Source organism: Pogona vitticeps, chromosome 1, assembly GCF_051106095.1.
Source record: "Pogona vitticeps strain Pit_001003342236 chromosome 1, PviZW2.1, whole genome shotgun sequence".
Classification (NCBI taxonomy): Eukaryota; Metazoa; Chordata; class Lepidosauria; order Squamata; family Agamidae; genus Pogona; species Pogona vitticeps.
In genome coordinates, this window is record NC_135783.1 from 140,228,249 (window position 1) to 140,300,337 (window position 72,089).

At 41.3% G+C, this 72,089-nt stretch overlaps 1 protein-coding gene and 1 non-coding gene across 3 annotated transcripts; both read right to left on the minus strand.

Moving 5' to 3' along the window:
- Positions 1–6,068: 6,068 nt before the first annotated feature.
- Positions 6,069–50,749, minus strand: WDR35 (WD repeat domain 35). 2 transcript variants are annotated; one of them, XM_073001908.2, is made up of 28 exons: positions 50,599–50,749; positions 48,927–49,044; positions 44,320–44,391; positions 40,943–41,035; positions 40,171–40,299; positions 38,988–39,118; positions 37,656–37,821; positions 37,357–37,502; positions 36,064–36,189; positions 33,564–33,749; positions 31,941–31,973; positions 30,190–30,250; positions 25,275–25,419; positions 22,512–22,581; positions 22,201–22,254; positions 20,800–20,909; positions 20,124–20,334; positions 19,283–19,363; positions 19,034–19,170; positions 13,928–14,131; positions 13,007–13,153; positions 12,482–12,614; positions 11,700–11,810; positions 10,469–10,633; positions 9,880–10,014; positions 8,501–8,657; positions 8,047–8,287; positions 6,069–7,558 (listed from the first exon to the last, which is right to left on the minus strand). In XM_073001908.2, the coding sequence occupies exons 1-28, from the start codon at positions 50,620–50,622 to the stop codon at positions 7,408–7,410; spliced, it is 3,537 nt and encodes a 1,178-aa protein (XP_072858009.2). In that variant the 5' UTR covers positions 50,623–50,749; the 3' UTR covers positions 6,069–7,407. The 2 variants fall into 2 exon arrangements, with proteins under 2 accessions (XP_072858009.2, XP_072858018.2); XM_073001917.2 differs by lacking the exon at positions 31,941–31,973.
- LOC140703513 (U1 spliceosomal RNA) lies at positions 42,864–43,025 on the minus strand. Its single transcript, XR_012082865.2, has one exon. It is a non-coding gene; the product is annotated as a U1 spliceosomal RNA (small nuclear RNA).
- Positions 50,750–72,089: the final 21,340 nt, after the last annotated feature.

A 72,089-nucleotide genomic window follows, 5' to 3' on the forward strand; every position in this document is an offset into this window, starting at 1 on the left:
CTTTGTATTCATGCACAACTATTTCACCTTTAACCATAAAATTGGGATTGATGTCAGGCTGACTGGTCTGTAGTTCCTAGGTTCCTCCTTTCCCCCCTTTTTGAAGAAAGGGACAACATTAGCTCTCCTCCAATCATCTGGCACCTCACCCATTTCCCATGATTTCAAGAAAATAATAAACAGCACTTCTGAGAGTTCTTCAGCTAGTTCCTTTAATACTCTTGGGTGCAGTTCATCCAGCCCTGGAGATCTGAACTTGTCCAAGGTGATGTTTTGTATACTACATCTATAAAACTGCCATCTGCAATCTTGTCCCCTCCACTGCTACCTCACATTTGTCTGGAGGGTCACAGTCTGTCCTTTGGGAAAAGACTGAGCTATTGTTTAACTAATTAGTTATTGAGGCAGCAAATCCAGTGGGATGTTGACAGTTCCTAGGCACCCAAAGTTAAAAATGGAAAAAAAATTCCCATGTTGAGGTAAAATTGTTCTATATCTAGTCTTGGGAGCCTGCAGAAACAATAGTTTTTTACTTTGGGTGTCTTGGGGTAGATGCTGTATTTCCCTCCCCTGCTCAGTTGTTTAGTGGTTTAGGCATCTGGTTGCAGAGGGAGAGGTTGGGAGTTCAATTCCACAGCATGCCTCCTCAACAGGAGCTGGACTTGATGATCCATAGGGTCCCTTCCAGCTCTGCAGTTCTTTGAAGATGCCATCCAGGCACTTCCTGTTTACATTTTTTTAAATAGCTGAAAGTTGACAGTTTGCCCCCTTAATCCCCAAAGGTCACCCATCTGCCTTTAAGCCCGACATTCCAAGATATGCTTAGAGGCAAGTCCTGTTGCATGTAATGAGGCTTACTTCCCACACAGAATTTTATAGTGAATATATTGTACTGGTATGTGAAATGCTATTTCATATTTTCAGTGGAAGTAGTAGAGACAGTAGCATAAGACTACTGTCTTTAACTTTATTCTATAAATTTTCTGGATCATTAGTCATCACTTTATTAAACACAAGAGTTGGTGCCAACTGAATGGTTTTCTGCAGTTCCCTTTTCTTCCTATCTTACATTCATGCCTATTCAAAAAAAAAATTTCATTTACTTTCTGTGGTCTTCTATTATTAATCACTAGCCCCAAAACTAGATGTTCACGATGGCTTTCTAACAAAAGATAGTTTATTTCCTTGTCTTATTTTTATGACAATTTGGTTCTTTCCCAGCGATAAATATGGGCATCGTATTCCCCCCACCCCTTTTTCAGCAATTACAGTCCTGGGAGGTCTGTCAACTACAGGATTTTATTTTTGTCTCATGGGGTCTGTTATATCTGTGAACATGTGCCGGTAGCTTTTCCATTGCACACGCATGCCAAACCAGCTGCTCAGTACTCCCAAGCCAGATAGACCAGGGTCTGGCTCAGTATGAAGCAAATGTGTGCGCTACGTGCTCTCAAGTCACATCCAATTCATGACAACTCTAAAGAGGGTTTTCAAAGTGAGATATTTAAGTAGTGGTTTTACTATTAACATATGCCTGTTGAGTTTTCACAGCTGAGTGGGGATTTGGACCCAGGTCTTCTGAGTCCTTTCCATCACCCTATCCACACCATCATGCTGGTTTTCATAAAGCAATATATACAATATATGTTTGTATTCTGATTTGGTTCAAACAGCTCTACAGTTATTTTGCTTTCCAGGCTTGCTATTGTGTTTTATTTTTCTGTTCCCAATGCTGACTTCAATTATCCATCTGTGCACATTTAGATACCGTATATGCATATTCTTGTTGTCTTCATAATATTCTCCACCATTTCCTTTATATAAAACACACGCGCACACGTACACACACAAAGAGCAACGTCTTTGGCAAATTATTAGGGTTGCCAGAGTTTATAAGTGGTTGATTTTTTTAACATTACTTTCTAACACTCCTTTTAATGTTGGTACAGTACTTGCAAATTCATAGAGGACAGGCACCTGCCTTTTGCTTCATATGAAAGGAGTTAACTCTTTTGAGATGTTGCCTGCAATAACTCATGTACACTGTATCTACGTATACAAGAAGAAATATGATTTTTCTGCAGAACAATTGTTTTCTCTATAACCCAGGGCACACTGACAATGAATAGTTGAAAGGAAAGCATAATTTCATGTAATCCCTTCTTGTATAGGAACAACATTTCTTTCTTTTGTTTATCCGTCCGTCTGACCGTCCAACCTTCCCAATAACGGCACCTCTTAACCATTGAATTGGATCTAGATTAAGGTACCGTAGTTACAAGTGAATCTCACTGGGACAAACTAATTACAACTAGTGTTTCCAGTAGGACTGAATTAGTTATGTGCTGTCAAATCAGAACCGATTTATAGTGACCCTAAGATAAGTGAGATATTTAAGGGGTGATTTTATAAGTTCCACTCCCCCCCAGTGAGCTTCCATTGCTGAGCTGGGATTCGAACCCTGGTCTCCAGAGTCCTATTCTGTCACTTTATCCACTAGGCCACACTGGATAAGTAGGATGAAAATGTGACTTAATCTGGGTCCTGTAGAGTCTCGTGATTAGAATGGCTAGGCTCCAGAGGTTTGAGACCCAGTTTTAGTGCCCAGGACCTATCAAGGCCCACACCAGCCCCTTCCCAACAAATCCACTTTTAGTTTTCTAAAACTCCTTTTGGGGATTTGAGGAGGCAAAACAAGGTGAAGGGGACTACTCCTTGTTACAGAACAAAATTGATACTCATGGGGGATTGCATGGGTGGAAAAGGGCATTTTCCCCAACCTTTTTCCTGCTGGTGAGGGATTTATTTATTATTTTCTATACAGTGGACCCTTGACTTACAGACGGCTTGACTTACAGACTTTTTGAGTTACAGACTTCTCTGGCCGCAAAATTTAGGTTTGACTTGCAGACTGAGAATTGACTTACAGACCAGAAAAAACCCAAAATGGAACAAAAATGGCCTGTTATGGGATTAATCGGTTTTCAATGCACTGTAGGTCAATGGAGACTTGACCTACAGACTTTTTGATTTGAGAACCGCCTTCCAATACGGATTAAGTTCTCAAGTCAAGAACCCACTGTACCACCCTTCTGGCAACCCAGGCCACTCTGGGCGGTTTACGCTGTACAATAAAACAAACTATAAAGACAAAACAGTACAATAACAAGACAATAATATAAATAGTCAATACAATATGAAAATAATACCAGGAAGACATTAAAATAAAATATTGAAAGCATGGCGAGGGTTGAATATTAGCAAATATCTGGTAATTTAAGCTCTGTTATGTCAAGGTACAATAGAGTCCGGGAAGGCCTATCTAAATAAAAATGTTTTTAGTAATCGCTTAAAAATGCTCAATGAAGGCACCAGGCAGATTTTGAGTGGGAAAGCATTCCACAATTGCGGGGCTACCGCTGAAGTGGCCCCAGTTTTTGGTCACTGTTTTCCAAGCCTCTCTCAGGATCAAAACTCTCAACCACGCAGCCTGGAAAGATCTTACAGGACAGGCAGATCTGGTCAGGAACAGGTGTTCTACCAGATTACGAGGTCCCAAACCGTTTAAGACTTTGTATCTTAACACCATTACCTTGAAGCTGGCACAGAAACAAACAGGTAGCCACTGCAGGGCGGCCAAGGCGGGGGAGGTATGTTGATGTCTCCTCATCCCACAATCCGGCAGTTGAGTTCTGGACCTGCTGAGGTCTCTGTGACAACACCAAGGGCAGCCCCATGCAGAGAGAATTGCAGTAGTCTAATCTTGAGATTACCAGTGCATGGACCCGTGTGGTGAGGGAACCCGGTGTCAAGGTAGGGATGCAGCTGCACACCTCATCCTTCGTGGAGTGACCCCCCACCCAAAAAAGGGAAGCACCCTGACCGCAGACACTAGGGGCCCTCGTCTGCAGGATCTCCATCTTGTCTGGGTTCAGCCTCAGTCTATTATCCTTTATCCACCCCAGCACGGCATCCAGGCAATGCTCAAGGGACCGGACAGCATCCACTGCAGAAGGGTGGAAGGAGAAATAGAGCTGGGTGTCATCTGCATATTGATGACATGAACCTCCAAAACTCCTCTCCCAGCAGCCTCAGGTAAATATTAAATAGCATTGGTGAGATGATTGAACCCTGTGGGACTCCACAATTGAGAGTCCACGGAGTGGACAACATCTCCCCAAGCTGCACTCTCTGAGGACGGTCCTCGAGGAAGGACCGGAGCCAGGACAAGGCCTGACCTCTGATCCCCAACCTAGAGAACTTCCCCAGGAGGACACCGTGGTTGACGGTATCAAAGTCCGCTGATAGGTTGAGGAGGACCAACAAGTATGTTTTGCCCTTATCAGCCTCCTTCAAAAGGTCATCTTGCAAAGTGACCAATGCCATCTCTGTGCCATGACGTGGCCTGAACCCGGACTGGAATGGATCGACAGCGTTTGTCTCTGCCAGAAGTGCCTGAAGCTGATCGGCCTCCACTCTCTCCACCAGCTTGCTCATAAAAGGGACGTTGGAGATGGGTCTATACTTGTTTATGTCATCCGCCACCAAGTTGGGATTTTTACAAATCAGTCTCTTTGAGGGCAAGGGGCACCATGCCCTCTAGGAGAGACCCACTGATGATGGCAGTAGCTCACTCTATTCTTATAGGCCTGGCCACTTTAGGGAGGGTTGAGGGCCCTGCAGAAAATGCAGGGGAAGGGGGAGAGATGAGAACTATATATATATATCTTGTTTCAAGGGGGGAGGCCTTCAAGGATTAAGTCCACACAAACCAAATCTGCACCAAGAGCATGTAAGCAAGAGCAGTAGTATATCAGGTAAGGGTACTGGTAAAAGAATCCTATCAGGAAGAAGGTATGTCAGGATCAGTTGCTTTGTGTTTGGTGAGATGAGGTCAACTGATGAAAAAAAGGAGTCAGCTTCTCACATTTCCTCCTCCTTGGTGTCTCTTTGTGAATTGCAGAGAGCACAAGAGGGTATCCTGTAGACCACTGGTTCTTAACCTTGGGTTACTCAGGAGTTTTGGACTGCAACTCCCAGAAGCCTTCACCACCAGCTGTCCTGACTGGGGTTTCTGGGAGTTGCAGTTCAAAAGCATGTGAGTAACAAAGGTTAAGAACCACTGCTGTAGACCAGCCATTCTCAAACCCCTCCCCCTTTTTTGGCCACGGTCATAAACCTAGTATGAAATGTAGGTTGAGTCACATAATGAACCTTACAGGGTAGTGTGTGAATAACTGTTTCAATCCTATGGTTCCTTCGAATGTGCCAAGGTCCCCTAAGGAGGCTATATGTTCCCTGTTGAAAGTGGCCCTTTTAGACTACTGACTGCTGCCATTGGTGTCATCAGCATTCAGCCTGCCCTTTGCTATGTAAAGCTTGGTGTCCTTTTTTTCTGCTGACAACGTGGACACAATATTGCTCAGCAATATCGGGCCATTTCTTGGCATTCTGAACTGTGGATAGAGAAGCATAATGTCCCCCATTCATGAACCAACCTTTTTTTTTAAAGGAGTGGAATTACTCCTTTATGTTGGGGAGGGGAGGGGGAGGACTGCCTTGTCCTTTTGATTCTGGGACAGACCTACTTCTTTTTGGTAATGCAACCTCTTCTGCCATTACCCTTGAGCACACAGAGACCAGTGGAGCACCTTGCTCTTTAGTGCTGAGGAAGCTTTGGTTGGTTATCAAGGCATCCTTTCGTTAGGGGCATGCTTCCTATTTATTGGGCATGCCTTCCTGAGAAACCTGAGACCTTAATATGTAACCTGATATGGTCAAACTCTACCACAAGCAAGAAGTCACTTCTATTCCTGTTTTGACATACAACTTATCCACACACATTGGATAGCAACTTGCTTGTGCATAGAAGATATTTGAAAACAACAAAATACTGATGGGTTTATATACCTACAGATGCACATATAATATCTTCCTTCTTCATACTGCTTTATATTTTAGTTTACTTTTTAAAATTCTGTGCTTTTGTGCATGTATTTTGTTTCATCTTTTGATTAGTAACACGTTTTGAATACTTATTGGCAGAAAGGCAGCATACAACTAGGATATAAAATACATTAACAATTTTATTATTTTCTTAAGAGTCAATTTCAATATAACCATACTATTAGAGAAAATAAAGAAGATATTAAGTAAATATCCAAATAAGGTATATTTTCATGTAAAAGAACAAACTTAAGGTGAATCTTTGACCAGGTGCTTCAGCCACACATTTTATTGGATTGGATCTACAGAACAAATGCTGCAGACAGATGGTGTTTCCGTCTGATTTTTGGGACTCTTCCAGCTCACCCCATTCAATAGGGTTACTGCCCTATATAAGGCAGCTTCAGGAAGGCGGGGAGGTTTCTGCATTAAAAGGGTGAGGAAATCTGTCTCCACTAGCCCGCCTTCAAGCCCCAGTGTGTGGGGTCCAACGTGTTGTTTCTGTATAAGTAAACATGGTTCTTTCAAACTTTCAAATGACACAGAATTCACCCATGTAGCATAAAGTTTCTCCTATTTTCATTTAAATGATTAATATTTGAGATTTTTAATAACTTTTGGGGACAAGGCAGTTAACTGCATGGAAAGAACAGACATCTATTTGGGTGAAAACCGGTAGTTCTGGCCTGTTTGGGGGGGGGGGGGACAAACAGCACAGGGGAAACACATGGTCACACAAATTGGCTGGGGCCAAAAGGCCTGAGTGGCCATTGCAGCACTCCCTCATTGGTTATTGGTTAAGACATTATATATAGGACATGAACCTAGGAAGACTTTTATCTGGAACATCAACTGTTCCATGGAGCTACAGGTTTTTTTTCCTAATTACTTTCTTCTACAACAGGCACCATTTTATAAATCCTGGGAGTCCAGGATTATCGCCATATGTACCACATAGTTCATGCCCTGGAGAGTGTGATCATGTTGTCACAGCTGATGAGCTCTGTGTTTCACCTGGGAGTAGGTGCCTTATGCCATATGAGTGTTCCTGTGAATGGCTTGGCTTCTATTGCTGATTGGCATGGGGATTTTATTGCTATTAGCCCATAACTGGTAAGCACCAGCAGTGCTTCCAAGAATGCAGGGGATCTGTACAGGAATCAGAAAATGACAGCTTTGGGAAGTAGAGAGGGACTAAGTAAAGACAAAGGAGGACAGGGTAGACATTCCACTTGTATTAAGCCATCACCCTTGTTCACATGTACAGCACTGCTTTTCCAAGTTGAGGCTATGCTTAGGAAACAATTCAGATCAGTTTAACTTTTTATAAACATGGGCAACACAATAAATGCTTTTTATTTCTGGTCATCTTCCTCTCTGTAACCATGAATAAAGTTTCTATAACACTTCCAAGCATAGGCAGGTGTAGCTGTTATGCATACCCATGTCATTTTTCTATGATTAATAGGCCACTGAGCTGTGGCAGAGAGGGCAGAAGTTGTAGTTGCTGATTTCCTGGGCTTGCACACAGTGCTTGCATATGTTGCACATCCAGAACTGATACTCTGTGATGGGTCTTCCTGTAGCAACACAGGTTGGAAGCTTCTCTTCTCTGTTGAACACAAGGAAGAACAATGTCTGAAAAGGATCTCAGAGGGTGTCAACAGTATAAGAGTGGTCTTAACCGACCAGATAGGCGGGATATAAATAAAATAAAATAAAATAAATAAATAAATAAATGAAAAGCTCAGTTCAAAACTGGCAATAGTCAATTAACAGAACACTTGACCAAAATGCAGTACACCTAAGTTTCTATGTATAAAAATAAATAAACGGATCAGTCCTTTTTGGCAGCACTTAGCTCACAGATACAATTCATAAAGGACAATACCCTATGTTGTGCGAATGGACTTTTGCTAACACAACAGGGAATCTAAATCGTCACCTCTCACTGTATCCCTCCATACCCCTGAAGTAGATTTTTATGATTTGTTGGAAATAGTCAGGGACCCTACTGTAGAACACACATAATGCTGGACTGCATGTTGTCCAAAGACAATCATATATAGTCATTAAGAAAAACAAAAGCAGTAAGCTTACTCTTCAAAAAGACCATCCAGTTCTGACTTTTTGGTATCTTTGGGATAATGTTTAGTGAATATCTGTAGGGCAAGTTCTTCGTACTGCTGCTTCTGCTCTGGGGTAAGGGTTTCTAAAGACTCCAGCTTAACAAAAGCTTTTGAGCAGGTACCAAATGCTCTATTGGCACAAGCACAGAGAGCCAACAAGGAATAGATCTCCACGGCTGGAATAATGTCTTCATAATCTTTCAAATGAAGGGCTATAAGGCAGAGAAGAAGGTCACAATATAGACTCTTATTATAATAAAATTGGCAGCTGAAGTGTAATTATTTTAATCATTCAAATATAAATGGTTTGCATCCAGTCACTCTGAATCACACTCTTCATATATCCTGAGAGGCTCACATGGAGTTCTGTTCATTCTTGTTTGAGATTACAGCCTTTATTTCATAACAGGAAGAAATAGTCCTACCTGTCTTCATTGCTGTATCTACATAACCTTCATAGAGCTGCCTTTGGGCAAGTATGAAAAAATGGTAAGCTTCAGCTCCTCGCCACGCATTATCAATTAGTCGACTGTCTGAAGAAAGAACATCTTCCTCTAGCAAGCCAGCTAATGCTGAGGTAGCCTAGAAATAAAGGTAAGAGATATGAGATTAAAAAATACAGATGTAAGAAAGGAGAAGAAAGGCAAAGTAATTGTCTACACTTCTGAGTTACGATGACCACTTTCTACATTAAAGTAAAAAAAAAGGAAGTTCTTATATGAGATGTCATTGGTGTAGCAGCTGAGTACACGTAGTGGAAAATGTTTCATTAGCTGAAACTGTATTGTAAATTATGATGTGTAAAGCTGATGATGCCATCAGCTGCAGTAATTTTTTTGGGAAACGAAAGATTTCTGATTTCCCCCAAAGGTCCTGAGGCTAATGAATTCCTTTCATTGTGGGGAAAGCATTGAGAGCACAGGATGGAGGAAAGATTACTGAAAATCACCACTGCTGGGATGACTTTACTGCCAGTGGTGAATTTCAATAAATAAAGACTTCCTCCATGTGTCCCACAGCCCCCAAGGGTTCCTGATGATGAAAGGGCCTCATGGGTGCCTCAGGATAGAAGTACAAAAAAAAAAATCACACTCAGTTGATGACATCATCAATCTTACATGGCGTAATTTACAAAAACAGGATTTCAGCCAATGATTCTGAATTGTGATGTGTTACTAGCAGCTTGAACCATTATTTTTTACAAAGTAATAGGTGTCATTCACTAGTGTTTTTTTCACAATAGTGCATATTTATTTGTTGTCTTAAGATTAACCTATTAGTCCTACATTACCAATGTATTTTTAAAATTAATTTTAAAAGCACTTTAAAATATAAAAAAAGTTTCCCCCAATAAGTTTTATTGGTTAACATTACTTCCCCCAGAAGTAATGTTAACCACGATGCAAAAAACCGAGAATCACATCAGCAATCAAGGCATTCTTTTCTAAAAAATAACATAATTTCCTCCTTGTTACCCCAAAATGTACAGTAATGTACTACAGATGACTTGCTTGTAACATCTTATTTTCAAGCTGTGGTTACTGCTAGTTTTTGGAATCAGTTCTAGACAGAGGAAAACAGTTTGTCAAGGACATGTGACACGCCTGCTAATCATTCTTAAACTCTTTTCCTGAATCTGTTATCCTTGAGAATCTGTTTTCTAAATAATATCATCAATGGCCCAGTACTGGAGGAAAACTATCAGAAAGATTTCCATCTGCATTCTGCGCATTTTTTCTAACATCATCTTGAAAGGTACTGACTTTTGTACTGGAGGCTCATCAACAGACATTCAGCACTCTACCTCTGAAGTCTTCCCTTTCCCTCTCTGTGCATTTTTCATTTGTTCATGATACTTCTCCACAAGTACAGCTGACATGACATACAGCTTTTTAACACGCAAAGGTTTGCTCCTCTTTTTAGCTTCTTCATCTGAAATCTTTAAAACAAAGGACATAAAAATGGTATTGTTAAGATGTTAACATGAACATGTTTTCTTTTTACAGTTTGAGAGTGAGACTTCCTACTGATCTTTCCTAGGAACAGGACAGGGTACCGAATGATTTTAAGCTAGAGAACTGCCACTGTTAGTCCCAATGGCAACCTACCCAATAGTTTAAAATAGTTTCTGACCCCATTCCATGGCTCCCAAAGATTGATAAGGATGAAGGACATCTCCCTGGAATCTGGTGGAGGAGCTGTGGCTGATGGCTTCACCCGAGTTACATGGTCTACCTGCACCAGCTAGATTCCAGCCATTGAAAACATATGTTTATACCCGGATACAGAAGCATCATCACACAAAATTAAGCATAAATACACATGTAAAACCTGACACCAACCATTAAATGTCCAGTAACACCAATTTTAAAACTCTCTCACAATAACAATACCTTGAACATGAGCTTAGCAGCCTCAAAGAAATAGTTGGCTTTACGATACAACTCAACGGCATCCAGGGGTTTGTTTTTCTCCAATAACTGAGATGCATATCGAGCTAGCAAAGAACCGATCTCTTTCATATTGTGTTGTTTAGCCAGTTCGACAGCTTTACTCCACTGAAAGAAAAGGAGAGAACAATTAGCCAATTGCATACAAGTTCAACTATAAATCAAGGGCTTGTATTTTAAGCAGAAGTACTTTGCCATTGTAAAGAACAGTTCAGTCCCTGGGATTTCAAGGCCAACCGTAAATCCTCTCTCCCTCCCCCCTTTTTTGCCAATAAACTAAAACCTAAGCCTAGCAAAGCAGCCCCAATGGTTATTCTCTATAGCAAAACAAGGTTGAATAAATGTGCTCCACTCCTGCAAGGGCTCATCCTTACCCTGGCCCCTCAAGTGAAGAAACAACTTAGTATCCAAATCAATGCCTCTGGACATTTATGTAATACATACAGTTATAATAAATCCTATTTTATATTTTCTTAAATAGGTGGCAAAACAGATTTTATGGATGAACACTGACCAAACCTTGAAAATATTTCATTACATTTTAATTCCATTTACTGGAGTGCTTGTTTTGGGTTGAACAGTGGTATGCTTCAATGATGTATGGAATTGTTGATCTGTGAAATTACAAATTTTGCTCCTTTGGGTCTTCCATGTCAATATGCACTGGATGCTACCTCCTCCCCTCTTCTTTCCCACTGACTACTTAGGGACAAACAATATGTGACGTAACATATCTGTGATCAGACCTGTTCATTTAATGCTCCCCCACCCCCACCCCCATGTGGGTTCCCTGAATATCTGCATTTCCTTGCATGGTTAATGACAGTGGAATGTGTGCGATTTGCATCAGGGAATTAACAGATGGGAGAAGAGTGTCCCTGAACAAAATTATATTCCCACTACACCCCAGTGACTGCTTTTAGGAAAATAAAAAGACCCTGGGAGATCCAACTGCAGATCTCTTATGTCATTTGTGGTTTGGCTGGCAGATACACAACACAGGAAAATACAAACAGATGGTCAACAGAAATCCCTCAACTGCTTCTATATCCTGGCACTCTTGGACACCAGATAGGACAAGAACACAGGGAAAAATGATACTGAAACAAACTACTGAAGTAACATGACAAAAGCTCCCAGTGCAACCTGTCCTGCACTGGGCTTATAGTTCTACCTGATTGAGATTTACACAGATATCTACGGCGTCCTTTGGTCTGTTACATTTGAGAAAGGCTGTTACAGCTTGTTCACACATGCCCACGGTAACAAACTTGTGGGCTATATCCTGCAAGAGATATCAAAAGCATCACTGACTCTGAGAACACTAATGTTCTTAAACTATGATATCAAAACAGCAGTGTCCTTTTCAACTTTAAACACTATGACATTCAACGCATGCTGACAAGCAGTTTACTACTGTATCTGATGCCAACTTTGTCAGACAGATTCAGAAGCAGAACTTTTTACCATGCAGTGTAACTAGTGGAACCTTTAATACCACCACCTTCTCTATACAGTGGTGCCCCGCATAGCGACAATAATCCGTGCAGCAAAAATCGTCGCTATACTGATTCGTCGCTATGCGAAAAAAAGCCCATAGGAATGCATTAAAACCCATTTAATGCGTTCCTATGGGCAAAAAACTCACAGTTATGCGAAAATCCTCCATACAGCCGCCATTTTCGCTGCCCGGTAAGCAAGGAATGGGCGCGAAAACACAACGGGGGCCGCTTTTTTTACCCGGCGGCCATTTTGGAACCGCCGATCAGTTGTTCTAAAAACATCGCTATGCGAAAATCGGTAAGCGAAACAGCTTACCGATCATCACAAAATAGGGGAAACCATATAATGCAATGAATGAGCCTTGCTGGATTTATTGGGTTTTACTGCAGCCTAAGTATGTATTGGATTAGAGTTCAGAATGAATAATCTTGATAAATATCTTCCTATACTTACCAAAAGTAACTTGTTATTTTCTGGAAGTGAATTAGCCAAATCCTCCAGCGCTTGATAATCTTCCAACATATAGTAACATTCAGCCAAACGTTCATGGTTTCTGCCTTGTACATAATATGGAACAGCATTTGCCCTAAGGAAAAAATAATAGGAATAATAAAAAGAGAAATTTCTACTTATTTGTTGATATCATTATCTTAATATAAGCACAATGCAAGCACATAGATATAAATTTCAGAAACTGCCACTTTGTTTAATTTGCTAATATCAGCATTGGAACAGAGTGGATATTTGCAGCAATGATGAACCAGAAAAAAATGAGTAAGTTTCAAAATGAAATAATCCAGGATCTAGCTTTTTCAAATCAATACATTCATTAACATTACAAATAAACTCACTAGAGAGGTAAATGGTGGCTGACATTGCTTCAAATCCACTACTTGCAATAAATATATAAAACTTCAAAGATTATGCCCTCTACAGGAAGCAGCTATAATCATTTACATGTTCAGGTTATGAGCCTACCATTTCTGTCTGTCAGCAAAGTAATCCCCAATTTCACTGTGTGCTAGTTCAAGAAGATTGTCATCTCCATGTCCCGAGCCAGTTTGCAACAGCTGCACTACTCGAAATCCGTTTCCTAGTTTGAGTCGCAAATCAACTGCAAGATCTCTGGAAAGATTACAGATATACAACACTAAGCAAACATACCAGGCTGATTTAAGGATTATAGTCTCTAGAAATGTTCTGAACATTCTAATGCTTATATAAATGCAAAGTATTCTTATTAAGCTTTAGGCCATCTTGGATGGGTAGATTTATAAAGGGAAGTACTACACTGATCGGACTTGCCTATGCCAAGCTAAAGAGAGGTTCTCCTAACTCAACAGGTGCAGAAGTATAACCAGGTCAGAGCAACTGGGGACTTGACCTAGAATGGCAAGATTGAACAGGTGCAAAAATTCATTCCTAGAGTTTACATTTCCTCCAGCTACTCCTTCTCTTGCAGAAAGAAACACAAAACACGCAACCTTGGCATGGGACTACTATGGCCATCCCATGCTCAGACTCTGGTGTTCCCATCCCTCCATTCTCTCCCTGTGTATGCAAATTTCAAGTAATCCAAGCTTAACTAATATGGTAGCAAAGTCCCAGACACCAAAATTGCTAGTTATGCTTTTGAATAGATGTTTCAGGACTAATACTTTTAAACTAGCTTGTTTGGCCCTGTCCAGCTCCCTGTTGGGTATATCCTTTCTTTTCGCTTTGTCTTCTCTTGTTGAGTTAGAAGTACCGCTCTTCAACTTGGGATATGCAAGTTTCGTCTGTGTATGACTCACTCTTATAAATTTACCCATTCAAAAGAAACCCCATTCCTCACTGTCAGCTGTTGCGCCTTTGAATTTTGAACTTTCCGAACCATTTCTATTTATTCCATGGAATTACCTTCTGTCCATATCCAGATACATTCTCTCAGCTTCTTCAAATTTCCCAAAGTAAACTGCTACTTCAGCTTGCCTCAAGGATTCACTTTGGAGGTTGCGAAGGCGCTTTACAAACCTGATACCTTGATAATTTTTGTAGCGTACAAATGCTTGCTCCGCAGTATGGAGATCAAGCCTCTGCAGAGCTGTTTCTGCCAACAGGCGCCTGTATAAAGAATTTATATTTTACATTCACATATGGTTTCCCTAAAAACAATTTAACGGAAACGATCTGCATAACACAATTGTTCCCCTTCCATAACAAAACATTAGAATTACCATTATTATAAATGTACTTTCTCCAGTCCTTAATAGCTTGCAAGTATTTCCTCGTTCAATATAGACATCACCACCATATATTGCTGGATTTGTAACCATCTGTGACGTTGGCTAGTAGTTAAAACTGGTAGCAAAACACCACCTCAAAGCTTTGAGAATTATTTCTGAGTATTCACAGAAATATATGTTATTTACTGTGACTGCTGGTTTACAACTTATTGACATACTTGCTTTGGCGGTATTTGAAATGATATTTAACTTTCTGTTTCAAAATGAATATTAGTTAGATAAGAGAAGTTAAATATTAGAGACAGAAGTGGATATGTTTTAAAGGGTAGAAAGTGGTAAAGGAAACACTAAGTACTGAAAACATATAAAAAATTAGACAGGAAAAGTTAAGAATGCAGAAAGAAAAAGATAAGCAAAAGCCAATGGAGGCAAGAAAAGAGTCTATAGATTTACAAACAACCCCCCTTCCACTGGAGCCCCCCCTCCAGTGGAAAGGCTTTTGTTAAGAGTTTAAAAGTATGGAAAATAAGATGTTAGAACAAATTAATGAAATCAAACAAGAAATGAGAGAGGTAAAACATCAAGTTAAAGCTGATTTCGAACAGTTAAAAAGCTCTATATCTCAAATGAAAGAAGAGGTAAAAACAATAAAAGAAGATCTGACTGAAACCCAAGATTAGTAAATTGGAGCTGCTAAAAGAAAACGAAAGGGTAGAACAGAGAGAAAGCAAAGAGTCAATTGTTAGATTAGAAATGAGACAAATAATAAAATGCATACAAATTAGAGATCTCCCAGAAGAGGGACGACAGGAAGACCTGTATAAAATTCTAATTTCAGTTCTGGCCAAATTTATTAGGGTAAAAATCAAAGATCTCCAATGGGAAATAGATAATTTTTTTAATAGACTCAGTGTTGAAGAAAAAGGATCTACCAAGGGATATTGTAATATATTTTACATGAGAGTACACTAAAAATAAAATCCTACAGGAAAATTATATTAGAAAACTAGAAATAGGAGGAAATGAAGTGAAAATATATAAGGATATTCCATCTCAAGTATTAAAAGCAAGAAGAGATTACTATTTTTTTGACAAAAATATTACAAAACAGCAAGATAAAATATAAATGGGAAATGATTTCACTGCAGTTCAGAGGAAAATGGTTTAGAATTAATTCCACTCAAAAGGCAGGGGAATTTTTGATGAAATATGGGACAGATTTGGATAAGATAGAACAAGGGTAGGAATGGGAAAATAGAGAGAAAGGAAAAAGGAAGTTTTCTAGAGCCACAAGCGCTTCAAGAAGCAAGACCAGAAGTAGAAAAAAGAGACTTCACAAATTTAGAGGCAAGGGAACAAGAGGAAGAAGGGATAGACTCAGAGGAATCAGGAAAGGAAGAAGAGGAAGGAGAAAAAGTGATTTAAAAGCAAAGAAAGTAGAGGACTAAAACGGCAAATAAAATTCTGATTTGGAATGTCCAGGGACAAAAAAACAAAACAAAACAAAAAACATTCACAAACAAACAAACAAACAAAAAACCAAGTGTTCCATTTCTTCGGAACTGAAAGAAACCAAATAATCTGCTTACAAGAAACCCATATTAGAAAACAGGATGTAAAATATCTAAAGAATGGGAAAACAGGGAAATGCTATACTTCAGCCTTCTCAAAAAAAGAGAGAGAGGGCTAGCTATCTATGTGTCAGAACACTGTCTATCAAAAGAAATATTAAATGATGAAGAAGGAGGATATATAGGAGTAGAAATTCAAATACAAGGAAAAATAAATGTAATTTCAGTATATGCACCAACAGAAGGAAAAGCGAATTTCTTTCAAAAATTGACACAAAAATTATTAGAATTGGAAAGAAATGAATTGATTATAGCAGGGGATATGAATGGAGTAATAAATCCTAAAGCTGATCGGAAATCAGAAAATAAAATAAAAGAGAATCAGAGGAAACTACCAAAAAGTTTTTTTTTTGACATGTTGGATATTTTCACAGTAGAGGATATTTGGAGAATAAAACATGGAGATACCAGAGAATACACTTTTTATTAAGGTAGACATAAATCATTATCAAGAATTGATCTGATTCTAACAAATAAAACATTCCTTAATTGGATCCAAGAAATAAAAATCCTACCAAAACCATGCACAGATCATAATCCTATAAGATTGGTTATGAAAAAGGAAAGAAAAGAGTACTCATGGAGACTGAATGAAAACTTACTAAAAGAGGAAGAAATTTTAGAATGGTTGAGGATCGAACTGAAGGAATACTTTAAATAAAATATGAACAAGGAGACAAAAATAAAAACAGCTTGGGAGGCAGGAAAATCAGTCCTATGTGGATTAATAATGAAAAAAAAAACCTGGGAAGTAATTGAAAAGGGGGAAAAAAGCAAGAAAAACTGTTAGAAAAAATTAGGGAGAAAGAACTAGAGATTACTGAAAATTCCAGGAAAAAAGAAATTTTAAAAGAGATAAAAAACCTACACAGGGACGTGGTGGCGCTGCGGGCTAAACCGCAGAAGCCTGTGCTGCAGGGTCAGAAGACCAAGCAGTCGTAAGATCGAATCCACGCGACGGAGTGAGCACCCGTTGCTTGTCCCAGCTCCCGCAAACCTAGCGGTTCAAAACCATGCAAATGCAAGTAGATAAATACAGTGGTGCCTCACACAACGATGTTAATTGGTTCCAAAAAAATCAACGTTGTGTGAAACATCGTTCTGTGAAACACCATTTCACATAGGAATGCATTGAAAACCGGTTAATCCGTTCCAATTGGAACGGATTGCCATCGTTCAGTGAAAATCCCCATAGGAAACATCGTTGAGTGAAACAATGTTTCCTATATTGGAATGTATTGAAGCCGACTCAATACATTTCAATGCCTTTGGGAAGTCCTTTTTCGCTCCTGTAAAAGTGTCTTACAATGTTTGGACGCTGTTTTAAATGATTGCAATGGTTAGTCCACCTCCTGAAACCTATGCAAACTGATTTTGGTGTTGTTCTGACACTTCGTTAATTTATGATGAATTTTTGTTTTTTCCATTGGAAACCATTAGACAGACCATCCAATGGTTTCCTATGGAGAAAATTCAAAAAATCATCATAAATTAACGAAGTGTCAGAACAACACCAAAATCAGTTTGCATAGGTTTCAGGAGGTGGACTAACCATTGCAATCATTTAAAACAGCGTCCAAACATTGTAAGACACTTTTACAGGAACGAAAAGGGAGATCGTTGTGTGAAAATCCCCCATAGGAAACATCGCTGTGTGAGGCAGCAAATTTAACAGAAAAAGGCATCGTTGTGTGAATTCATCGTTGTGTGAGGCACTCGTTGTGCGAGGCACCACTGTAGGTACCATCTCGGTGGGAAGGTAAACAGCGTTCCGTGTCTAATCACACTGGCCATGTGACCACGGAAAGATTGTCTTCGGACAAAACGCTGGCTCTATGGCTTGAAGAGCGGGATGAGCACCGCCCCCTAGAGTCGGACACGACTGGACAAAAATTGTCAAGGGGAACCTTTACCTTTACCTTTAAAAAACCTACAGAACCAGCTGTCGGAACTCATGCTAGGAGAGATAGAGAAAAAATAAACTTTACTAAACAAAAATTCTACAAACAAGGAAATAAAGCAAGTAAGCGATTAGCTTACTAAATACAGAAAAAAAGAGAACAAAATGTAATAAGAGAAATCAGAAAGAGATAGGAAATATTTTCCAACCCAAAGATTATAAGGGATGCATTTGAAAAATACTATGAGGAACTTTTTAAAGAAAATAATTTAAGGAAAAAAGAAGAAAATCACATATACTTAAAAAGTCAAGACCTACCTAAACGAAATGATGACCAGAGAATTAGATTAAATGCACCAATATTGACAATGGGAGGGAGAACTGTGAAATTCCCCCAAGCTACCATTTTGCAAGCACAAATTCATATCTAATCTGATTAGACTTGAGTAGTACAGTGGGGTCTTGACTTGAGAACTTAATCCGTATTGGAAGGTGGTTCTCAAGTCAAAAAGTTCTCAGGTCAAATCTGCATTTCCCATAGGAATGCATTGAAAACCATTTGATCCGTATCTGCTCTTTTCCGTCCATAGAAACTAATGGGAAGCTGCTATTCCGCCTTCGACCACTAGAGGGGGATATTTTGTTTCTTTTTTTCTTAGGTCAAGAAGGGTTCAGGGAAGGCAGGGAAAATACAGTCCAGGCAGTACAGTACCAGGCAGTCCGAAGACTCCCAATCCACTCTCTAAACGCTGGGAGGAGTGAGGAAGCAGACAGGCACCCTTTTCACTGGCCAACAGTTAACTGAAAGTTCAAATTTTGCACTTTCCCTGCCTCCCACGTGGTTTTTTTTCAGTTCTTAACTCAAATCTAAGTATGTAAGTCAAGTCAATATTTTCCTATGAGAGTGGTTCTTAAGTCAAAATGTTCTTAACTCAAGCCGTTCTTAAGTCAAGACCCCACTGTAATAAGCAGCAAATGTTCAACAGGACTTCTGCAGGTGATACCTTTAACTAGCAGTTCTTCTGCTATGGTTGTTAAACAATTATTTAATAGGTATTTAGTAGGTTTTTTTTTTAATTACTACTTAACACCACCATAATATCTTTTCATGAACATCTGACAGACATTGATTCAAACCCTCAGTTACTAAATGCTTATTTTATTAACCCAGAAATTGCTGTAAAACTCCTGTAGCAAAAATGTACATGTAATGCACATCAATAGCAGAAGCAGAGATTATTTTTTTTACCAAAGCCTTGGATGTGAGTTTTCTTCAATGAACTGGGTCGACTCTGCAATTCCTGCTTCCTTAAGAATGGCTTGAGCATCTCGCAATGACCTAATCTCAAAATTAAGTATGTCATCCTTGTTAGGATGCTCAGGATTCTGTAAAATAAGCAAGGATAGGTTTTTTTAAAAAAAATTGTTGTTTCTATTAAAAAATGTTTTACATATTTCATAGATGGAGTGTTCACAGAAGGAAAGAAGCATTGCTTACCTTTAATATTTCATCCAAAAGCACAGATTTAATTTCTAAATCTTCAAAGTTGCAAATGTATCCAGATGTCTGAATAGGCTCCTTAAAGTATATTTAATATGTTTTAGCAAATCAAAATAAATTTGCAGTATTTTGTATTTCAGAATTTTTCTCCACTGAACAGCTAGTTTAAAAATTTCATACATACTGCAAAGCCTTTCTTATTTCACCACTGCATCAAATAAACAGATCATACGGTGATATTTTGGCTTCCCCGTTTCTCCCAAGATAAGGCTAAGACCCAAAAAGCCTAACATGAGTGAAAAACACTCCCCTGTGGGCATGGGTTGTGTGGGATGGGGGAGGCTACACAATACAGAGTGCCACTGCACAGAGGACTCCCTCCTATTAAGGCACAATGGTCAGCAATGAAAAAAGAAACTTTACAAAGTTTCCATTCATGATAGGAACATCATACAAGGGTCTTTAGATCCTGGCCTACACTTATTCACAAACAAATTATTTTTTACAGCAGTGAAACAAAACATTCTCTTCCCCACCCCAAGCATCTCAAACACACAATACGTTACTACTCACATATATTTAATTTATCAAAGTACAAAAATATTTACTTCTTGTTAATGAGACTTTTAATATCTCTAAGAACTTTGCAAATAAAAATGGATTGGAAAGTGACAAAAATGCCCCAACTAAGTAAACACGTTTTCCCAAGAAGATCTGCAGACAGCACTGATACCTGCCTTTCTCTTCTTTTAAGTCTGAAGATGAAGGGGATTAGAAAGGACAACATGTTTTCTACCCGAGTCACAACATTATGTTTGGTTACTGCTTATTGTTTTACCTCCGGATCCAAGTTTCTGAAGACGTACATTCTTGTTTTCTCCATCATGGCAAATAGGTCAGGGTTATCTTTGGCCCACTTCATGTCCCATACATCTCTGCGCTCCAATTTGAGTTGTTCACCTACTGCTTGACATCCTGAACTATCTGTTACTCGTGTATCCAAGTCAAGGAAAGTGAGGACTCCTACAATGTCTATAATAGCAAGACGACTAAAAATAGAATAAAGGGTGGAAGAGCAAAAAAGAGAAAAGAATAAAAATAAGCACCACAAGCAAATCAATAACCCAGTACCTTTTTAGCTATTTTAGCTATTTTGATGAAATACAAAATAATTTACCCTGAAGGTCTTTCTTAGAGTAGAATTTTAGTAATAAACAAAATTGGGTAGAATTAGGCATTATAAAACAAATGAAAGATGCCAAAAAAAACAACAACAAAAAACAACAACTGGTGGTTGCCTTATAATCCTACTGTTGAAAAGGCAACCCTTATCCCTTCCTTCCGTTTAAGATTCTCTCTGCTAAGTCTTCTCCTCAGGCTATTTTTGATAAAAGCTTTGCCTTCAATCTACAAACAATTATATTTCCTAGGACAAATTTTATATTTTAAATAATATAAAACACTATATTAGAATAATGATCAAAACAGAGAAGCTGTTTTAGAACCAAGTTTACCTGGATGTGCAATTCAAAGACAGTTGATAAGGTCGACAGTTCAGAGTATATTTTCGAATTAAGGCAACACTGGGAAGCCTATAACTCTGAATGGTGCCAGATTCTCGCCCCTAGAGATAAACAAGGTAATATGAGCATCCTTCCATATTTTAGATACATAAAAAATAATATAGCATCTTGTCTGTTGAGCTAAATTTAAAGGCAGAAAAAAAATCAAAATATACTTAGTATGGAAAGTGACCCTTACAATTTATTTAATTATGCAACCTGAGATTTCCTAATTTATTTAAATTAAATTATATTTTAAGATAATCACCTCTCGGCTTAAATCACAACCCTTTTGTTATAACAAGCCAAAGAAGAATAAGACCAGATAGGTGGGATAGAAATCAAATAAATAAATAAATAAATAAATAAATAAATAAATAAATAAATAAATAAATAAATAAGACAAAAACAAATCTTTTGCCTACACATGTAACCCCTTCCCTATTCCCACCATGGTCTCCAGATTTGCACCATGCCAGCATTTTAAACAAAAGCCGACAATGCTTTAAAGTTCAGGCCTGTCCGGGACCCACCCCAAATTGTCCATATCACACTTTAATATTGGATCACTGTAGCTTCTAGAATGGAATGCACAATTTTGCACAAATCTTGTCAACAGAAACTTGTCTTCTGTTTTTGCAGGTTGTGGGGCAATTTGTTACACCAGTTCAGACAGAATGGGAAATTGCATTTCCCCCATGTATGCATACGCTTCTGTGTATTTCAGAAACTCATCTTTTCCCCTCCTTTTGTCCTCTGCATGGTCCAGAGGTGACCAGAAGCCTTCATTTTTGCTTTTAAATATATGATAGCTTCCCATTACATTTGAACTCACAGAACTCAGGTTTCTTTAAATTGTGTCTTTTTCAAACAAGTCTGACCAAATCAGAATTTTACATACTGGAGGGTTCTTAAACCACCCTTTAACAAAACAATTGCTGCAGAACTAGAGAAGCAGGAACACCAGCAGGACTATAGAGAGAACATAGTCCATCACTTTTTCCAGTGCTTTGAAAAACCATTATGGCTGAGAGTTCTAAAGGTTGGAAACAGAGCATCAGTGGAAAGCAGGAGCAGCAGGAATGTCTGCTTGATGGGGAACAGGAGACTGAACAATATAGACCCCCTTGTATACATGCCTCTTCCACCCTGCCGAGACAACAGAGTCAGGAGCCACATGATTCAACTGTTTGATGCCACTACTGAAAACAACTGATATTCTGGATGAATTATTGTCTCATGTAAATAATCTCATGTAAATCCGATTGTATTCTTCTGAACTGCTTTGAGAAACATTATGCTTGACATGCAGGATACAGCTATTGTAAAATCTGTTTCATCCTTGTTACTTACAACAATAAGTATCTTATCAGATGCTGTTATTGCACAAATTGGGTCCCGCGTTCCCTGAAACCATAAAAATTCCATTAGCTTACTCACAAAAAAAACCCAGACTCCACCCCCAAATGACAGGTGTGGAGGAAAACCACTAACAAGAAAACAAACCACATTGAGGAGGGAAAGCAGAGCTTAAGCTGTAAAACTGAGAAAACAAAAATGCAAAGCAACATGAAGGGCATCACTCACTTGGAAATTAGAAACCATTCAAAACAGCTTTGGTCGAAGGTAATCTATACAAGATATAGAGTAACACCAGTGCTTACTTGCAGGACTTTAGCATAATCAAGCACGCCATCACCTGTTCCAGAAGGGTTATCATCGACATGGTAAATTCTGAAAGCACACAAATAGATATTGTAGCTTAGAGGATGGGATTTTGGAGAGGGGTGGAGAAGAAGTAACAGCCATAACGTAAAGAAATATAACTACAGTATTTGAGAGGTAGACATACTCAAAGCAATAATAATTCTCAGCTCCAATAATTATTCTTTAAATCATTATTCTTTCTGTGTTTTACAGAAAAGACACAGATTAGGATCATAAAATAACACAGTTCAGAGAAGAAAAGTCATAATAATTTTTTAACCCCCAGAAGCCTCTCTGGAGGTCCAGGGGATGCACCTAAACAGTGTGGTACAGGTTGTCATCTGGGACAGGAAAATTTCTTTGTGTGGATATGCTTAAACTTGTAAGACATAGGATGGTTAGGATGTAAGCCATAGTACTGCAGAACCAGTTCGGCAGAACCTATGCATCTTTTAGTAAGACAATAAATGGTATAAAAAAACATGCTGGCACCTGCTGTTGCTAATTTGCTAATGGCAACATACAGAGGTACAGTGGTGCCTCGTATAACGAGTGCCCTGTTTAACGAAGAAATCGCATAGCGATGGCTTTTTTGCCACCGCTTTTGTGATCGCACTACGATCTTGCCTATGGGGAAAAATCGGTTTGCGATTTTTCCCCATAGGCACCATTTTCCCCCAGCTGAGCGGCGGGAGCTTTGAAGCCCCGCCGCTCAGCTGGGGGAAAATGTCGGCAGTGGGCTGTGGCCTCGGAAGGACCCCAAAGCCACCGTCCCCTGCCGACAATTCCCTTCTGAGCTCTCAAAGGGGCCCCTCCGATATTGGAGAAAGCCCTTTGAGAGCTCGGAAGGCTCTCAGCGGTGGCGGGGGAAGGGTACGGGGGTGTCGAAGGCTTCCAGGCCTTTGCCTGGAAGCCTTCCGGACACCCCCCCACCCTGTCCCCGCCGCCGGCAGCCTCCCCGCGCCGCCTCCCCCGGCCGTTCTCGGACTTCTGGAAGTCCGAGAATGGCTGGGGAAAGCGGCGCGGGGAGGCTTCAAGCATCGGGGACAGGGTGGGGGGGATCGGGAAGGCTTGAAGCCTACCTGCGCCGCTTACTCACGCCGTTCCGGACTTCCAGAAGTCCGAAAACGGCCTGGGTAAGCAATGCGGGTAGGCTTCAAGCCTTCCCGATCCCCCCCACCCTGTCCCCGATGCCGGTAGCCTCCCCGCGCTGCCTACCCAGGCCGTTCTTGGACACCTAGGTGTCCGAGAACGGCCGGGGTAGGCAGCGCAAGGAGGCTTTAAGCGGCGGGGATCGGGAAAGCTTGAAGCCTCCCCGCGCCGCTTACCCAAGCCGTTCTCAGACTTCCAGAAGTCCGAAAACGGCCTGGGTAAGTGGCGCGGGTAGGCTTCAAGCCTTCCCAATCCCCCCCGTCCCCGATGCCGGTAGCCTCCCCGCGCCGCCTACCCCAGCCGTTCTCGGACGCCTGGAAGTCCGAGAACAGTTGGGGAAAGCAACACGGGGAGGCTTCAAGCGGCGGCTGCAGGGTGGGGTGGTGTCTGCACCCAGTCTCCCCCCACGGCTTGGATCCAAGCCGTGGGGGGAGGCTGGGAGGCTGGTGGGATTGGGATGCCTTTCAGGCATCCCGGGCTTGGATCCCATCCACCGCCAGTTACCCAAGGGTAACCGGCGGTGGGTAACTGGCGGTGGGTGGGATCCAAGCCCGGGATGCCTGAAAGGCATTCCAATCCCACCACCCTCCCCCCGCGGCTTGGATCTGAGCCGCGGCGGCTACCCCAGCCATGGCCGGACTCTAGGGAGTCCAGCCATGGCTGAGGTAGCCGCCGTGGGTAAGATCCAAGCCGCGTGGGGAGGGAGAAAACCGGATAATCCGTTCCAATTGGAATGGATTAACCGGTTTTCAATGCATTCCTATGGGAAATGGTGCTTCACATAATGATGTTTTCACATAACGTTTTTTTTTTCGGAACCAATTAACATTGTTATGCGAGGCACCATTGTATAGTAATTAAGTAGTGGTCGTTGGAGCTCCAGACATAAGGAATGAAAAATGGAAGGCCTTCCTGTATAAAATGTTAGCCAGCGAGCAAGTTCTGGATTACGTTTAGGGTTAGAGAGGACTATCCAGGAACAGAACGCATATTAAAATTAAAAAGAACCAGACAGTGGCTCTAAATTCAAAGGAGGGGTTCTGTTGCTGCATTTTCTTCCATCTATGGAAGCATGAGATTGGTATGTCCTCTTTTTCCCCTGAAACCTCTGAATACATGCCACAACCTGATGCTCTCTCTCTCTCTCTCTCTGCCTCCTTTCTCCCCATAGGGGACCTGAGGCAGCTCACAACAATAACAGCAAATTAAAATACCATATAAAATTCTATACACTGTATTAAAAACAATTAAACATTAGTCAAGAATAAAAACAATTCTGAAAACATTTTAAAGTATCCACATTTAAAAAAACAGAGTGTTCCCTAGACATTGATCACTTAATAGGCTGCTGGAAAATTAAGGTCTTGACCTGGTGTCAGAAGCACAAAGGGGGGGGGGGGACGATAAATCTGGCTTCTTGGGGCAGCGCATGGCCTGAAAGCAGCAACGTAAGCAAAATATACTCATAAACCAGCTATTTACATGAGTTTGTATTCCTCGCTTATGGAGCAAATTGTTCTAAAGGTGACAACAACTGGTAAACAATAGAGTGTATTCCGTGAACCAACCTTTCTTTGCCTTCTTTTCTGGTCCGTGCTATCTGGTTGATTTCCATTGCTGTGAGCTTCTTATCTACACGATACTGCCAGATATAAAATGCTTCCTTTGAAGCGGCTATCACTTGAGTTTTGGTCATGGTAACAAACAGTGGTACTATTATAAAAAAATGAAAACAAGAAACTCAGTTGGGGGCATTGCCCTGAACACTCTGGTGCAACTACACTTAGCACAAGTGAAGCAGTGGATAGTGTAAGATTTACTGCAATCTATAAGAAACAATGGCGGCTGTGGGTGCCTCAACACATCCCCAGATTTTGTGTGGGCAGACTCGGTTTCCCACTTACTTCTTTTCTGTTCTGATTGCACACTGCTTGCCATGTGCGAATGGGCTGGGAAGAGGAACTCTGCATACACCAGAACTAACAGGCATGGAAGAAAGTTCTTAAACAGCACCATCCCTCACATGTCAAGTCATGAACTGCTTTGAGAAATATGGAAAAGTTGGAACCAAGAGGGAAAAAGTCCAGAAGTCCAAAAGTTAATCAGTTGTTCTAAGGGGAAAATGTTAAAAAGTTGAACAGGGTCATGAGCCTATAGAGTGAGAACAGTCTGCTCCCAAATGGTATAATAACTACAGAAGTCAAAGCAAAGTTCTCTATAAAATTGTGTTGTTGGCTTTTTAAGTCTCTAAACAGTGCAGCCACTAGAGAATAATAATATTTTGTGCTTTCTTGGTTCCCTTTTCATGGAACCATACAAAATAGTAGCAAACAATAGAACAATTTTTTTCACTAAAAATAAAACATATGCCTTTTTCTTTTAGAAAAGATGACTATACCTAATTCCTGAGCCTCTGGAGAGACTTTTGCAGGAGTTTATTTGGTTGCAGTGGATATGAGCGGACAGAAAAGTTGCTTTCTGTGAATGTCTTTATTTTTATTTATCTCTGAATACAAATCACTAGATTTAAGCACATCAGAAAACTAAAGTGCATAAGATATCTGCTTCCCCCTAGACACTTACCTAAAAACGTTAGCTAAAATTTTGATGTTAAAGTTTACATCCACCTAAGGATGCAAAATTTATCCTTAGGTGGATGTAAACTATGAATATCTATCTATATTCAATTTGACTTTTATAACATTGGTTGGGCACAAACCACCAGTTTAGTGCATCATCCTGGTTCATTTACTGCCACTATAGGTTTTTGGCAGTTCGGTGTCCCACTCCCTCTGAGTTGGTACCCATCACAGGGGGTGGGTCACCGAACTGCTGAATATGTTGCAGTGGGTATGGTGGTTCATGCCCATCTCATGGTCTAGAGGGCCTGTATTGTATGTTGGGCTTAAGAGACAGACTGGAGATTCTGTTGGTGTACCGCCAACCCTGCTGCTTACCAACAGTCTCCCTACCTGAGCTGACGCAGGTGATCTTGGACCTGGTGGTAAGGACCCCCAGACTTTTGGTACTGGGGGACCTCAACCTCCATGCCAAGGCGACCTTAACAGGGGTGGCTCAGGACTTCATGGCTGCCATGACAACCATCGGGCTGTCTCAACATGTCATCGGCCCGACTCATGAGAAAGGCCATACACTTGACCTAGTATTCTCAACGGGATGGTGGTCTGGATGTGGTGGGTTTATCTTTGACCCCGTTGTCATGGTCAGACCATTTCCTGGTGAAGTTTAGACTCTCTGCCACTACTACTGTCTGCAGGGGTGGGAGTTCAATTAAAATGATCCACCCCCGGAGACTTATGGATCCTGAAGGATTCCTGAATGCTCTAGGGGAGCTTCCAGCTGATACAGTCGGCATTCCTGTCAAAGCCCAGGTCGCTTTGTGGTACAAGGAGATGGCCCAGGTGGTTGACACAACTGCACCTAGGTGCCCTCTCCCTGCCCGCAGAGCCTATAAGGCTCCATGGTACACAGAGGAGCTTCTGGACAGGAAACAGTTGGGGACACGGCTTGAGCGCAGATGGAGGAAATATCACTGTGACTATGACCAAACACAGCTTAGAGCCCATTATCGGGCCTATTCTGTGGTGATACAGCTGGCAAAATGCCAGCATTTCTCCAGTGGTATTGCTTCCTCGGCGTGTCGTTCAGCAGAGCTATTTTGAGTGGTCCGGGACCTTCTTCAGCCTAATGGTTTAGTGGAGGTCCCGGATTGCTCAGTGGCTTGCTGTAACACATTTGTTACACACTTTGAGGGAAAAATTGCTCAAATTTGCAAAGAGTTGGACTTCACTGTTGATGCAGAGCCTATGGTTGTGTCCAGTGCTCTGGACTTATGTCACAATTTATTGGATGAGTTTCAGTTGTTACTACCTGAGGATGCGGACAGAGTGCTTGAATTGGTTCGTGCCACGACTACGCAAATCAACACTTGCATATCATGGCTAATAAAGAAATCTGCCATGGGTGTTCACACCTGGATCCTGGAGGTCAATTCCTTGTTAACTATCTTTATTCTTTCTCTTTTTAATTATCTCATCTTGGCAATTATTTACATAAGTGTTAAAATTTGATGTTTTAAATGTTTTATGATTTTGTTATTATGATGCTTTTATCATGTATGTGAGCCGCCCCGAGTAGACTTTGTCTAGGGGGGCAGGGTAAAAATCTAATAAAAGTAAAGTAGAAGTAAGAGAGGGAGTGGTCCCTGCCCCGTTAAAAGGAGACAGCGATTCACCCACTCCCATAAAAACCTAATCTGGACCCAGGTCTAGTGATCAACTTCCAACCAGTAGCGAACCTCCCTTTTCTTGGCAAGATGTTGGAACGTATGGTGGCTGAGCAGCTCCAGGCTCTCCTGGATGAAACGGATTATTTGGATCCATTTCAATCGGGTTTCAGGCCAAGTTATGGGATGGAGACTGCCTTGGTCGCCCTGTTTGACGACCTTTGCTGGGAGAATGACAGAGGCAATGCGTACCTGTTGATTCTCCTGGACCTCTCAGTGGCTTTCGACACCAACGACCATGGGGTCCTTCTGGACAGATTGGCTGGGATGGGAATGTGAGGCACCGTTTTTACGTTCTGCTCCTACCTGGCTGATTGAGTCCAGAAGGTGGTGCTGGGGGACAGTAGCTCTGATTGCGTCATGGAGTTCTGCAGGGCTCTATACTGTCCACCATGCTATTCAATATCTATATGAAACCCTGGGGTAGGTCATTGGGAGGTTTGGGCTGAGGAGTCAGAAATATGCTGATGACACCCAGCTCTACCTCTCATTCTCAACCAATCCATGTGTAGCAGTCGCCGTTCTGAACTCGTGCCTGGACTCGATAATGGACTGGATGAGCATCAATAAACTGAGGCTCAATCAAGTCAGAAGTGCTGCTGGTAGGTGCTCCGCCAGATAGGTTAAAGGGCCATTTCCCTTCCTTAGACAGGGTTACAGTCCCCCTAAAGGATAGGGTCTGCAGCTTGGGGATGCTCCTTGATCTGGGTCTGACCTTGGAAGCCCAGGTGGACTCGGTGTCCAGGGTTGCCTTCTTACAGCTGCGCTTATCTGGATGAGCGGGGCCTGGCAACAGTCACATATGCACTGGTAACAACCAGACTGGAATACTGCAATGCGCTATACATGGGGCAGCCTTTGAAGATGGTGCAGCGACTGCAATTGGCTCAGAACCGGGCTGCACGGCTGGTAAGTGGTGCCACTGCACAGACTCATATCACGCTGGGTCTGAAAAAATTACACTGGCTGCCAGTTGCTGCTCGGGCCCAATTCAAAGTGCTTACTTTGACATATAAAGCCCTAAACGGCTTAGGACCTAGTTACCTAAAGGACCACCTTCTTCCATTCGAGCCTGCCTGTCCTCTAAGATCAGGCTAGAAGGCCCTTCTGAAGGTGCCATCCCTGGAAGAGGTGAGGGGGATGACATGTCGAAATAGGGCCTTCTCGGCTGTTGCCCCCCCAACTTTGGAATGCCCTGCCTATAGAGATCCGCCTGGCTCCAATACTTTTGGTTATTCGGCGCCAGGCAAAGATCTTTCTGTTTAGCCAGCATTTTAATTAAATAGTATTCTTTAGCTGGCCAGATGAGCAGCATAATTTATTAATATTAATATTTTAATGATTGTTTTCATTATAGGATATTATTATAATATTGCCTATTTTAATGGTTTTAATGTTTTTAAAGTTTTAATATTGTTGCATGCCGCTCAGAGACTACTGGTAATGGTGCGGCAAAAAAATCTTGTAACTAAATAAATAAAATAAATAACTGCAAATGAGTAAGTACTCCAAAAATCACAGAAAAAGTTTAGCAATTTTTAAAAATATAAATGTGTTTCATTTACTGATTTTGAAGCAGAAGAAATGGCTGAAATTTTGGAAATTTCAACACACATACAGATGCTTTGGTATGGCATAAGTACTAAGGGATTGAAAATTGATCAGAAGACTAATATACTGTATCTCAGATCTCATCTCAATCCTAAACTAACTAGACTTGCTGTCAGCACTGGTATTGATCTAAAGTAAAAGTATAAAAATACTGGCCTCCCATAAAAGGCTACTGCAGTGACAATGTATGAGCTACTGTGATATGTATGTGGAACATCTTAAAATGTGTGTTCTTCGTTTGTGGTTGCCGTCAATATTATTACTGTCAATAAAATAATACTGACTTAAAAGTCAATTTCTGTCTGATGCAGCTCATTACACACTGGCATATATTATGACACTTCTGCAATTGGTTTCTAAACAAATAGGTTTAGCAGTCAGTACAAAAACAACAGTAGACCAGCTGGCAAGTTGAAAATATTCTGGGAAATTCATAAGAAAAGCTTAGTCTACTCTGCCAAACAACAATTACCCAGTAGTTTAATGAGACATTGCAATGCAAAGCAATTTGGGGCAAAGGAGCAAGAAGCATAATGAATGCAATAAAACTCTGAACATCTGCTTACCAATGTCAATATATTTTGGATCCAAAGGAGTACCAATGGAGTTACAGAGAACAAGTACATACTAAAGAAAAATAAGACAGAACATAATTGTCAAATGGAAAATGTTCCAATGTGCTCAGGAACTCACCATACATGGATTATTTATGGAAATTTATCAGACAGCTCTTTAAGAAAAGAATCAGAAAAGGATTACTGATTTGTATCAAGCTATAGACGGTTCAATCAAAATCATAAACAGCAACACAGAACCAAAACTACTATTTTCCCACAAAAATTGTTACCAGTTATTGGAGGATAAAGGACAGAAATACTATGCTACAAAGCATGAACAAAACACTTGAACTGCACTATGCAATAGAGAAGGCTCTGGGCAGAGCAGCCCCATGAAGGAGGAGGACCTTTCGGTTCCTGCCAGAAGGGCTGCAGGGGGAAAGAGGGAGGAGTAAGCTACAATTGTTAATTTTTATTTATTTATTTTATTGGATTTCTACCCCGCCCATCTAGACCAAAGGTCTACTCTGGGGGTGGGGGGATTACGAATTTAAAAAATCTGTTCCATGGCTGACATTGCCCAACCCCTTTCAGGGGGTACAATGGGGGAACAGGAGCATCTAGAGCCCTGAAGGATCTCTCAGATTTTGGGAGCTCAAATGCCAGAGGGTCACCAGCGGTACCCCTTTCTGCAGGCTCACAGAGAAAGCTTACAAAGCCAGATCACCTTCTCTAAACATGGGACGTCATTTGGCAGAGAGAACTTAAAAAAACACCCCACACCAATGGCCCCAGAGACAGCCTCCCAGAATCCCCAGGCTTTCAGTTTTAAAAACCTGCCATTCTATCTGGCAGTGATTTTTGGATAAAAAAGTTGCAGTCTCAAGGCTACCAAAGTCTTCCCTAGGGAACAAGAGATCCCTAGGAAGCCTGGGGGATAGATACGAACCACATTAGACAATCAACAAGTACATGAACCTATGATGCAGGTGACGCTGTTGGGATGCATGATGGTCTGGCCAGAGCAGATATGGGGACCCAAGTAGCATTAGGGTGATTTTGTCTCCGTTTCTGCACCCATGCTGTTTATCCTTTTCTGTGTCAGCAGCACTTTTAAGTTCTGGGGACTGTTTGAAAGCGAGTACAGGCCTTTCACCTGAAGCCCAGGAGAAGAAATTCTTGTTGTCCAGGATGGGTTATGATTAGGCTTCCTTTGCCTGCACCACAAGTGGTTCGTAATGGTCAAAAACTCATACTAAAATAAACTGTCAGATGTGACAGTTGCTTTTGTTTTTGTTCCACCTATTTTCTTTAAAGGCTTTAAAGTATTCTTACATATTGTTTAAAACACACTTCATTTTATTATGGATCTTACTCTTGATATATTTAAAGGCTGTTCTTGGTGTTTATTTGGTTCTTTGTGTGTATACAATTAATAATTATATGCCATGAAGTTGATTTTGATGTTGACGCATGGTGACTTTTTCTAGGTATATACTGTTGTTACACACCCAAATTCACAAATGGGTGTTTCTGGAGCCTGTGCAACTGCTGTTCATGCAAGGGGCTTCAATTTTTTCATCTCACATATATTATTTTTCTCTACAGGCATAACAGAGAAAACATGGCAGTTTTAGAAATTATAATTTAGAAAATTATGTCTGTGCCTAACACCTTTCCAAAAAACATAGATATAAGAGACAAATCACAAACCATGAACACACCACCAGTTAAGATAATATTTAAAACAACTGAATTACCATTGCACCAACAGATTCGGTCTCGTGCTCCTCCTTTGAAAGCATTATACAAGAGAAAGTGGAAAGAATGAATTTGTTCAGAGAGTCAAGCAGTATCAGCTGAGTTACACTACTCATGGCACAGTGGTTAAACCGCTGTACTGCAGCCAAAACTGTGCTCACGACCTGGGGTTCAATCCCAGGTAGCCGGCTCAAGGTTGACTCAGCCTTCTATCCTTCCGAGGTCGGTAAAATGAGTACCCAGCTCGCTGGGGGGGGGGGGGGGGGGGGGAGAGGCAATGTGTAGCCTGCATCATTAACTTGTAAACCGCTCAGAGAGTGCTTGAAGCACTATGGGGCGGTATATAAGCAGCATGCTTTGCTTTACTAGAAAAAAAATCACCTGAAGATCCTTCCTAGCTGTATCTCGTTTCAAAACACAAGACCGTTTTCTCAACATCATGAGAGGCTGTGGATTTAGAAGCGTTGGAGAGCACTAAAATAATCATGTTGCGGTAGCTTGCATAATCATGCAGACTGTGACCACAGCTCCAAGAGGAAGGCCCTCCAACCTGCTTAAGGGAATGCAGCAGTAAGGAAACCTACAATACCTGCCTGTTAGAGTAGGAGTGAAGAACGATTGACTCCGAGGCCAGATTTGCCCCTGCAATACACTTGGGAATGCAGCTCATGTCCTCTCGTCCTTGGACTTCCCTCTTCTGGCTTTCACTTACTATGAAGCAAGTCTGAGGAGGCGGTTGCAGCTGTGCTCTGTGCGGCCCAGAAATTTGCCAAAAGGGCTTATGTAGAGCCACCAGCTTGTTCCTCTTCCACACTGCCCCCCTCCCCAAACAGCAGGGAAGCAGGACGAGTTCTAGAGACAGCTCTGTCCTCTTGCTTGCACCTTTTCTTCCTTAACCAGAACGGGATGCATCTGTCCTCAAACAGCTTCTCAAATATTTGCTTCACAACACCGGCACTCGTATCTTTAGCTGTATTTGGGCATTCAATAAAAGGATCAATCTTGACCTGTGCACAGTCAGAAAAGGCTAGCCCTACCCCTTTCTTTCTTAGGTCTCATGTGTGGAATGCTACATCTGAAGAGGACAGCCGTCTTTATCCGTGGCAGCTCATGGGATCGGAACCCTTGAAAAAATCAGGGTTCCTGATCACACGAAGATACCCCTTACATAGAAAGGGCCTTTCTCTTCAGATTTAGCAGTTTGGATGTGGCAGCAAGGATGGTGGAGGCAAGCTTAGCCTGCTTCTGCTCTCAGGTCAAGGTTAACTCTTTTACCGAACATCTAACTGGAGCTTTTTCATAGTCTCCATGTTAATAATTTATTTTGGCTAGAAGCCTGCAGACAAAATTTTTATCACAGTTAATGTCATCATTTGTGCATTACAGTGCCTTGGGTTTTTTTGGCACCTAAAACATAAATTAATCAAAATCTGTACTCTGAAAATCTGTAACTTCCAGCGGAGATTACAAATATAGTTTAGGGCTGGTCTCTGCCAGAAGAAAGGTGTCAAGTTCCCCATTTTAATTTAAAGGAACTGAATTTATGATGAGTGAACCTTTTTTGAGGACTATTCAGGTCAGTCAGCACTTCCATTTTACAGTTCAGCACACTTTAAGCTTACCTGAAGCTGATTTTCATCGGCCTTAGTTGCCAAAATGCAGAAGTCTCCACAAGTTGTTATGGAAATCAGACTCTTAACAAACTTCAAATATTTCTCATTGTTTTTTATATCCCAGAAGACAACACAATATTCTGGACGATCAGGTCGGGTATATGCATAGACCACTGTATTGGTGCAGTAACCCCACTGTCAACAAACAATACATTATTACTTGCTAACGTTACAGAGTGAGAAATGTAGGCCAGAATCCTGTTTGTTATTTACACTAGCATATGTGCAATGACATAAATTTAGCAGTGAATTGCTGCTTGTTAATGAGTCAGGATTCTGCCTGTCAGGTACAGACTAATAAGCACAAATATATGCCTATTTTTGCAAGAAATCTATTTCAGGAAGCCCAATGGAACTGAATGGACAAACTGAAGGCTTCTGATAATGATAAAAGAAGAGGCAGCACCTGTTTCAGGGAACTTAAGAGAAACAGAGCAGAGAGAGAGAGAGAGAGAGAGAGAGACTGAGACTGCAGCTTTTCCTAGTTAATCCAATCAATCTTGCTAATGCAAGTCAGGCTGACACCCTCACAAGACATAACTGGGGGGCTGGATCAGAAAGGAGGACATGATTTAAAAGTCTGCCTTCTACTTCCTGTCACTTAAGTAACAGTGGAAGATATGGAGTGTTATCAGATGTGCATTTAGCCCACTGTTTGGTCTGCTGTGGGAAAACTGACTACAGCCAAATGTAGGAGGGCATTTGCTGCAGGGCATCAGCAATGGTCTACTACAATCTTTTAAAAAAATCACTTCCCCTGTCCCTCCACCAAGGAGCAGAGGAAGTATTTGCTGATATCCTAAAGTGGCTCACTTATTAAGCCACTTCACAATATCGGAAATTCAAACCAGAAGGAGCCAGACTTAATACAGTCAATTTAGCTCTGATGTGCCATTTGGATGTGAGGATTGCATCAAACGACATATTGTACTTCTAATCGACTCCAAGCAACCCTATTTGGCTTAAACCAGCCTGCTCCAAAAGGATCTGTGTAGACAAGCCCAAATGCATCATCACTCAGCATATATCCCCAGGCCCAGGTATGTATCGGCTCCTCCTTAACTATTTTAAGCCAAACTGCTCATAAACATGGAAAAGGCAGCACAGAAGAGTTAATTAAATTTACTTCCAAAATATGCTTAGATAAGTTATATGAATAATATATAAAATGTCACCAGAGGAAGACAGAAAGCAGGACAAATGAGGTCTTTGAGACAACTATGCTGCTTTCCAAAAAGTACATAAGCTGTCAAGGAATACTTGGCAGTCATGTAATATCAAGTAAATTTCCAAAACCAGAACGATAACAATCTGGCTGAAATCCTGTTGGTTAGTGAAGTAAGTCACAATTAGAATAGGCCCACTAACCCAGTGGAATTTGCAGATGACCTGACTCACCAAATCCCCACTGATTCAACTTATTACCCTAAGCAATAGGCTTGCAGCCAATGACCGACTGTTTTAACTCTCAGTGAATGCCCCCTAGCTCTCATCTACAATTCTCACCCTTTTCTTTTCTCATGCCAACATCATTACTAGGTATAAACCGGAGGCAGTTCTCCAAACAGGAAGTCAAAATAGAGTTGTGCCCTTGTGCTTGTCATTACTTTGAGACAAGTAAAATAATCTGTTCCTAATAGAGATGGGCACAACCCCACGTGTTCCCTTCTCTCGGCTGGATCCCCCCCATTCACCAGCCAGTATGCACTGCTGTTCTCTTTCGATCAGTCTCTGGCAGGATTACAGGCTTCTCTGCCTTGCCTCCTTGGCTGATCACCCACTCAGACAAGGAGACAGGACAGGCAAAGCTGTGCTCCTGTGCTGAGGAGTGGCTTAACAGCCGAAGAGGAGAAGGAGAAGAACGCGTTCTGACTAGTGAGTGGGTCACTGGCTGGGGGGGGGGGAGGAAATGTGGGGCACCAGTGGTGTCATGTGTACAAACCGATACAAACTGTCAAGGTTTTGACAGTGTCACACAGATAGAATTTATTAACACAAATAGATGTGTGGTAAAGGCCAAGCACAACCAGTGCAATTAATTAGGAAAAAGTGAAGTGACATGCTGAGTAGGCAGATGATGCAAGAAGCTGATGTCATGTCATTTGTCATTGGCTATTGTGAGTATAATTTTGGATGGATGCATGTACAGTTTGAGAGTCTATGCTATCCTGAACTCAACTGCTCTGAGAACTCATTTACTCAGATGCAGGGATGCTGCTGGTTTGTCTCTTTGTCTTTGTCTATTTGTAAATAGACTTTGGTGATGGGAACTATGCTGTCTGAGTCTTTGTTCCACTAGAGCTGGAGAACTTGGGGAGCTGGAGGAGATACGTACTCTGCAACGATCCTCGACACAAACCTCCAAACTGAGGCTTGTGCCCACCTCTAGTTCCTAGTCATCACACTTTAAGTCTTCCATCAATGAAAACAGTGCTTAGTAACTATTTACCTTATAATCTGGCCTAATATTTGCAAAATAAATGCACTGATCAACAGCTAGTCCAATTTTCAGACCTCCTCCTTCCCAAGATAGAGCTGCCACTTGTTTGCCTGGAACCTTTAGGGTACGCAAATGCTGAAACAATATAATATATCAGTTGGTTATAGACAATTGGTAGCACTCCCACATCAAGATTAAAGGAATACATTATAATCTGACTATATTCTGTGGTAAAGACTAAAGGAAGGAATGAGTGCACTCAAGAAGGTTTATGCTTCCTAACACCATATAAAGAGAACTTGAAAGATATATTTTATGAATATTATAAATATAATTTAAATAATTTTATGCACACAAATATAGGTCTCTACTACATAAGGTGTAGGTGACTTAAAATGCAGGTGATTGGCCTTTAGTCTTTAAAACTGTATTCTTAAAAAAAACCCAACCAGACGATTTTAGTGGAAGGAAAGAAAGATTACACTCCCACTTATTTATTTATTTATTTATTTACAATATTTCTAGCCGCACCATTGCCAGTGGCTTCTGGGCGGCGCACTTGATATGAGTAAGTATTTTCTTATATTAGTTTGGACATCTGGCTATGGAAGTGATAGTGATGTGTCCATATGCAGAAAACAACAAAAATGCTACTGATTTAACACACCAAAAGGTCAGAGAAAGATAATTTGCAGTAGGTACCCTGTTTCCCCGAAAGTAAGACCTAACCTGAAAATAAGCCCTAGTATGATTTTTCAGGATGCTCATAATATAAGCCCTACCCCAAAAATAAGCTCCAGTGAAGTGAAACCCCGCCTTCCACCATTGTGCAGCAACCAAAAGATGACATGACTGTACTGGAATAAATATAGATTGTTGTACATGAAAAAAAAATAAAACATCCCCTGAAAACAAGCCCTAATGCATTTTTGGAGCAAAAATTAATACAAGACCCTGTCTTATTTTCGGGGGAAAAGGGTGGAATTAATAGGTAACTAGCCTTCACACTGACAAGATAATAGGGGAAAGTGAATTCTTCATAAATTTTAATGAAAACTCTGTGCTGCATCTAGACTACGTTTGTGTCAAACCACTGGTTTGGGTACCACTGTTTGAAAACCACTGACACGGAACATTCCAATATTTCCCAGCACCTGCAACATTACATGGGAGATTAGTGTTGCTGGGAAAACTGTCTTTCACAGAAGCTTGTACACCATTGCTCCTTCTCAGGTTTCCTTGGAGCAGTTGAAAAGGCTTGATTTTGACATGCATGCAGGAAGTTAGGGGAAATGATTGTACCTCACCAAATGGAGAGTAGAATTGCACAATATTTATATCTTTATCTTGTGTAGCTGTTTTCTGGAAGCCTGCAACCGCCAGCACATTTCCACAATGGTTCCACTGGATACTTACAACATTCAAACCAGCATCAATTAAGACAGGATCTGGTTGTTAATAAAAAAACATATGCTAATTGATATAAAGAGCACACACAGAAAGGCTGACTAAAGAATGGCCCCCTGCAAGGCCCCCCCCCGGGATCTTCAAATAACTGGATTTATGGTACTTCTTTAGAGGCATTATAAACTTGTACTTACTTTGATCATTTTCATGTCTCATTATTTGGCATCTTCCATTGTCAAAACAAATAGCAAGGCAAGGACAATCGGGTTCAACGTAGCCCTCTGTTCCAGGGTACCACTGTATTCCAGCAATACTGAACGCACCAGTTACATTCACCAAACAGTTCATTTTCATTTTCATCTAAAATAACAATTTAATATACATTTATTTTGTTTATATAACTTCTACTAGATTCATTTCATTTCTGCCCTGTGTTTCTTCCCTGGAAGCTTAAGACCGCGTACATGGCTTTCCTCCCCTTACTTTATCCTAATAAGAACCATTCAGGGAACATCTGACAGAGAAGCTGTCAGTTACTCCAAGATCATCCACTGAGTTTCTTGGCTAAGTAGGGATTTGAACCTAAGGGGTCCTGCATCCCAGTCCAGCATTAACCACTACACCACATTGGCTCACTCTACATACATTACATTAGCATAACAAACCTTTTACAGGAATTACTATACTCAGACATATCTGCTCCCTAATCCTCTTTAGGTATATTTGAAAGTAAATCCCATTATGTTGAATTGCATTTGCTCTTAGGTGAAAGTGCAGAGAGCTGGTATAATTTAGTGGGTTGGAGTGCCTGGCTGCTGAGCCAAGGACCAGACTTTTGAATCTCTGTGCCTCCTGAGGGAGACACCAGCTGAAGTCACCCAGAGCATATGATCTCAACTGGCCCCTTTCTCAAGAGGAACAGTGGGTGAATGTTCCCAAAGTACCACCAGAAAGGGCTGATAAACCACTTCTGCATATTTAGAGTGAGAAAACCTGGGGTAGGGGGAGATCAACATAAGTTAGAACCAACTTTCCAACACATTATTTCAACAAACTGTTGTTTTAAAGGAGCTGAATGGAAATGTAGAAGCAAAGTCAGATGTAAAAAATACTCTTAAAAGTGAAATACATTCCAGTCTTCTGCTTATTGCAGGCTTGGATATGAAATGCTTTTACAACAAAAGCATCATAAGAAAGAGTGAACCAGCTGCCAACACACACTGGCTGCTATCCACAAATTAATTATGTCACAGGGTGTGCATATAATTAAATTTTATGCTACTGCCTTTCGTTAAAGGTTTGCTGTAACCAGCTCTGCACTCTATTAAATACCAGGACATAATAATATTCACAGTTTCTATGCAACAACAGTTTCAAAGCACTATCATTGTGGAATTATAAATATGAATAATTTTAGGATGCACCAGTGTAGATCACACACAAAGGTTTAAGAAAATATTCCTAACTAAGCAGAAAAGCCACCCAAGCTATTTAGTAGAGTACACCGCTCACAGTTCTAAACTTACCATGAAAGTCCCATGCTTATCATAAATGTGTATTTCTCCATTTGCCATTCCAAACAGTAGAGTTCTGCCATCTGGAGACCATGCAACATGGTGGAGCTGTACTTTCAAATCCTTTCCCCAAATACGATTCCCTTGTAACAGAGAAGATGTTCACTACAGTTCATAATAATTTATGCTACTTAAAATACTGCAATATGTCTATTGCAAAAGTTGAGGAAACTTAAAATGGTGACTTCTAAAAGAGTTTTAGGTCAGTGGTTTAGGTATGTGGCTGTAAAGCCAGAAGTTGGGAGTTTGATTCCCCACTGTGTCTCCTGCAAGTAGAGCCAGTCTGTGTGGCCTTGGGCAAGCTGCAGTCCCAGAACTGCCCCCTCAGAAGGGAATGGGTAACCACTCTGAGTGAGAAATCCTGAAAAGGAGTGCTGTAAGTCAAAATTGACTTGACGACACATGATGATGATGATGATACATATTACTACAGGCGTACCTCAGTTTACAAAATTAATGCATCCTCCAGAACATTATGTAATGCGGAAATTTTGTAAACAGATACGCAGATTGCGTTAGGAATGGGGGTGGCGCTAGAAATCTCCAGGTGCAATGCATCTGGGGAAACCCTTTTGTATAGCAGAAAAAGAAAAGAAAAAGTAAACCAGGGCATTATTTTCTATGGATTTTGTTCATATATTGAAAATTACATAAACCAAGGCTTTCGTAAACCGAGGTACTGCTGTCATAGCACACCGTCAAGTCGATTCCAGTCATAGCGACTCTTTCCGGTGTTTTCTTTATAGAAACCTCATAGTCTCATGCCTCCCCTTGGAACTTCTTTGTTCATGCCACCCTATTTTGAGAATTGATCTAAAGGGTTCAGCAGAAAGTGCTTAAGAATCCTCCATGCATTTGTAAATCCCGCAGAACCAGAACTCCCAGCTCTGAATAGGATTCTAGGTGTGTTCAATTCAATACAGATTCACCACTTCACAACTCAAAATCTGTAGCTGTGATTATGTGGGTGTCTGTTCTGTGGACACACAGTCGGATGGAGATGTGTGCAGACTGGCTCCCCACAAGTTCATTCAATGCATAAGGGAAGAACTTTAGAAGGGATTAACATGGCTGTTGTTTTCAGATAAAGAAATAAATTCAGACCTATCTAAGCTAAGAAAATGAGGTGTTTTACCATCCACAGAACCAACAATAACAGCACCATCTTCATATATAATGCAGATTTTCTGTCCATCAGCATTCCATCTCATACTTCGAACAACAGATTTATTTCGATTGTTAATCATTTCCTCATACCAAGCACCTAAAGCCAAAGAATGAAGAAAAATCATTTGTCTCTTTCTAGAGTGGGACTTCTATATGTGATAGTCTGGTACAAAAAAATTAATAGGATTTTAAAAACTGGTTTAGAAAATGGTAAAAAAAAGTCTTTTGTAGAAAACATTTATGAGTAAGGACCGGTGGACAGTTATATGCCAGTAGTACTTACCCATATTTACTGAAAATGGTTTTCAGAGTATATTTATATTTATGTCCACACATATCTCTGTACCTACACAAAACCTCCCTAGTGTGTCCTATATTTGGATGCAATAATTATTTGATTACATTGGTTTTTATTGGTTTTGTTATTAGCATAAAACGGTGAACAAGATTCCAGATTCCTAGCTTTGGTCTACTGAGGGGTTAGTTTCCCCTAGCCGCACTTTAATCCCCAAAATCTGATCCAGCAACTATATTAACAGACAACACCTATAACCTTCTGATTATTCAGAGTAAATCAACTGAAATAAACATCCATGACAAGACCATAAAACATGAACAATGCTGCTTGGAACATTCAAACTGCAATTAAAAAACAGAAGAAACATGGTACAGTTGTTGAAATCACTTATGATTTGAGATACCATAATGATATGATGATCCCTGTCCGATATATTACTCACCTTTATACATCATCCACACAATGATCAGCCCATGTTCATCACTGCTGGTTAGTTTCTGATATTGTTCATTCCAAGTCACTACCTGAACAGCACCTAAAAAATTGCAGAATCATATAATGGTGACTGCAAAGACAAAATGAAAGTTTTTAAAAATTTCAAATCCATTAAAAACAAGCACCAGATTCCTCATATAATAGTAATGGATTTTGTGAAATTTTACATAAAAGCAATCAAATCAAACAGAAGACATAAAAAAGAAATAAGGTAGGAATTCATTCAATGATCCATTAAGGGGTGGAATCTTGTGGATATTAGAGGCTTCAGTCAAATGAGTCCTACCGTCCTGTGGAGGACCAAATTTTAGGAGGTGCATGGAGAGTTGGCAGAAGCTCTCATTCTGTTCTACAGAACTTTCAAGTGGATCAAAGATGCTCACAATAATGACAGAGCACCCATAGGAATGCTTCGTATCAGTGATTGATACAACAAATACTTTTCCAAGCAAATGCATTTAAGTACTGCTTAAGCTACATTTTCCAGCAAAACATACAGTATGTTCCCAGTTACCATTATTATTAAAAGATTCTCTCTGCTGTGCACATATATCACTAATTTCCTTCATTTGGCTGTATCCTATAAATCAATGGTTCCCAAACTTTTTTGACTCGTGGCTCTTTTGACTTACTGGACACTGACCATGGCTCCCCAGTACAGTAGGACTGCCATATCCATGGTATCATACCCGCGGTTTCACTTACCCATTGCCTGAACACAAGTAAAATAATTTAAAGAAATAAAATAGAATAAAACATATGACACCACCTTTCCAAGGTGTATTAACAGGACTGGCCACTAGATGGAGCTAGAGAGTATGCCATATGCCAGCAACTTAATAGAAATGCACTCATGGCCCGACTTCTCCAATGGAAGCAGCCTATGGAAAAATGGAGACACCGCATTTTTTGCAGGGAGAGGACAGGGAAGGCTCCTTTATAAACAGGAGGGCAGGAAACTCAGTCCTTTGGCAAGACTGGGCCAGGGTTCCCTTTCTCCACCACGCAGACAGCAGAGATTTTGCAAGAAAGTGCTGTAATATATTTTGGAGGGGAGAAGAAGGGAGAGGGGAGGGATGAGAGGATTCAGTGGTGCCCCTGCATTGCTTTCCTGTAGCCCCATGTCAACATGCCACATAGTTTGGGAACCACTGCCATAAATCATAACACAGTTCTTACATGGCAGGAATATTATTTTATTCTTATAAAACACAACAATTTTTGTTCTAATAAGTACATTTTAAGGGTTTTTCTTTGCATGTAATCCTTAATATTTCAAAATGGTGCTATTCTAGATGGATGTATGGTAACCTTCCTTTTGCTGGGACTCTGGGACCATGCAGCTTGACCAAGGCTGCAAAAGCAGCCGGGCATGTACCCCATCAGCTGTACATGCCCTGGGTAATCTCAGCTGGTTCTCTTCTCAGGAGTACAGATGCTCTGCAGCCACCTGCACAATTCACTTAGCAAACAGATACAAAATACATATCACTATAAAGTGGTGCCTCGCTAAACAATTACCTCACAAAACGAGGAATTTGCTAGACTATGACTTTTTTGAGCGATGTTCCGCTTCCCAAAACGATTGTTCCTATGGACAATTTTATTGGACAATGTTTGGGTCCTTGCCTCACAAGATGGGTTTCTTTTACCCTGTTTTGCAAGACAGTTTACCCCCATTGGAACACATTTTATTACATAAGACCTACTTTTTTATCCCAAAAAAGTAGGTCTTATGTAATTAATGTATTTCAATGGAAGAAAAAACCTTCTTGCAAAGCATTGCCAATGAGCTATGGCTACAAAGTTAAATGGTAGAGAATAGTGAAAACAGCCAGGAAACAAAGGGTAAAGAGATCATAAAAACACTAGGGAAATTACAAGGATAATCCCCCATTAACACAAATTATACGGTCAAGTTCTCCACATTTGGGGAAATCATAGGGATCAGCAACATACCCAAAGTGCAATGGATATGCCTCCCCGTAGGAAAACCACTTTTATAACATGGTATTTTCCCTGCAAAGTATGAGCTGGAATGACCCTTTCACCTCCTATCCCCTTTCTGTCCTCTGACCCCCCAAGTCATGGTGACCCCCTGGCTGCACCTCCCACTCAGTACAGGGCTGCACAGCCCCAGTCCTGCCAGAGGCCGAGAGAGCTCAGTTTTTTCGGGTGCCCTGTGGGATCCCCTTCAGGGGTTAGGTGTTCCTCCCACAATCCTCTAGTGCATATGCTAATACCTTATGCTAATTGTGGGAGGAACACCTCACATTAGTTAGCTGTTTCTCCCACAATCCTATAGTGCACAGGTATTAGCATGCTAATACCTTATGCTAATACCTGTGCACCAGAGGATTGTGGGAGGAACACCTAGCCCGATGGGGATCCCACAGGGCACCCCAAAACGCTGAGGAGCTCTCTGGGGCCTCTGGCAGGACTGGGGCTGTGCAGCCCTGTACTGAGTGGGAGGTGCAGCCAGGGGGTCACCATGCCTTTGGGGATCAGGGGACAGAAGTGGGAAGGAGGTGAAAGGGCTGTTCTAACTCATATCTTGCAGTAGAAATACCATGCCATAAAAGTGGCTTTGCTAGGGGAGTTTATCCATTGTTCTTTGGCTGTGCTGCTGATCCCTATGAGTTCTTCAAATGTGGGGAACTCAAATGCATAATTTGTGTTAATGCGGGATTGCCTTTGTAATTTCCCTGGTTTTTCTAGATTCCTTTTCATCTTTTTCTTTTCATCAGGGCCTATTACAAAGATAGCAAGTTCTAGTGATCTCTTATGTTTTCTTTTTCTCCTTGTTGTAAAGGATTAGGGCAAAAGGAGTCACCATTATCAGGAACCAGGTGGCTGCTTTGACTCCTTTCACTCTCTTTGCTAGAGAGAGAAAGAGGGGGATGGCCATCTGAGACCCACTGCATTTCCAAAGGCCATGCAGGTGAGGGGATTGCTTTTCCCCAATTTGGTATGGGGAACTATGTTTTGCAAGATGATGTCTTTTCACAAGATAGTGATTCCTCCCCCATTGAAATGCATTAAATAGACTTCAGTGCATTTCAATGGGGAATTGGGTTTCGCAAGATGATATTTTCGCAAAATAGCTATTTCCATGGAACGAATTAAAATAGTCTTGCGAGGCACCACTATATTATAAATTGTGTTATATCACATCTCTATTCCTGCATTGCAGGAATATTTCTGTATGTATTCCACAAGACCAAAGTCAATCTGGGAGATTATAATGTTCTTCCAGTTCTGCAATTATTATTTACTATTAATATAGTGCATGACAGTTATGTACTGAAATATAGTGACTCTTACCAGTGTGACCGTCAAGTGATTGGTTCATTGAGAGATTACTAGGTGCTGCAAGTCCCTTTAGTTTGGCTTCATCTGAAAAAGCCCAGTTTAAACACAATGTTAAAACACAACATTTTAATCCTAAATTGCTCATCCATTACAATACGGAACTTCCTCTTCCACCTACAGATCTCTCAGACCCTCCTGTCCCATCATTCCTTAAATGCTCTCAACTCTTAGAAGCAGAATGTGGGGGGGGGGGGGGAGCACAAGTCTGGAAAGGGAATGGGGAAGCGACAATGTTCAGCTGCTGGGAGAACTTACCATACAAATACAGTTTCAACAATATGCTGTTTCTGAATTGTTTATTTTTACTATACAAAATGATACACAGTATTATACTATTAGATTGTATATAATAGTAGCACAAAGTACCTACATGACTAATATTAAGGTAACAGTCATATTCAGTCCCTAAACTAGTGTAATATTGCTGAATAAAACACCTCCACCTGCTTTAATGAGATTCACAATTTAATCTGATGCATATTTACGCAGAACTAAATCTCACAGCAGTCAATGTGATTTATTCATGAATAAAACAGGCACTATATATGTTTAGGTTTCGTTGCTTTTTTGTCTTAAACGTATCAGAAAACCATGATCTCATGACATTTCTAACCCTACAAAGTCATATTAAACTAGCCATCTAATTAGAGGGATGATATGGCTGTGTAAGGGGCAGAAAAAGAGGACCTAATCTCACCTGTGAATTAGAATAACTAATAATATTTATCAGTTATTTTATTTCTATGCCAGCTTTCTCCTGGTATAGGGATTCAAGGTGGTCCACAAATGCATAGAAACAAGTAGTTTAAAACATTACTATTTTATGACATCAAAATACAAAGATATAATATTTCCAAAGGGTTAGAAATGACACTGAAAGAAAGCCCTACTATGCTCAATTGTTAAAAGGTTGCTTCAAAACGGAGGCCTTTATCTGCCACTCTAAGTACAGTAGGGAGGGGGCCAATCTAGAAACAGTACTACCTTTTAAAGAGGTGTTGCACTGTCAATTGTGAACATTAGATTAGTGTTTGGAGAGTAGCTTTCATATCTGGTTCTGTCCCCGAGCAGTTTCTCTTCCACTGTGGTGACCACTGCACATGGCTGTTCACTAAATGTATAAACAGCATCACTTTATGACTAGTCACAGGGTGACATTGGCTTTAGTCCGGTTTTGGAGGAGTCAGAAATCTCCTGTTGCTGTTCAAAAGAGATGAACAGATGTCTGGCTTCCTGACTGATTTACCTTCTCCCATATCTATCGTACAAGCAGCTATCATTCTCAGTGCTATATGTCTCTCCTCCTCTGGTCAAGGTAAAGAGAAAATGAATATGCTCAAATGCCGTAAGACTGAAAAGCTATGCGGCACAGTGATTTTTAGCAGCAGCTAATATTCTCATGAGCAGTGGTGCAAGAGAGACAGCAGGCAGACAATGACCTTTTGGAAACCAATTACCTTGGGAGGTAGTGAGCGCTCCAGCACTGGAGGCATTCAAGAGAAAATTGGACAACCATCTGTCAGATCTGCTCTGATTTGGATACCTGCATTGATCAGAGGGTTGGACGATGGCCTTATTGGCCCCTCCCAACTCCATGATTCTATGAAAAATGCAAGCACATTTTAATACATACCAATTCAAATGTGCACAGCTACCATTTGCTGCATATAAGCAGGGGAAGAAGCAAATTATACAGGCTTGCCATCACCAGTATATAAGCATGGCATTTCTCAAGTGCCTGATAGTAAGATCAGTCAGGTTTGCATGCACAGCAAATAGGGCCTTTTTTTTTTGATTATTTTTATTTTCAAACTACTAGGAATGGGATAGGGAATACAGAAGGTAAAAGGGAATACAAGGGATGGAAAAGAAGGTTTGAGGATAGGAGAACACAGAGTATATAATCATCCATTCTATCATATTAAGTATGTATGCCTCTGATCCACTCATTTTCCAGTACAAAAAAATTCTATTTGATTATCCTCCATATATCCGCTTATATTCATGTTTTAATTTAAGTCTAAGTTATTCCAACTCTATCATAAAATCAAGGCCAATTATAGAACACATCCCCTCTTTGATTTTCCTTCTGCCATGGACCTATCAGCCTATCTGGAAAGCTATCCATTTCTGGCACTTCCCATATTTTCTCAGTACATTTTTCCCATTTCTGTGCCTCTATTTTCTTCCAATCTTGGGGAGATAAAATTAAATCCAAAACAATAGTCTGATTTTTAACATCGCCTTTTCTGACTATTGTAGCTGAGTATCCCACGTGGCAACTTCTAATCTCCTCTATGTTACCAACCATGTTACCTGACATCTCTCTCAATAAAAACTGTTCTGGAGTTTCAATTTCATTCAATTGCTGTTTAGCCTCTAGTGGTTTCCCCTTCATCAGGTCTTCTAACTGTCCAAGTTTCTGAAATATCTGCTGAAATCCTATTATTGCCATTCGCATGGTAACCATCCATTCTTTGTCTGACAACATTCCCACTAAGTATGTCCTCCCCCTCCTTGCCCAGAAATTATCACAATATACTCAGAATCTACAGTCCAGCCAAGAGAGGGTCCACAGTAAACGTCAAACAGGAAATCAGTCTCTTCTAAAAAGAAGAAGAAAAAAACCCATCGTAGTCCTGTAATAACTCCAGCTCTAATTTTCTTCGGTCCTCCGTCTGTTCTGTTGAGCTCCTGTCGCTGCTAAATTAATAGTTTACTGTCGTTTCCCGTGGCTTTATTCTTTCTTCCAAAACCAAAAACACTTCTGTTTTCAAAGTCCCGTTCGGTTGCCTTCTCCCCCTATTTCATCTGTGTCGCCACGCTGATAATTCCTTGCTTATTTTTTATTCCCGAAAGCCTGTGCCTCCTGCTCCAAAGATGTGGTTTTATTTTCAAAGTCCACTCAGTTAGTAAGGGAAGTCCAGATTGCACAGCTCTGACAAGAATTCAGTCCCTCTTGAATAGTATTTCTCCTGGGATTTTTTTCCAGAAACACAAAGTTTTTCTTGCAATGTATCTGAGTGACCTTGGCCAGCTTGCTATTTATCAGAGTTCATTTTAGGAAAGAAAAAAAAAAGACAAGCTGGTATGCTAGCTTGCCGCTTCCCCTCTCTCCTTTTGGTCAAATATTTTTCACTTTATTTTCTTCAAAATATTGATGAGGTTATTCATAAATCAGAGGCTTACTTTGCTGTTGTTTCTGTTCTCCTTCCTCGGGAAGTTGGGGGTGGAGTTTTCCCACAGCTTTCTGCCATAAGATATGGCCTCCCGTCTCCGGTCTGCGCGTAGATGAATTTTCAGAGGGAAGAAAGACCCGGTTGCTGCCAAATCTTCTACCCTTCTGGGCTCATCTGCTTGGAGGTGCCTCTCCTGACATCCCCTTCCGTCGCCTCCTTCTTGGAGGGACGGGCAGGCCGGACGGTCCAGTTTTCCCCGGAGCTGATCACCGGGTGCTGCTGGCTTCACTGCAGTCAAGCTCCGCAAATAGGGCCTTCTTACTGACCATGGGTGATCCTTGTACTCCCTTGCAACAAATTTGTGATTTTCTCCTTCTGTAGTGGCACTCAGGAAAGATACAGACCTTCCTCTTCATGTCTAGATTACAAATTATGAATATAGATTATAACTAGATCTGTTACTGAGAGCAAGTTTTCAGTGTATCCTATATGTTGTTAATATGCCAATTTTACCTTTGTTTTCTTGCCTTTTTTCTTAATTTATCTTGCTTTGTTTGCAATGATTTGTGACTACAAAAAAACCTAGAAAACATTATTATAAATAAATTCATGATCTGCATGGTTATGTATTAACTGTCACAGGAAAACTTGCTGATTCTACTGATCCTTCTTTCACAGAATGTAAAAAAATCTGAAGGATTTTGGAGTGATCGTGATGTTAGAGTATCTCTCCCCAAGGTCATCTTCCTGTGCCACCAGATCCCCTCAAGCTTTGTTCCTCTGGGTGGCCATGCTGGAGGCCAGAAAAGCTTCAAGAAGAATACGGCCTTCTTGGCAGTAGCACCATTTCTCTGGAATCTCCTCCCAGTGGCTGGCCCACTTCCTCCCTAGTTTTAAGAGGCTGCTGAAGACTCATCTCTTTTGAGAGGCCTTTGAAAGCAGCTTATCTTTAATTTTTGCCCCTATGCTGCTATTCTTAAATGCTATGCCATCTCAGCTTACTACCAGTTTATTCTAGCTGCTGTTGTTTGGTTCATATTTTGTTTGTATGTGTTATTTTATGATTTTTATATGTACACCACCCAGAACAGTGCTGCGAACTAATGGGATAGTATATGACATAGATGGATAGATGGGTGGGTGGATAGATAGGTAGGTAAAGTAAGTTGCAAAAGTGGAACAAGCTAGCCTTCAGAACACAACATTATTACAGCAACTAAAAATACTAGCACAACTCAGTGAAATCAAGAAAACAATAAAGTAGAATAGACACACAGGAAAACAGAGCATCTAATATTCTGTTATTCCAACTACTTCGTACTAATGCAAGTGCAGGTTTTCAAAGATCTGATGGACCTACCCATTAAAAGCATCATTTACCTGTTTTTGTCTCTAATTTCAAAACTTTCAGGAGACCATTTTCACCACCACAGGCTATATAACCTTGGTCCTTGCTCCAAGAAATAGACCTTAGTCTCCCAATACCAGGAATTGTAATCTGGAAGAAATACATTTTTTGCATAATGAAAATAGTACCAACACTGAAATTAAGTTGGAAATCACAAACTATGGGCTGATGCAACATATTTTTTAGTATATAAAAATAATCAAATGAGGCAATGTGACACAGTTTCTTCAGTTCTCAAATAAAACGCTCATGCTATGCTCACGTTCTAGATAGATAAAGAGAGAGAGATTCTCCTCATCCCCCTGGTCAAAGACCCAGCAGCAACGGCAGCACGAAACCCAGGCATTGGGATAGGGAATTGAAGAGCTCTCCTCTTCGGCTGCTGAAGCAGCAGGAGCAAACTAACCAGATGGTTGAAGACAAATGCTGGAAATAATGCTCTGTTCAGCTCTGGAACAACACAGAGGATCACGTTTGACACAGGTGTTGCAAAGAGGCATTGAGGAAATACCAGCATTTGTCCATCTTCCATTTACATGACCCTGACTGTTAAGTAGATGAGTCAACTGCAGTCCTTAAAGCAATTCTGCACACTCTGTGGCCCTTTCTGTGGCACAAACTGAAGTCATACAAGTTCATAATTTAATGAAAAATGTTTCCAAAAGTTGAGAGGCTGCATTTCCAAATAGGAGGTTCCTCATGACAGCAGATGGGTGATCCTGTAAATCTAGTCTGTCTTTTTTTATTATTATTATTACTTAATGAATTTTCTGCAGTTAAGGAAAAACATAGTGAAACAGTGGAGGAAAAACGAGAGTTAAGCGTGGAAGACATCCTTGCTTGAAGTCAATAGTAGAGCCCTGCCTAAAACCACTAGGGCATTCCTACCCCACCAGAGTAAACTTTTTCCTCCCTGTGCGAAGGTTGTGCAGTGTAAAGGTTGTGAGCTACACACACACACAGTAGTCCCGGTGCTTGCAAGCATCATGGTTCACACCAGCACCCATGGCTAGAAAGGAAGCATTTCTTGAAATGCGAAAGTCGCAAAAGAACATTGGATTTGGCTTCCCAAATGAAAGAATATGAATTTTAGGGAATGTGTGAACATTGACTTTCTTAATCATAGGTGAACCTACTAATTTTAAAAACCTGGGCCATTACTCCAACGTATTAGTTACCTTGTTGAAATTTACACCACAGTCCTATGCAAGACTTTCAAAAAAAGAAACAAAACCCAGCATGTTCAACAGGGACATGAGTTTCAACTCTCAGAAGTTGGCATAAGAAAAGAATAAAAAGTGGTGTGCGTGGGTTAAATATGGCAGCCCTTTAAAAACTAATCGTTTTATTTCATTATTTTATGTGACGCTTGGGTGGCTAAAATCCCACTTTCTCCTCCGACGGTTTGGATCCACGGAAGTTCACCGTGACAATAAAAAACTCTTTTTAAGTCTTGAAAGGGCTGCGAGATTTGGCCCGTTCTTCCCCGTTTTCTTTTTGCCAGCAGGCTGAAAGAGGGATGATGATGATAACGACGATGAAGGGCGGCAGACCCTTCCCGCCCCCCCCCCCCTCCGCGCCCAATTCCGCCCTCGCGGAGGAGAGGAAGCACCCTCCTCGCCGCGCCCTCCCCCAAAACCTCACCTTCTTGCTCAGGTAGACGAACATGGCGGGGGGCGCAGGGTCGGGATCGTCCCCCCCCCGTCCGGCCAGAAAAGAGACGCCGCTTCAAAGGCCCGCCCTTACGGTCCCCATGGCAACGGAGGCCCAGCAGCGGCTGCCGTGGCAACCGCCGTCGCACCGGAAGAAGAAGGCGCCTTCAAATCGCTTCGTTTCCGGGTTAGGAGAGGGGTGGGTAGGTTGGATTCTTGGAGGTTGTAGTCTTTCGTCCTTCCTCCGGCTTGGGGCGGGGCGGGTGGCTATCGAGGACTCGTCTTTTCTTGGCTCGAGCTTTCCTCGCAACAGCTTTCCTTGATTTCAGCTGCTTTTTGGGCCTCGGAAGCAAAGCCGGCCAAGGGGGCTGAGTGCGCGCTCGTGCCTTGGCCGCTGTTTCAGCAGCAAGCGGCGTCTCGAAACCCCCCACCCCCACCCCGCTGCCTTCCAGTGCGTCCCTTTCCTTGGTTCCCGACACCACCACCACCACCACCACCCCACTTTGAGGCGACGGCCGGGTGAGCGTCAGAGAGTCTATCCCAGCAGTTGAGGGCTGGAGACTTCTTTCGCCTCAAAGGGGAGGGGGGGGGAAGCCAAGGAAAGGAGTCGCTGGAGCCTAAAAGGGAGCTCGATCGAGACCCCCACCCCACACACTGTGTGTGTATAGAGATAGATACTGTATATACATGCACTAACGCACACGCATACACACGTCTCTCTCTCTCTCTCTGTGGGTGTGGTGGTCTTTCTGAATAGCAACACTGACCAAATAAGATAGAAAGATGGTTTGCCAAAAAAGCAGAAGGAAGGCTACCTGAGGAGTGTGTGCAACTTTGTGTATGTATCCTGTTTCCCTGAAAATAAGACCTAACCTGAAAATAAGCCTTATCCTAAAGGAAATCAACCCTGAGTGCTCACTGGAAGGACAGATCCTGAAGCTGAGGCTCCAATATTGTGGCCATCTCATGAGAAGAGAAGACTCCTTGGAAAAGACTCTGATGTTGGGAATGAGTGAAGGCAAGAGGAGAAGGGGATGACAGAGGACGAGATGGTTGGACAGTGTCATTGAAGCTACCAACATGAATTTGACCAAACTCCAGGAGGCAGTGGAAGACAGGAGGGCCTGGCGTCCATGGGGGTCACGAAGAGTCGGACACGACTAAACAACAACAGGATTTTTCAGGATGCTTGTAATATAAGCCCCAGTGATGTGAAAGCCCGCCCTCCACCCTTGTGCGGCAACCAGAAGATGACATGACTGTATTGGAATAAATGTAGATTGTTGTACATGAAAAGAATAAAACATCCCCTGAAAAAAAAGCCCTAATGCAGTTTTTTTGGAGCAAAAATTAATATAAGACCATGCCTTGTTTTGGGGAAACATGTTATAGGTAACCTCATAACTCCCTAGGAAGACTTCCAATTCCCAATTGAACTTTGGAATCTTGGCATGTGACAGGCCATTGCTGTGGCGGTGAAGGGAGCTAATGGGAGGTCTCAGATAAAGCATGTGCAAGCTTAGGAGATTACCTCTGATGTCAGTGCTTTGAGAGACCCTTGGTGCTACAAGGAAAATGAGCCATCCAGTATGTGACAGGGTTGGAGGAAGGGGTCTGCCTCCATGGGCTCCCACCGAGCCCCAAATGTTTAAGATCATTTGCCTTTCTCTTTATAAAGAACCCAAGGCATGATTAAAAGACAGTATGTAACACTTACAATGCGGAGTATATTAATACAAAAGGATCAAATAAACCATATGAAAAAAACATTAGCAAGACCAAAGACACTTTCAAAGCAGTAAGGCACAACCATCCATTTAAAACCCCACTCAGGCAGATGTGTCTCTCAGGGAAGGCTTGCCTGAAGATAAAGGTCTCTGACTCCTTGCAGAAGGACAGCAAAGATGGGGCCAGTCTGGCCTCCTGTGGTAGGGAGTTCCACAGTCCGGGAGCAGCAACAGAGATGGCTCTTTCCCATGACCCCACCCAAAACAACTGTGAAGGAGGCAGGACTAAGAGAAAGGCCTCTCCTTGTCTTAGCACTTGAGCAGACTCATAGAGGGAGATGAGGTCCTTGAGATAGCTTGAACTCAAGCTGTTGAGGGCTTCATAGATTAGAACCAGCACTTTAGCCCAGAAATAGATCAGCAGCCAGTGGAGCTGCTGTAACAGGGGGGTTGTATGATCCCTGTGTCCTACCTCAGTTAGCCATGTGGCTGCTGCCTTTTGGCCCTGCTATAGTTTTTTTGACACTTTCCATAGGCAGCCCCATGTAGAGCGTGTTGCAGTAATCCAACCAGAATGTAACTAGGGCCTGTATCACTGTTGCCAGATCTCAAAGAATAGGTACGGCTGGCGCACTAGTTTTAATTGTGCAAATGCACTCCTAGCCACCACAGAAACCTGGGCATCCAGACTCAGAGACAATCCAGGAGCACCCTCAAGCTGCACACCTATTGATTTATAAATAAAACAGAACAGCATAAAAATTAGAAGAACTAGAGGAGACAGAATATCGGCTTTAGCCTGTTAGGCTATTGCCCCATTCATCTCATTATGGACAAGCCAAGGTCTCGAGAATTTTGGGGCAGGCCTCCTTCTCTTCCCCAGCCTTACCTGAAGAATAGAAGTACTGAAGCTGAGATCTTCAGCATGTATAACAGTTACTCTCTTCCTGAGCAATGGCCCCTTCATTTCAGTTACTGAACTTGGCCCAGAAAAAAGAAAAAATTAAGAAAAACAGAGGTGTTGAAATCCTGTTGTGCAGTTACAGAAATGGTGGAACTGTTGGAAGTGAATTGCTATAAGTTGAGAAATCTCCATTGGCATTATTAGTTACATAATGAGTCATTCAACTTGACATGTAACAGATAATGTCTATGGAGATTTCTTCTGGCAATTTGCCTCTAAAAGTTGCACCATTTGTATAACTGCAGAACAGGATTTCAGCCGTTCACAGTTAATGCTCTCATCGCACATTAGTATGCCATGCAAAGTACTGTATTTATTCTCTCCCACAAAATGAATGGTTCTCATTAGCATCTATGAAACTATATGCTAATCATAGTTGACATAGTATTAAGAAAAATCATGCTTTGTTGTAAAGGCCAGAGAGAGAATCAGATGTGGCACAGGAGGCAAAACAAAATGCTAAAGTGCTACTGAGTCATGTTCTAGTGTAGAAGGTGAACTGAGCTGATGTTTCCCAGTCATTAAGTAAAAAAAAACACCCTAAAGTTTTAACAAATGCAAAAATTTGCATCATATAAGTTAATGCATCAGTAAAGATACACAGCTATTGACTTTTGAGCTTAACACTCCAAAGCCCTTGGAGATTTGTTGTAAATACTGAGTCGTGATCTGGAAATGAAAGGTAACAGATTCCTCACCCTTCCATCTGCTTGTGAATTGACTTATGCTCAGAACTGTGTAATTAAGTTCCGCAAACTTGTATACAATTTTTTTGTGGCACAGTAGTTCAAAATCCCTTTATGTTCGTGTCACAAGATACTCCCACTCAATGTGACTTTTGCTTGCTATTAGCTGGTTATTAAATAGGAAATGCATAAAATTAGCCGTGAGCATCTCAACAAGACCTACATTGGATTTCTGTTATCTATGATGCTATACCCAGTTTTAGCAAATTCACAGAATGTATTTCCTTCCTTCCCCTGGCTGCTGTGGAAGCTGATTCAAAGCCAACTCAGAAAGTTTCCCCATCCTCATGAAGCAAGTTTATGAGGGACTAGGAAGGGAAAGGCTGATGTGGGAAGGAGAGAACTGCTCTCCACTTGATCTTTCTGTTGCATGAGTGGATATCCACTGTTGGATGCAGCCCATTATATCTTTGTATTTGCTTTTCTCTGAGGATAATTTTGAATCAGTCCCTTGTCTGTTATCTTACAGCCTAGTTATAAGTGTGTTGAATATTATCTTACAGCCTAGTTATAAGTGTGTTGAATATTATCTTACAGCCTAGTTATAAGTGTGTTGAATATTATCTTACAGCCTAGTTATAAGTGTGTTGAATATTATTGAACTGGGATAGCTAAAAGTAGATGTTGGATAACTTGACATATGCTATGATGGTCTTAACTGGTGCCCCTTGTAAAATATGCTGTAAAATTCATAAGAGGTGGTAGTACTATATCATCATATAGCAGCCTCTTTCAAATGAACAAAACACTTTAGTTCATTTCTGCCAAGGGTAGATCAATGTAACTAGAAAGAAATAGTGCCACGATATTGAGTAGGTGAATTTACTGATAATTTAAACTTTTTTTGCATGGTTGCCCTGTCATTGATAATTCTATTGATATGAGTCTCTACCATTTTATGGTATTTTGATACATTTTGAGAGAGAGATTTTAATGATGCATTGTGCTGATATGTACTGGAGCTGCCTTTTGAGGGTATACAGCTCAGAAATATAAATAGAAGTGTGCTAGAATTCTGGATGGGGAGAACGTTAAAAAATGGAGACTAGACATAGGTGCCACAACTGTCCGTTTCCACCCCCCAGAACCAGCCCAGTCCATTCACCAGGCTCTGCGCAGTGCACACGTCCATCAGCATCATGGTTGCGCCATTCACAGAAGTAGTCTGGCCAATGCTTCCCCACCTCTCCCCACAGCTGATTGCTCAGCAGCTGAGTGGGAAGACTTATATTCTTGCCTCCTTACTGAAGTGGTCAGCTGTGGGGAGAGGTGGGGAAGCACCGGCCAGACTACTTCTGTGCTTGGTGCAATGATGATGCTGACAGATGTGTGGAGCCTGGTGAGTGGATCAGGCAGGTTCTGGGGGACAAGGATGGACCGCCATGGCATCTGTGGTGCCATGCTTTGTATTCATATTCATATCCCCTGGCCTGATGATGATGATGATGATGATGATCATCATCATCATCATCATCATCATCTTTAATTCTTACTGAAAACTGAAACAACAAGCACATAAAATCATTAATGTGGCACGTCTATACAAAACATCACATGAAAATGATATCTAGAAAAAGACATGAATATAATTTGTACAAAATTGTATCTTGTTAGACACAAGTTGGTTGGGGGGAAAAGGAACATATTATTTTCATATAATTATAATTAATGAGAAAGCTGGTGCTGCATTTCACTTACAAGTCTTATTCTATCGGGCTCAATAGCTGAAATTTGCATTCTGAGTTCTGGATGTTTTGCAAATGGTTTCTTTACTTATTTTTAAAAGAGCAGAGAATAAATATTCACACAGGTATGTTGTTATGAAAGGCACCAAGAAATACTTTCATAGCCCTCTTTAATAGTTTTACTTGTAGGAGTCCAGGAATTTGGAAGGGACTGTTCCTTGAACTGAAATTTCAGAGCACCCTCTGTGGATATTTCTATGAGCTTGTCTTCCTCTGCTGCTCTGAGCCCTTCTCATTCATACACAATAACTGAAAAGGAATCTCTAATCCAGTTTTTCCTTGCATCAGAAAATATTCACAGAAACTATGTTGCAAATCATCCAAATGTCATGTGATGGGTGATGTGTCCTCAGACAACTCAGCCTCATTCACTCGGATATCCTCATTGTATGCAGAAATATCACACAGTTATTTGCTTCAAAACATTACTGTACTTTATTTTCATAATTTTGTTTGATTTTAGAGGAGGTGGTAGGCTAGAAAAGCCAACATTTACACAAACAAGCAAGGGAAATCAATATATCATTGTATGTTCCCTTCCCTTCCCTTCCCTTCCCTTCCCTTCCCTCCCTCCCTCCTTCCTTCCTTCCTTCCTTCCTTCCTTCCTTCCTTCCTTCCTTCCTTCCTTCCTTCCTTCCTTCCTATTTTAACTGCAAAAGATCATAACGTTTATTCAACCCTTTGCAGACCCCTTGTGAGGACATCATGCCCCCCCGGTGGTCCACGGACTACAGGTTAAGAATCTATGGTTCATATGATTTTAATGAAAGCCTACTGTGATCATCAAATACGCTTCCTCAGACTGTTACACAAAATTGACATGTTTTTATAATTAATCTAGCTGAACTAGACCATATTTTTAAGCTGTGGCTAGTCTATGATAATAATTTATAGGATTCCAACTTTTACTACCTTGTACTTAATTACCCCCCCCCCCCCATTTTAAACAACTGTGCTAATTTAATCTTGCGTTTTGACCTGCCTAATTTTTATTGCTCAGCTCATTGGTTTGGGTATCTGCTGTGGAGCTACAGGTCGGGAGTTCGATTCCTGCTGTGCCTCCTTGACAGGGGCTGGACTCAGTGATCCATAGGATCCTTTCCATCCCTGTAGTTCTTAGATGACAGATTGAGAACTCTTTTCAAGACCCTGTCTGAATTCTCCCCAGGGAGATTCACAGTATCTAAGGAACAGAATCCTTGGCTTAGCCTTCAGGGCAATCTAGGCAATGTGTCTTCGGGAATTCTGCAGAAATATGGAAATGCTCTTGAAGGTAAAATTAGCAAGTAGTGAAACAGTGTGGATTACTGGTTAGAGTGCTGGACTCCTTGGGTACTCAACCATTCTCTCTCAGACTGTCCTACCTCATAGGCTTGTTGCGAGGGTGCTATGAAAGCCCAAGGCAGAGAAGTAAATGTTGCCCGTCTCCCCTGCAAGTCAAGGCAATCGTTTCGAATCCTGAAACAGAAAAATTTACCAGTGCATCGCCCTGTTCCTAGCCGTAAAAATAGAAGCACAGCAGAGTCATAAATTAAATAACAGTTTGCTGTCCTTTTCATGACAGCCAAAATCTGCTACCTGAGAGGCCTGCCTCTGTCCATCTAATGGCAGGGTTCTTCACTGTATCACACAATGAGCTGCTTGAGTAGACCAGATCCCCATTTGTTCTTTCCAAGTCAGGTTTTGTGATTCCGACACTACTTATGCATAGAAAATCCAATTTCAAACAGTGTAATTTGCAGATAGATGTTATGACTGTGCTACAGAAACGAGAGTAGTTATTTTAATCAAATGCCCTTCTATGTTATTTTCCCGTATCATCTTGATTAACATTGCTTGAAGAGACGTGATTTGAGGAAATGGTTCCTTAATATTTTGGGGGGTTTGAGAATGCTGGAGTCAAAGCAGTTTTGCACTTTGAAAATGATTAGGTTAAAGTGGAGAGCAGAAATATTCAGCAGCCTTGCTTCCTACAGTGAAAGAACAAAGTGAGAAATAATGAAGATGTAGGGGCATGATGTGGTACATTAATCAGTTTTTCAAGTACTTGTCAAAACTGCATTTCACCTTGTTTAATGGAAGCAAGTTAAGTGAAAGACAGTAGCACTGTGCCATTTCTAAGAAGAAAAGTCATCAGAGAGCAGAAGGATGGATTAACTGGTAGAAATGCAAGGCCGGTCCTACTGTGAGGCAACATGAGATGGGAGAAGAGTTGGGGAACCATGGAAAGACAGCAGTGGGTTAGTTATTTGATTTGTCATTCTTGCATTTATGCTGCCAGAGAGAGAGAGAGAGAGAGAGAGAGAGAGAGCAGTGCTTGTGAGACTTCTCTGTTGTAGATGTTAAAATAACTTGGCTGGCTTGGGTACTGTGTACCCTGATTTCGGCAAAGGTGAACTGCTTTGTGGCAAGCATTAATGTGTCTCAGGCCAGACCTGCTCAAATGTGAGAAAGCAAGGAACTACAGATATAGAACAAATGGGCATAATACAGAAGTACTGGACAACACCAGCAATCATTATGTTAAACTACACAGGGAAGCCATTGAAATCCACAAACATCAGCACAGCTTCAACAAAAAAGAAGAATGTCTCAAACTCGACAAAGTTTGGCTCCCAGCTCTGAAACAGCCTGCCAAAAGTTCAACAATACACCCATAACAAAAACAACAACAACAACAAAAAACAAAACCCTGATCACCATAATCACTCAATCTCCTGAAAAGGAAAAAAAGCTGATCTCACAGCTACAAATACTCAACTATCTCACACACTACACCAGAACACAGAGTCCTAACTCATGCCCTCTGAAGATGCAGGCCACAGAGACTGGTGAAACATCAGGAAGAAAAAAGTACAGACCGTGGCCAAATAGCCTGAAAAATCTACAACAACCATCATATCCCGGCTGTGAAAGCCTTTGAGAATACATTAAATGGGCATAACATTGCAATGTGAGTGTTGTAGCTCAAGATTCCAGTCACTCCATTATGCCCTCCCAGGTTTTCTGGGTTTCATTCCATCACGTCAGCATCCTATAGCCACTGAGCATACACAGTCTTCACTTGGTTATTTTTCAGAGCTTCCCACTTTCATTCCTCTCGCCTAAAAGATTCATGGCCCAAAAGATTACTTCTGCAGAACTTGGATTTTCCTAGTTCTGCTGAATTTCCCTCTTGGGCACCAATGATAAGTGTTTGCTATGCAAGGAATGGTACTGACAGCGGCAATAGTGGAAATGGAAGGAGAAAGTATAGTTTTTACTGAGCCAATTCCAGTTTTAAAGAGAGAAGTGTTCTCATTGCATGTATTTGCCCTTCCTGCTCAGAGCAGTTTGCCTGTTGACAGTGCAAACTTGGACATCAAAGTTGAGCCCTTCAGATGTTGGGCAGTGATTTCTGTGAACCTCACCCAATATACCCAATGATGAGGAATTGCCCCCACACCACTATCACTGTATGTTTGGAAGACAGTCTCACTGCATTCAAGGTGACTTACCCCTTCCCTTGCAGGTAAGTGTGAATAAGACTGCACTGTTAAGTTGCAACCAGTGTTCCATGCTGATTGATGTATAGACATTGTGTGGTTTTTATGTTTTGATATTCTAGAGTTTCTCACTGTTGGTTGATTATGCACTTTAGTAGCATTTTGGGGTTTATTTCTGTTGCCATCTTTGTACATTTTGCCATTGCCCTTTAAATGCCCATGCTGTGTTCTGTTATGTCTCAGGCTAAGGTATAATTGTGGGAGTCTTCTGAGGCTGCAGTTACTGAATCTCAGTTAGCTTACTTTTGAGCAGCCATGTTTATGACAAATAACCTCTGATAGCTTTAATGACATTGTGTGATTCTTTTGTTATCATTATATCCTATGGGCATGAACCTTGGTTTGGAGGTTTGTGCTGGTCCATAAACAGGTACCGTGTGTTCCTTCCCCAGCCAATGCCCCACTCACCAGTTGGTGGGCGCTCCTTTCCGCTTCCTCCTCTTTACCTGTTCAGCCACTCCTCGGCAAGAGCACGGGCTTCCCTGCCCCTCTTTCTTGACTGATGGCTCACTCAGACAAGGAGACAGGACAGGCAAGCCCGTGCTCCTGCCGGGTACTGGCTGAATAGCCGAATAGGAGGAGAGGAGCATGCTCCAGCGGGTGAGTGGATAATTGACCGGGGAGTTGGGGGAAGGTACAAATTGGCACAAACTTCTGAACCAAGGTTCATGCCCATCTCTATATAGTAGTATTGATGTTAAATATGTGCTGTCAAATCAAATGTGAATTATGATTTTTCCTAAGTATAAAGTACCCAGAAGTGGATACTAGTTTGTCCTTCTGGTGGTACTCTGGGACCATGTATCATGGTCATGGCTGCACAGATGGCAGAACACATAACCCCGTTAGCCACACATAATACGAGTCATATTTGCTGGACCTTCTCCTCAGAGGTATAGTCGGGATTTGCACTCCCAGCTGCTGGCTCTGTAACCAACAGACATCTCATTTTGAAAGTGAGTCCCATTAAGCTCAGCCCGATTGCCCTCTGAGAATACACACACAGGATTGTACAGTGGTGCCTCACAAGACAAATGCCTCACAGGACAAAAAAACTCGCAAGACAAATGGTTCTGGCAATTGGGGGGGAGTGTTTGATGACTTGCAAGACAAATGTTCCTATGGCCGTGCTTCGCAAGAAGAATGTTGTCCATTTTTTGTTCCTGCCTCATGTCTGCTGATTTTTAAATGTTTTTCTATGATGTTTAAAAAGTTAAAAGTTTTTTGATTGAAAATTTTTAAATCATCTACACAATATGTATGGCTTTAAAGAGCACTTAATAAACCCTTTGTAAACCAAATTTGACTTTGTTCTGACTTTCTTTTGCCCATAGGAATGCATTAATTGGATTTCAATGCATTCCTATGGGGAAACACGTTTCGCAAGACAAATTTTTCACAAGACAACATTAACCGCGGAACAAATTAAATTCATCTTGCGAGGCACCACTGTACTGGAAAGTAAGCAGCGAGTATTTTGGGGTTTTTTAGAACATGAAATATTAAAACTATTCAGAGTAATGTTTGAAAATATGTAAGAATCAAGTAGGGTTACCTTTTTAAACACTCCATTCATCCCACTGCTATCTCAGAAAAAGACAACGGTCCTTCCTCCTCTAACCTTCACAACAGAGTCAAGAACAGGAAGAATTACCACCTCATGCCAGTGGTTTAATCTGCTTTTTTCCTCCAAGCTACATTAAACTCAATTATATTCACCTTCCTCGTAGTAAATTGCAGTACATTTATTTAACTTAAGCGTAATGGTTTGTTTTACAGAGCACCTGCCTCCCAATTTCAGATATCCTTCAAACTTAATTCTGTGTGTGTGTGTGTGTGAGAGAGAGAGAGAGAGAGAGAAAATTCATAAAATAAAAACGCTTTTTGGTTGGATGATCTGGTCATGGAGATCATAGGAACCAATGAGAAATCTGTTTAAAACCCAAGCCTTTAATAATTAAATAAGGATGGGCCGCCTTCAAAGGTCCTGGAGCCACTTTTGACCCCTCCTTCAGGCCAGCCACCCAAAACAGCTCCACTTCTGGTTCTGGTTTCTTTTTTGAGAGGAGAAACAAAGGACAGGAGGAACAAAGAAGGCTTCCAGGAGTGAACATGAACAATCCCCCCCTCTAAACCAAATTTCAGGGTGCTTTGAAGCTTTGGGGGGCAGATGATCATTTCCAATCCACAAGCTATAACTTGATTAAAGCTGTCTTGTTCTTGCACGTATACAGCAGTTATTGGGTATTTATTTTTTGTTGGCAGATGCAGGTGGCAGTGACAACTTCCTCCTGGCTTCCTTTTGTTTCCTTCCAACGGTTCCTTTCCTTTGATGGCAGAACAACGCACCCCCTAAGCTGCCCTGGTGTTCAGACTCAGTCCTATCACTTACCGTCAAGTAAGAGATCCCTGCCAGCCCAGTTGACTTTGGTGTGTGCCATCTTCTTCTTTGCGTCAAGCCGCAAAATGTCTTAGGCTATCTCCCCTCGATGGCATTAAAATAGCAAATAGATGAGACATTTCTTATGGGGACGGGGGTCGGGAAGGTAAATTTTAAAAATGTTTGTGCAGGCACCTCCAGAGTAGCTGGTCTGGGACACCTGAGCACTCATAGCCCATGGGCGGAATCTCATTTGCCATTGAAAGCTCAAAAAAATAAAAAATAAAAATCAGAAAGAAATGCTGTCCAATCCGTCATACAGACAGAAATTAATATATCAAAATGAGCCAGGTAGCTATCAATTGTGGCAATGTCACTACAGTACTTTTTTTTTACAGCAATGTACTTTTTGTTTTATTAATAGATCTTGTTATTTATAAGAAGAGAAGTAACTATTTAGGGTGAGGAAACTCAGTTATATAAACCAGTTCAGGCCACTGAAGCTTTAGTTCAAGAGTGGAAAGACTGCCTTCCAGATGTTCTTGGACTGCAACTCCCATCAGATCTAGTCAACATAGCAGCAGTGAGGAATGCTGGGAGTTTCAGTCCCACATATATCTGCAAGGTCACACCCTGTGCAGTGGTGCTCTAATAATTAATGTTGTCCCCCCAAGTCAGTTCTGACTTACGGAGACCCTTTCCAGGGTTCTCCAGGTAGAGAATACTCAGAAGTGGTTTGCCATTCCTTTCTTCCGGGGGTACCCTGGGGCCCTGCAGCTTGCTCAAGGCCACATAAGCTGGCTTTTCTGGGAGGCTCACTGGGGAATTGAACTCCCAACTTCAGGCACCACAGCCAGATATTTAGTTCATCGTTTTCCACACTAACTGGCAATAGGTCTTCAGATATATGGATGACCTACAGGAGTGTCCCACTTACTCCTTCAAATCTCATGATAATGATACCTCAAACCAAACTGTTCAGCTTCGCTTGGCACTGTATGACTCCTTGCTAGTGAGGTCAATAATACTGCTTTAACTGAGACCACCAGAGAACATGACTTACATTTATTGCCCTGTAGGTTAGCAGGAAATGATTTAAGACTGATAATCTTTTGTCCTTCATTAACTCACAAACTGCACACCATTCTGACGCACAGGTCCTTCTGCTACCAAGAGCGTCAAGCTGTCCGTTTGGACACATACCTCACTCCATTATCATCCATGATTTAAAAAAGAAGAAGAATTAAGGACAGAACATAAAACACAGCATTAAAGTTTTCCTCTCTCAATGTTGACATTGATCATCCCCAGTGATTGTCTACAAGTTTGTGAATGGATCAAAAAGTAGAATTGTATGTGTATTTGTGTGTGGATGTTTTGTTTTCAAGTCACTTGTGATGGCAATATACAGTAGCATAATAGCAATGTAGTACAGTGGTTAAAGCACTGCACTAGGTTCCTAGCAATCTAGGCTTATACCCCCACTCACCCATTAAACCCACTAAAGCAGGGGTGGGCAATTAATTTCTATAGGGGGGCCACATGAAAAATCTGAACTGTGTTCGGGGGCCGAACCAACTTTACTTAAAAATAAAATGAAACAGTGATGTTATGATTGTTTTTATTTTAAACTTGTTAATCTTCACAAATACTAAAGAGGTTTTTTTGCGGTATGTTAAATATAAGCAATTGATCAACTTTAGACAAAAAGCTATAACTGGTTTTGATGTTCAAAACTGTTTGTGGGCCGGACAGGTGCGGCTCACAGGCCGTATGTGGCCCTCGGGCCGCAATTTGCCCAGGTCTGCACTAAAGGATGTTTGAGTCAAACACCATCTCTCAGCCTACACCTAACATACACAACTGAGGTGAGAATTCACAATTGAGGTGGGCTGAGGGCTGTGTACACCACCCTGAACTCCGTGGAAGATGAGCAAGGCAACCTTATAATAATAGATGCTGCCCTTCCTCCTGCCATATTTCTTTTAGATGACTCCCTTTGGTGGAAGGACAGCTTCCGCTTTGGACCTTATGCCTTGAAGACACTGGCAAAATCTGGCAGCAGCTGACAAAACACCCCAGGCCACTGTGGGAGCCCACACACCCAGCAAAACCAGAGCTCACAAAACATGACAGGCGATGCTGACTGAGGGATTTCACAGTTGTAATATGTATTTTGTCAAATCTTCATTCTGACAACACGTTCGGACTGTAACATTAAACTCTTCCCCAAGACCCGTTTTCACCTTTCCCAGAAATTTCATTTCAAGAGTCGGGGACCCTCATACATTGCAATCCTACCACCAAGAATTCAGCTGGAGAAATTTTATGCTTGGACTGGAAATCTGTCCATCCTTTTCTTCTCCTGTAAATTTGATGTCTTGGAAGATGGGATAGTCAGTGGAGGTGGATGAGTTACATTGGAGAAGAGCATATTATGATGCAAAAGACTGTCCAGAGTCAAAGTGTTCAGTATTCTATTAGTAGAAGTGTTATTGAGTCATAAATATTCAAGCTGAGCATGAAAGACCCTCGATTTAAATTCCATTTCACTGAACACAGAGGAAGGGAGAAATCTGTCAGGCGTTACTGTTGTAAATGCTCTGTCCTTTTCCTATCTTACATAAATCCCCATTACAGTAACCGGAGGCTGTATAGTACTACTGCTAGTTAGGTCCCATTGAGGTCAATCCCTTTCACCAGAAAGGTGTGACTATGTTTGTCAACATGCAAAGAGGAGTTCATTAAAAAGTTGCATATCAATGTGGCCCTGGAAGACAAAGTCCTGTGTAGGAAACATTAACCCAAGACAGTGAATGCAGACCCTCTCTGGCTGGACAACTGGGGAATGCTGTGGGTTCATTCCAAGGGCACCTGTGTAGATAACTAAAGGGGTAAGGAATGTAATTGAACTAGTAACTGGATTACAAAGTTAATGTATAGCATGCATATAAGTTGTTTAATTATTACTTACGTTCAAAGGTAGTAGGTTTTGATTGCAATGTTGTGTAGTGCCTGGTTAACTACTGTAAAGCTCCTCATTGTTCATGAGGGTAAAGCACTATAGCTTTTCCCCCATGAAACAATTTTTTAAGGGGGGGTATGTAGCGAACAGCCCTGCCCTCACCTATCCGTCACAGCTGAACAATGGAGTAGGAGCCAATGAGAGGACGGAAGGCAGAGCCCAAGGGGGAGGGGGCTGGATATAAAGGCTGGTGGATGGAGCCTGTGAGAGATTCTGTGAGTGAGAGACAGTGTGAAACTTAAAAAGTGAACTTAGAGTGAGTTAGAGATCTGTAAGAACTCTGAATGGAACAGAGTATTAGTAGAAGTTCAAAGTTAAAGTAGAACTGATTCAAATACAAGTGATTAGCAACCTGTGATTTGCCTATTGAATATTAATCATATGTCAACTTCCCTGATATAATAAATCATTTAAGTTTTAAAAGCACACACGTCTCCTTGATTGAATGGTATTGAGACACCAATACCTGGTGGCAACGAAGAAAGAAGAAGGGCGAGAACCTCCTGAAGGCCTGAGAGAATAGGGGCTTCAGAGGAGATCGCCACATAAATTCATTCCAAGGGCTAAGCCAACAGTTACTAGAGAAATGTAAGTCTTCTACTTCAATTCACTGTTGATAAGAAATTACCATAATCTACACATTCCTTGGTGTTAGATTTAGAAAGGCCTTCAAATTTGGAAAAATTAAGACATGGAAGATGAAAACTGATAGATTGGTCCACACTGGCAGAGCTCTGGAGGCTTTAAAAAACAATAACCCTGTCTTTGAATCCCTCAGTATCCATTCATATTAACATAGAGTTAGGATTTCCATCTCTCTTATTCTTCTGACTGTTTTCTCACCTTTAATACCAACAGGGCAGGCAGGTGTCAGAGGGATCTTTCCCACCTGAGAATGGCTGTAACCTCTTGCATTTGGCTTTTGCAACTGAGGGAGAATTTTGCATCAGTCCATTTTGAACAATCAACCCAAAGTTGTCTATTTCTTCATATTTCAGATGGAAAGAATTTGAGGTTGAGACAATTCAGATGTGGAAGAAAGTCAAGACATCCATTCTTCCCTTCAGTTGGAGTGGACTGTTTATTTCTGTTAGAGAAGGGACATTTCGTTCCGTAATAGGTGGCAAACAGTACATTCCACCTGAAAAGAGGTAACATTGCCACAGGATGCTGTATGAAGGGGAGAGGTTATGCAATGCAGGGCACATGCTTTACATGCAGAAGGTCCCAGATTCAGCCTCAAACATCTCCATGTAAGACTGGAAAAGACACTATGTCAAATCCTGAGAAACTATTAACAGTCATAGACCAGTGATTAGATTTACATCTGTGGATGGGTGATGGTGTCACCAGCAGGGGGTTATATCTGGTAACTAAAAACTTCCTACATCTGTCCCATGGATTTCCTGGCTCATGTGTTATCCTCTTTCACATGTGAATGCCATGGGAACTGTGGGGTGGAAGGAGGAGGTTTTGAATCACTGAAAATCGCCCTTTGATAGTTACCCAACAGGATTTAATCCAGTGTGACAGCCAGTGTGGTGTAACAGTTGGAGTGGTGGACTGGGACTTTAGCAATCCAACTGTAGCCCCCACTGAGCTGGGAAATGTACTGGAGAATCATGCATTCTATTAGCCTAACCTCCCCCAGAGTAGTTGTAAAGATAAAGTAGGGGAAAAGAGACAAGCGTACAGCACCTTGAACGCATAGAAGGAAATAGGGGATGGAAATATGATAAATAAACAAATGTTCCAAAAACAGGATGGAGTGTTAGTTGCTGAGGAGCAGGAAGTTACTAAGAAAAGGGGGGGGGACTCTTGTCTTTGCCTATGAGGCTAGCAGGTCCCTGATTCAGAAGGGCTCTGTTAATGTTCATACTGCTAATAACACATAATCTCAGAGGTCACTGGCTGCCCTTGCATAAGATAACGACAGGCACTTAATTATAGTCATTTTATTTTACTGAAAAAGGACGGTGCTGCCTAAATGTAAGCAATTAAAGCTCTACATCTGCAGAACCTACCAGAAATTTGGCAAATGTAGTGACAGTAGAGTCACGTGACAATAGACAAGGACAAGGCGTACTTTGCTTTTAAGGGAGAATCCGCATAATCACTATTATCAAATGAAAATATTGTGGAGAAACAGTAGATTCATTTTCTTGCAGGCGCCACTTGCTAAAGGGTCTTTCAAGCATACTTTCATGTCTGCCTGAGTCTGTAGCAACCCAGCTATAAAACCAATTAGCTGAGGGCATAAACTCGACATGCATTTCAATGAGCTCTAAATAATGTAAAACATCAAATTATCTAATATAGTTTCCTGTGTTCTGTTCTGTGGGTTTAAAAGAAGAGTTTCTTGTCATGAATCTTCCATTGGATTTCCAGATTCTTCTAAATACATAGGGCAAAGTCCTGTTAGGAAAGCCATGCGTGTAAGGGCAGTAGTGAAAGCAATTTTCACATTTCACTGGTTGCTGGTTGTCCATCTGAGCACGTGACCAATTGTTTTTCTCATTAGTATGACACGGAGAAGACTAGGGGTGACCTGGACAGACTGGGAAATAGGTAACACGGCTCCCAGGATTGCTTTTACACACTTGCATATGATGATAAATTTATTTATGATTTATTTATTTCGATTATTTAGATTCAGCCTGTATTGTTCATTACTGGAAACAAAATATGTCTAGCTTAACACTGGCAGCACCCCAACCCCTGTTTGCACATTTGGAGATATATAAATATATATAAAGATAGAGCAGCGCATACAGGTATTTTAGCTACCACATGATATTGATTTATTAGTCATTTACGAGTATATCCTGCCTTTAATCTGATAAACTAAAAGGCATAGCTTTTCTTCTAATCTCAGTGTGAGATAGGCCAGGCATAGAAAAGCTGACTAGACCCAAATTTCTGAATTTGTTATGCCAATATTGTGATTCCTTCAAACAGTAATTCAAGGGTGTTTCTGGTCTGGGAGGGGTGGAAGTGCTCCTGTACTAGTTGAAAGAAACTCTGTTGATGAGATATGGCTACTAGAGGCGAGAACTTTCATTGAAAACTAAAGGGGGGGGAGACAAAAAAGGGGTCTTACTTTTGCTTTTGAGTTCTTTCATAAATTCCCAAAAACACAGAAGAATTCTTTAAACAAAAGATGGGTACACAAAAATTTCATATTATTTGTGTTTCCCTTTTTTCATTACACTTCTCCTCCTGTCAAATAGCCCAGGAAATTTTCCTTGCCTTGCCATTCCCGCTCTTGCCCCTGTTTGTTCGCTTCAGTCCCACAGTTGTGTACCTCCTTGCCCCTGTCACCCCTGCTCTTTCCTCTACTTATCTTTGCCTCACTGCTGCTAGGCACCTCCTTAACAAATGGGGTGGGGAAGGGAGATTAAATTAACTTGAAAGAAGTTTCCCCCATAGTGGTAAATTAAAGCAGCAGAGCACCCCCCCCCAAAAAAGCCAAAACAAAATAGGCACCACCCTGAAACCCTAATGCTTACTCCAGAATCCTCTCTTTCATGCAAGAAAACATAATTGTAGTAATGTTATATTTCTACTACTGTGGGCTCTGAACAAGGGGGTGCTGGAGGATGCTGGAAGTTGTAGGCTTTTTCCTCGGTTCTACTCCAACCAACAGCGCAGAAGGGTGGAACCAACAGAGCCACTGGGAAAAATAAAAAACACAGCATGGCCACCCATTTCCTTCTGGCCTAGTTGGCTCCATCACCAGGTGGGTCTTGAAGGACTATGAACACTCCCTGCTTAGAATTGCTCAGACCACCAGGGTATCTGAAGTTATTCCAACTATGCTGCAAAGAATCTGAAGGATTCTGGGAGCTATAATTCAAATAGGTAAATTTTCCAAAGCTGGCTAGAAGTAGCACCACTCAAGTTCATTGTTGGAAGTACTTTATTTTGAAAAGTTGTTCATTCATCAAAATCGCCAGACCCCCCCTGTCTTCCACTGCCTCCCAGAGTTTGGTCAAATTCATGCTGGTAGCTTCGATGACACTGTCCAACCATCTCGTCCTCTGTCGTCCCCTTCTCCTCTTGCCCTAACACTTTTCCAACATCAGGGGCTTTTCCAGGGAATCTTCTCTTCTAATGAGATGACCAAAGTATTGGAGCCTCAGTTTCAGGATCTGTCCTTCCAGTGAGCAGTCAGGCTTGATTTCTTTCAAAATGGATAGGTTTCGTCTCTTTGCAGTCCAGGGGACTCTCAAGAGTCTCCTCCAGCACCACAATTCAAAAGTATCAATTCTTCAGCAGTCAGCCTTCTTTATGGTCCACCTTTCACTTCCATAGCTTTGACTATGCAGACCTTTGTCGGCAAGAAGATGTCTCTGCTTTTTAAGATGCTGTTGAGGTTTGTCATCACTTTCCTCCCAGAAGCAGGCGTCCTTTAATTTTGTGGCTGCTGTCACCATCTGCAGTGATCATGGAGCCCAAGAAAGTAAAATCTCTCACTGCCTCCATATCTTCCTCTTGTATTTGTCAGGAGGTGATGGAACCAGTGGCCATGATCTTAGTTTTTTTTTGATGTTGAGCTTCAGATCATCTTTGGCGCTCTCCTCTTTCACCCTCATTATGAGGTTCTTTAATTCCTCCTCACTTTCTGCCATCAGAGTGGTATCATCTACATATCTGAGGTTCTTGATATTTCTTCCCGCAATCTTAATTCCGTCTTGGGATTCATCCAGTCCTGCCTTTCACATGATGTATTCTGCATATAAGTTAAATAAGCAGGGAGACAATATACAGCCTTGTCCTACTCTTTTCCCAATTCTGAACCAATCAGTTGTTCCATATCCAGTTCTAACTGTTGCTTCCTGTCCCACATATAGGTTCTCAGGAGGTAGACAAGGTGGTCAGGCACTCCAATTTCTTTAAGAACTTGCCACAGTTTGTTGTGGTCCCCACAGTCAAAGACTTTTGCATAGTCAATGAAGCAGAAGTAGATGTTTTTCTGGAAATCTCAGGCTTTCACCATAATCCAGCGCATGTTAGCAATTTGGTCTCTAGTTCCTTTGCCCCTTCGAAATCCAGCTTGTACTTCTGGGAGTTCTAAGTCCACATACTGTTGAAGCCTAACTTGGAGGATTTTGAGCATAACCTTGCTAGGGTGTGAAATGAGTGCAATTGTACAGTAATTGGAGCATTCTTAGGCATTGCCTTTCTTTGGGATTGGGATGTAAACTGATCTTTTCCAGTCCTCTGGCCACTGTTGAGTTTTCCAAACTTGCTGGCATATTGAGTGTAACACTTTAACAGCACCATCTTTTAAGATTTTAAATAGTTCCACTGGAATGCCATCACCTCCACTGGCCTTGTTGTTAGCCAGGCTTTCTAAGGCCCACTTGACTTCACTCTCCAGGATGTCTGGCTCAAGGTCAGCAACCACAATATCTGGGTTGTCTGGGATAGAGCTGGTGTAAGCCATACAACATGTACAGGACCACAAGTGCCCCCACAGTACAGAGAAATCTAAGTACTTCTCAGTGCATGTAACTTCATACATTGGTATAATAGTTGGGAATTTAGCAGTCTATAGAATTTAAAAGTCTATCTGAAATTTGAGATTGATCATCAGTACAAGTGTTCTCGGGAATTCCAATTTGGGTAGTATTTCAAGACGAAAGCCAATTATATTGTTTGTTTTTACTGTAGGTGGCTGCTTTGAGGACTAACAGAAATATATTACATCTCTAAATGCACATGCACAATCCATATCACTTGTATAATAATAGATCTGTGGGTTTATGGCTATCATCTATCCAAATGTCACAATGACTTGGTCAGTAACTGGGGCATACTGATGGTAATAAGTTAAATGTGTTGCAAAACAGAACACGCATTGAAATTCTACCTGCCTGGAGACGTTGCCAGTCATTAACTGTAAATTCTGCGTAGAATTTTTCTTAATATCCCACTCTAGAAAATGTAAAAATCAAAGAACCACGAGCAAAATAGATTGCAAGTGCTTTGATCACTGCCTTCCTTATTTCACACAAGAGACTAAAACTAAGACAGGAATACGGAGGATATCAAGCTGACTGTAGCTAGTATCTTAATGTGATTTTTTTTTCCTGACTGATTATAATGTATTTTGTCTTATTATGTATTCTTCTTAGCATGGCTAGATATGAAGTTCATGCTGACCAGCTCTGAAAGAGCCAGTTGCTTTTGATGTATGAATTGGCTTCCTTTTAACTTTATGTGCTGCTAAAGTGAGTTACTTTTAAGTTTATATTCTGCTTGAATTTGAGCACAGGAAAGATGGAATCTAGTGAAAAATGACCCTCTTTCAAGGGATCTGCTTAGGTTAGTTCAGCTTATTTTCAGTGGGGCTTAGGTAAAGGTTCCCTTGACATTTAGTCCAGTCGTGTCCGACTCTAGGGTGTGGTGCTCTTCCCCGTCTCCAAGCCGTAGAGCCAGCATATGTCTGTAGATAGTTTCCGTGGTCACGTGGCCAGCGTGACTAGACACGGAACGCTGTTTACCTTCCCACTGAGGTGATACCTATTTATCTACTCGCATTTACATGTTTTCGAACTGCTAGGTTGGCAGGAGCTGGGACAAGCGACGGGAGCTCACTCCGTCACGTGGATTTGATCTTACGACTGCTTGTCTTCTCACCTTCCTGCACAGAGGCTTTTGCGGTTTAACCTGCAGCACCACTTTAATTTTCTATGCAACGGAGGTTACCTAGCAACATTTATGGCAATGCCAAGAGCTTTTCCTTGATAGAAGAACAGGTGTACCCCTGTCTTCTATCATGGAAGTAACATGACATGACGAAGGTGCTCCACACATTATGCTAACCTTAGAAAACAGACCTCCCATGAAAAGAATAGTATATGTATTTTCCAACTGCATGGATAGAGAGAGAACAAATCGATTACCGTTTTCAAATTCCGGCAATTGTCTTCGTAAATGGGCAATGGACCTTGTCTTCCCTTGCTACAGGGGAAGTTTATTTATTTGTTTATTTGCATACTGCCCCATTTATTTATTTATTTATTTATTTATTTATTTATTTATTTATTTATTTATTTATTTATTTATTTATTTATTTATTTATTGACTTACTTACTTACTTACTTACTTACTTACTTACTTACTTACTTACTGCCCCATGAGTGCGAAAGCACTACTCTGGGCACTTTACCATCAACTACAACAATAATGTGAATAAGAACAACAAAATAACAGTCAAGAGATGTCTTAATTGTCCTTTGCAGTGCAGGAAATAAAGTGCCACCACTCAGTTGCTTCTGAGATGTGTTTTCTGGTGGTCCTGACACCTCATTCTGTGCTGAGAATGGTAATAACATTGCTCTCC

Bases quoted from the DNA above. Each gene is read 5' to 3' on its own strand.
- WDR35 (XM_073001908.2), bottom strand. From the start codon at position 50,622: ATGTTCGTCTACCTGAGCAAGAAG. The intron at 40,300-40,942 runs GTGAGTAATATA...CTTTGGCTTTAG, and splicing joins TGTGTGGATGATGTATAAAG to GTGCTTGGTATGAGGAAATG. The intron at 13,154-13,927 runs GTAATTCCATGG...TAATCTTTCCAG, and splicing joins TATCTGGATATGGACAGAAG to AGATCTTGCAGTTGATTTGC.